Source organism: Cryptomeria japonica, chromosome 1 (assembly GCF_030272615.1).
Source record: "Cryptomeria japonica chromosome 1, Sugi_1.0, whole genome shotgun sequence".
Lineage (NCBI taxonomy): Eukaryota > Viridiplantae > Streptophyta > Pinopsida > Cupressales > Cupressaceae > Cryptomeria > Cryptomeria japonica.
This window is the reverse complement of record NC_081405.1, coordinates 658013593-658085681: the sequence shown is the minus strand read 5'-3', so window position 1 is coordinate 658085681 and position 72089 is coordinate 658013593. Positions and strand designations below refer to the sequence as shown.

The window sequence follows — 72089 nt, the reverse complement described above, 5'->3', positions numbered from 1 at the left end:
AATTGATCAAGAAAGAATTAAAAATTTGAGAAAAGAAATCAATTGGAGATAATCTTTAAAAAAAAAAATTAAAAATTGATCAATAATCTCAAAGAAAGCAATTAAAATAATTAAATATTAAAATTGAATGAAATAGAGAGTAAATCAGTTTTTTCTTGATTTTATCTTAATTTTAGTTCAATTTCCTTTAAAACTGAGAAAAGCATCCAATCACATCAATTCACCTGGATTGTGCTTCCTCTTGGAAAATCTTGACCGCTCATCATCATTTGATCTCAGTCGTTGGTTTCTTTATGAATTTTCTATAAATTCAGGCCTTCATCTCTCATCAAAAATCTTGGAGAATATATTGTTATTATGTTGTTTTTGCTCTAGGTTCATTGAGAATTTGCATTGAGATATTGCATATTAGTTACTTCATATTTCTTAAATCATTTAGCTTAAATATTCATATATTGCTTAAATCATGTTAGATTAATCTTGCATATCTAGCTTAAATATTGCATCCATTTAGCTCATATTCATGCTCATATAGATTTAAAATTCCTTCGTTTAGGTGTTGTCTAGTCACTGGATAACTTAGCAATTTGAGAGCAATCTAAACTCGCATCTACTAGAAGGAAATGGGTCACTTTGTAATGGTTTTATTATTCATTGATTATTGATTTACTAACCATGCATCTAATGACTTAATTAAAGTGTTGTGTATTCCAGATACAGATACAGGTCCACTTTTCACACACACAATATGGTGTCTTAAGGGGTCATAACACACTATTTGACCCGTTAAGACATAATATGATCCCTAAAGACACCTAAGGGGTCATATGGTGTCCTATGACCCCATAGGACACCATATGACCCCTTAGGACACCATACGACCCATAATGACACCATATTGTGTCCTAAGGGGTCATAGGACACCATATGACCCATAACAACACCATATTGTGTGCTAAGGGGTCATATGGTGTCCTAAGGCTTCATAGGACACCATATGACCCCTTAGGACACCATATGACTCATAACAACAACATATTATATCCTAAGGGGTCATATGGTGTCCTAAGGGGTCATAGGACACAATATGACCCCTTAGGATACTATGACCCTTAACAACCCATAATGTGTCCTAAGGGGTCATATGGTGTCCTAAGGGGTCATAGGACACAATATGACCTCTCACGACACTATGACCCTTAAAAACCCCATATTGTGTCCTAATGGGTCATATGGTGTCCTAAGGGGTCATATGGTGTTCTAAGGGGTCATATGGTGTCCTAAGGGGTCATATGACACCAGATGACCCCTTAGGACACCATGTGACCTCTTAGAACACCATATAGTGTCGTTATGGGTCATAAGGTGTCCTAACGGGTAATATGGTGTCCTAATGGGTCATATAGTGTCCTATGACCCATTACGAAACCATATAACCCCTTACTTGTCGTTAGGGTTCACATTGTGTCCTAAGGGATCATATGGTGTCCTATGACCCCTTAGGACACTATATGACCCCTTAGGACACCATATGATGTCATTATGGGTCATATGGTGTCCTAAGCGGTCATTGGGTGTCTTATGATCCCTTAGGACACCATACGACCCATAATGACAACATAAGGTGTCCTAAGGGGTCATATTGTGTCTTAAGGGGTCATAACACACCATATGACCCGTTAAGACATAATATGATCTCTAATGACACCTAGGGGGTCATATGGTGTCCTAAGGGGTCATAGGACACCATATGACCCCTTATGACACCATACGACCCATAACAACACCATATTGTGTTATAAGGGGTCATATGGTGTCCTAAGGGGTCATAGGACATAATATGACCCCTCACGACACTATGACCCTTAACAACCCCATATTGTGTCCTAAGGGGTCATATGATGTCATAAGGGGTCATAGGACACCATATGACTGCTTAGGACACCATGTGACCCCTTAGAACCCCATATAGTGTCGTTATGGGTCATGTGGCATCTTAAGGGTTCATATGGTATCCTAACGGGTCATATAGTGTCCTATGACCCCTTAGGACACCATATAACCCCTTATGTGTCATTAGGGTGAATGTCCTAAGGGGTCATATGGTGTCCTATGACCCCTTAAGACACTATATGACCCCTTAGGACACCATATGGTGTCATTATGGGTCGTATGGTGTCCTAAGCAGTCATTAGGTGTCTTATGATCCCTTAGGACACCATATGACCCCTTAGGACACCATATGACCCATAATGACAACATAAGGTGTCCTAAAGGGTCATATTGTGTCTTAAGGGGTCATAACACACCATATGACCCATTAAGACACAATATGATTCCTAACGATACCTAAGGGGTCATATGGTATCCTAAGGGGTCATAGGACACCATATGACTCCTCAGGACACCATACGACCCATAACGACACCATATTATGTCCTAAGGGGTCATATGGTATCCTAAGGATTCATAGGACACCATATGACCCCTTAGGACACCATACGACCCATAACGACATCATATTGTGTCCTAAGGGGTCATATTGTGTCCTAAGTGGTCATAGGACACCATATGACCCCTTAGGACACCATACAACCCACAACAACACCATATGGTGTCTTAATGGGTCATAGGACACCATATGACCCCTTAGGTGTTGTTAGGGGAAATATTGTGTCCTATGACCCCTTAGGACACCATATGACCCCTTAGTACACCATATGGTGTCGGTATGGTTCATATGGTGTCTTATGACCCCTTAGGACACCATATGACCCCCTAGTACACCATATGGTGTCAGTATGGTCCTATGGTGTCCGATGATCCCTTAGGACACCATATGACCCCTTAGGACATGATATGACCCATAATGACAACATAAGGTGTCCTAAGGGGTCATATGGTGTCTTAAGGGGTCATAACACACCATATGACCCATTAAGACACAATATGATCCCTAACAACACCTAAGGGGTCATATGGCATCCTAAGGGGTCATAGGACACCATATGACCCCTTAGGACACCATACGACCCATAACGACACCATATTGTGTCCTAAGGGGTCACATGGTGTCCTAAGGGGTCATAGGACACAATATGACCCCTTAGGACACTATGTGACCCCTTAGAACACCATATAGTGTCGTTATGGGTCATATGGTGTCCTAAGGGGTCATATGGTGTCCTAACGAGTCATATAGTGTCATATGACCCCTTAGGACACCATATAACCCCTTACGTGTTGTTAGGGTTCACATTGTGTCCTAAGGGGTCACATGGTGTCTTATGACCCCTTAGGACACTATATAACCCCTCAGGACACCATATGGTGTCATTATGGGTCGTATGGTGTCCTAAGTGGTCATTAGGTGTCTTATGATCCCTTAGGACATCATATTGCTCACACGGGGTCATATGGTGTTCTAAGGGGTCATATGACACCATATGACTCCTTAGGACACCATATGACCCATAATGACACCATATTGTGTCCTAAGGGGTCATATGGTGTCCTAAGTGGTCATAGGACACCATATGACCCCTTAGGACACCATACAACCCATAACGACACCATATGGTGTCTTAATGGGTCATAGGAAACCATATGTCCTCTTATGTGTCATTAGGGGTCATATTGTGTCTTAAGGGGTCATATGGTGTCCTATGACCCCTTAGGATAGCATATGACCCTTTAGTACACCATATGGTGTCAGCATGGTTTGTATGGTGTCCTAATAGGTCATATAGTGGCCTATGAGCCCTTAGGACACCATATTCCCCCCCTCCCTCCATATCTCACCCTCCATCCTTACCTCATATGGTTTAGCATATCGAGTTATAGGGTCTATGGTTATTGTATAGGGTCAAGGATTTAGCATATTGGGTCATACGATCTAGGGTATTTGTTATAGGTTTTAAATGGTTTAATTTTTATGGTTGTGGCTATCAAACTATAGGGTATAGAGTATAGATTATAGGGTATAGAGTAGAAATCTATCAAAGGTTAAAAAATTTCAATGGAAGTCATTTGGCTAGCACCATATTTGGTGCCAACCAAATGAGCTGCACTAAAAAAAAGGTTATATGGGACCCTTGATTCATGATCCAAGCCCACATTCTCTCATTTTGTATCTTTCTGTGCATGATCAGACAAAAAAAATGCTTTTTGCATGGTGTTGACATTTTATGCAAGTTTATTTTATACATTCCATCAGCTCTCCACCACCTTTTTTTCATTTGGCAACGTCGAAGAGGAAGAACATAGTTTTTTTATCAAATTTGAATAATTGAGGTAATATTTTCTTGTTTTTAGAATTCAAATACTTATTAAGTGTTATTTTGTTTAAATGTTAGAATAAAAGTCTTTTGTCAAAATTGATTATAATCCTATTAGATTTACATTAGATTTAACAATGCATTTGAAGGAAGTTGCATACGAAAATTATTTGTTTAGTAGTTTAAAACAAAATTTGCAATTTCATACATCCTTTTTAAGATCTTATGAAATAATTTAAAAAAGGAATACATGAAATAATTTCAATTTCATATATCCATTTTAACATATGCATAATTAGGACAATCATAGATGCATTAGAATTGTCCTAACATAATTAGGATAGTCATAGATGCATTAGGACTGCCCCTTAAGCCTCTTGAAATCTCTTTATGAATTAACTTTATTCTATTTTATGTGCATGTACATGTAGAAATCATCATCATGCCGAGGAAACAACCAAAAAATGTAACACCGAAAGAGCGTGAAGCTAAGAATGCAAAAAAAAGAGAAGGCATGAGGCAACTTCGTGAAGAAACGAAATTGAATACCATAGAAGAAGAGGTGCCAATTGAAGAGGAACATGAAATATCCATCCAATCTAAGAGAGAGACAAAATTGGCCACACAAAGGCAACGGATGCAAAACCTTCATGCAATGAGACAATTGAATCCCGAGGTTGAGAGCATGTCTACCACAATTCAAGTTGAAGGCACACCATCTCTTACATCTCAAGTTGAAGGCACACCATCTCTTATTGGCACACCGTTGGCATCTACAACATCTCATATTGAATGCACTCCCTCTATGGCATTTGACATTGCAAGTACTTCACGATTGACATCAAGTATTGGAGCTACACCATCTTGTACACCTCAATTTTAAGGTATGTCATCATTTTCATCTCCGGTTGAAGGTATGCCACCTATCCCTAATGTTGTTGACATTCCTAATCTTGAGGTAACTCAAAGTTTGAGAACACCTCCTAGAGTTTTGCATAGAAACCCTAAGTATTTGATTGATATTGATGCTAATGTTTTGAAACCAATGGTTGACAAGATTCCGAAGCATACTTGTCAAAGACATGCTAACCGAATATGAAAAATATTTTTTGGGCCTTTAAATGAGACGGGAAGATGTCAACTATTTGTTGAAATGATGAGAAATCTGAAATTTAGGTCCATAATGAAGATTCTTGGGCTAAGAACATCGATTGAATCAAGTGACAAATCTATTGTGAAGAATTTGATGAATGCATATGATACTGTTGGTTCTAACTCACACACAAAAGATAGTAATGCCACACGACATGTCATTAAATCAACAATTGTAAACGCTCAAACTAAGAAAGCTTGCCTCATCAGAAAGACAAGTAAACAATTGAAGACAAGTAGACAAACTCTAATGAGAGCTATGGGAAGGCGACAAAGAGCGGAGGATCCATATAACAATGAGTTATGGGCATTTTCTGGTAGATTGCCACGGAAATATAAAGTAGTTGTTGAAGCCTTGAGATCCCTAATTGAAGATTTTTGGAAGAATAACACAAGGGTCTCTCCAAATCAAAGAGATGTTGTAAGAAGGAGGATTGGTAGTAAAATCCGTGATCCACATCTGAAATATTTATTGGATATGACTCAAACACAATTTTTTGCCAAGTTTCAACGTATGTATCCTTAACTTAAAATTAGTCAAATATTCTTTGAAATGGTAAAGCCTTTTTATGTCAAAATAAATCACACACACACAACTTCTTGTTGTAGAGTACATATCAAATTTTCTAACCATTATGATGTTTATCAACACATATGTACAGATTTGCATGCTAACAATGTTTTGCAGGAATGCAACATAAATGGTCCACTGACATCTTCAAGGGAATTCATATCTAGCATCTTATGTGAAAGAGTAGATGGTCATGTATATTACAATAAGTGTTGCTTGGATGGCACGTGTTCATTGTGGTGGATTACAACATTTACAAATTTGTCAACATATGGATATTGGACAAGAAATTGGTAATGAATTAGTGGAATTTGGAAAATATAAGACAATGGCCTACATGCTAAAAGATGGAAAAGAAGCAAAAAGGTGGAAAATGTTTTGCAGGAATGCAACATAAATGGTCCACTGACATCTTCAAGGGAATTCATATCTAGCATCTTATGTGAAAGAGTAGATGGTCATGTATATTACAATAAGTGTTGCTTGGATGGCACGTGTTCATTGTGGTGGATTACAACATTTACAAATTTGTCAACATATGGATATTGGACAAGAAATTGGTAATGAATTAGTGGAATTTGGAAAATATAAGACAATGGCCTACATGCTAAAAGATGGAAAAGAAGCAAAAAGGTGTGAATTGGTTAGTGAGAAGATTCCAGTGTATAAGTTCATGGGCATCTTTCATGAGAATATAGTGTATGAGTATGCAAGGCATAACCATCGAGCTCGTTGGTTGGACTCACAATTTAAGTTATGCAAGGACACATTTCCACTTCTTACAATCGTTTCAATTGTTGACTTTGTAGATAACTACACACTACAACCACAAAATGAGGTGCAATCGCAATATTACAACTCCACACAAGTTGCTATATTTATGCATATAGCATTCATTCATGCACATGATAGTATGGAAGAGGATATGAAGATATTGAGGGAGTATCATTTTTGCATCAGTGATGATCGCTCACACTCTACAGAGTTTGTGCAAGGTTGTTTTCAGATATTCTACGATGATTTGGCTAGCCGAGGCATATCATTCCGTCAAAATATCATATGGTCAGATAATTGTGCATCACAATTTAGAGTAGGATGCATAAGTTGACTGCTATTCAACATATGTGGAATTTCTCTGAGGCTGGGCATGGAAAAGGGGAGCATGATGGTGCAGGAGCATGTATTAAAAGAGCTTTAGCACGAGAAGAGTTAAAGTACAAAGGGAATGCACACTTGAAAGATGCAAAATCAATTGTTCAGTGGTGCAATGGTACAATTGGTCCAGGTAATCAAGGTAAGTCTTCAGTTCGCAGATTTTTTTGGTTGGTAGATGATACTAACATTGCAAAATTCGAAGATTGTTGTACATTGACAGGATCGAGTGAGCTACACTCTTTCAAAATCTCTAATGTAGGTTCATGGAGTATCCATACACGACAGATGGCATTTTATTGCTCTTCATGTAGAGATGGTTCCTATAATGAGTGTGAGTCAAAGGAGTGGGTGGACGAATGGTGTATGAGGCCTCTAATCCCACTTGAGACATATTAACCTCTGAGTGCACTCCAACTAACACATATGGAAGAATTAGTTGACTTTGACCATGTGTTAGATTTGGTCCAACTAGGTAAATTATCCACATGCAAATTTTTGTACTCTAATATTTTACCTTAGTTGTTTGCTAAATTCTTCTCACTTTATCATTGCAGGGCATGTTTATGCAGTTATTGCAGCTGAAGACAATGAAGAAGGAACACATTATTACCTATGTCATTGTGTGGATGCAAAAAGAAATTGGATGGACCTGTGGTAGATGGAGAAAATATTGAGTACCCCATAGGATCAATAGTTGTTATTGGTACATGGCTTAAAAGTTACCCAGTGAAGAAGTCTAACTTGTGGTTGTTCGAGGACTTTGAGACACATAGGAAGATTCTTCATTATTCTAACCTTGTTGTAGCTTCAAATGTTCATTTGATCAGATATGGGGGTAGAGCACTAAACAAGGATCTATGGAATGTTCGTGAGTCTAACCATGAGACCATACTGGACATGATAAAGAGTAGAGCAGATCCAGATGGCTCATTGGATTAAATGTAAATGTAAAAAATTGTAATATCAATCATATTTGGATATATGTACATGACTTGTATTTTCGACTACTCGAGGCATTGTAATAAAAAAAATTGTGTTTTTGTCTTGTTTTGTGCGATTTTATGTAAATAATGTCATTTTGGACCATTAGAGATCACATGGGATCATTTCGTGAAGTTTTAGGTTAATATGGTAAAAGATGTAAAAATTGCTCATTTGTTGTCAATCACTCGAAGTGTGAAAAATTGTCAAAATTTGGCATCATTTTTCTCGATGTTAGTGACATGTAAGAATGATCCGTTTGATCCTATGGGGTCATGTTATGACACTCTAAAAAATCCTCTCTCGGTTTAGGTAGACTTGGATCCAATTTCTCGTGGCGACACTTTCTCGGTTGTGACAAAAAGCATCAGATGAGTTCAATGAAAAGTTGCACAATGCCCCATCTTTCAATCAGCTCATCGCGACACCAAACCATCAACTCGTACGCATTCGAGTGGCTGAGTTTATGCTAGTAATGCCTTCATTCCTCTATCGAACTCACCCGATCGATGCGGGCCACACCCTAGCAATGAAATCGCTTAAGTTCTCAAGTTGCTCAAAGTTGTCAATATTCAACATCGCATTTCTCAATGCCGGTTAATAATAAGAACAAGTCGTCTGATCGCACGGGGTTGTGTTATGGCACTCTAAACAAGCCTCTCTTGGTTTAGGTAGGCTCAAATCCAATTGTTCATGGCAACACTTTGTCGGTTGCGACAAAAAGCGTCAGATGAGTTCAATGAAAAGTTGCACAATGCCCCATCTTTCAATCCGCTCGTTGCGGCACCGAACCATCAGATCGTATTCATTGGGGTGGCTGGGTTTATGCTAGGAATACCTTCATTTTGCTCTCCAACTCGTCCGATCATTGCGGGCCACACCCTAGCAACGAAATCACTTAAGTGCTCAAGTTGCTCAAAGTTGTCAATATTCGACATCGCATTTCTCGGTGCTCATTAATCATAAGAGCGAGTCATCTAATCCTACAGGGTCATGTTATGGCACTCTAAAAAGGACTCTCTTGATTTAGGTAGACTCGGATCTAATTGCTCTTGGCGACACTTTCTTGGTCGCGACAAAAAGCGTTACATTAGTTCAATGAAAAGTTGCACAATGCCCCATCTTTTAATCCGATTGTCACGACACTGAACCGTCAGCTCATATGTGTCTGGGTGGCTGAGTTTACACTAAGAATGCCTTCATTCCTCTATCGAACTCAATGGATCGATGCAGGCCACACCCTAGCGACGAAATCGCTTAAGTGCTCAAGTTGCTCAAAGTTGTCAATATTTGGCATCGCGTTTCTCGGCGCCCGTTAAGCATAAGAACAAGTCATCTGATCATACGGGGTCATGTTATGGCACTATAAACAAGCCTCTCTCAGTTTAGGTAGACTCAGATCCAATTGCTCGTGGTGACACTTTCTCGGTTGTGACAAAAAGCGTTAGATGAGTTCAATGAAAAGTTGCACAATGCCCCATCTTTCAATCCTCTAGTTGCGACACCGAACCGTCAGCTCGTACGCATCAGGGTGGCTGGGTTTACACTAGGAATGCCTTCACTTTTCTCTCCAACTCGTCTGATCGTTGCGGGCCACACCCTAGCAGTAAAATCGCTTAAGTGCTCAAGTTGCTCAAAGTTGTTAATAATCGGCATCGCGTTTCTCAGTGCCCATTAATCATAAGAATGAACCGTCTGATCCTACAGGGTCGTGTTATGGCATTCTAAAAAAGCCTCTCTCGGTTTAGGTAGACTCGGATCCAATTGCTCGTGGCAACACTTTCTTGGTTCTGACAAAAAGCGTTAGATGAGTTCAATGAAAAGTTGCACAATGCCCCATCTTTCAATCTGCTCGTCGCGACACTGAACTGTCAGCTTGTACACATCAAGGTGGTTGGGTTTATGCTAGGAATGCCTTCTTTTTTCTCTCCAACTCGCCTGATCATTGCGGGCCACACCCTAGCAGTGAAATCGTTTAAGTGCTCAAGTTGCTCAAAGTTATCAATATTCGGTATCGCGTTTCTCGATGCCCATTAATCATAAGAACAAGCCCTCTAATCCTACGGGGTTGTGTTATGGCACTCTAAAAAATCCTCTCTCGATTTGGGTAGACTCGGATTTAACTGCTCGTGGCAACACTTTCTCGGTTGTGACAAAAAGCGTCCGATGAGTTCAATGAAAAGTTGCACAATGCCCCATATTTCAATCCGCTCGTTGTGACACTGAACCGTCAACTTGTACGCATTGGGGTGGTTGGGTTTATGCTAGGAATGCCTTTGTTTTTCTCTCCAACTCGCTCGATCGTTGCGGGCCACACCCTAGCTGCAAAATTGCTTAAGTGCTCAAGTTGCTCAAAGTTGTCAATATTCAGCATCGTGTTTCTCAACGCCTGTTAATCATAAGAATGAGTCGTCTGATCCTATGGGGTTGTGTTATGGCACTCTAAAAAAGCCTCTCTCAGTTTAGCTAGACTCAGATCTAATTGCTCGTGGCGACACTTTCTCAGTTTTGACAAAAAGCCTCAGATGAGTTCAATGAAAAGTTGCACAATGCCCCATCTTTCAATCCGCTAGGTGCGGCACCGAATCGTCAGCTCATACGCATCGGGGTGGACGGGTTTACGCTAGGAATGCCTTCTTTTTGCTCTCCAACTTGTTTGATCGTTGTGGGCCACACCCTAGCAACAAAATCGCTTAAGTGCTCAAGTTGCTCAAAGTTGTCAATATTTGGCATCGCGTTTCTTGGTGCCCGTTAATCATAAGAATGAGTCATCTGATCCTATGTGGTTGTGTTATGGCACTCTAAAAAATCCTCTCTCAGTTTAGGTAGACTCGGATCTAATTGCTCGTGGCGACACTTTCTCGGTTGCGACAAAAAGCGTTAGATGAGTTCAATGAAAAGTTGCACAATGCCCCATCTTTCAATCCTCTCATCGCGGCACCGAACCGTCATCTCGTACACGTCGGGGTGGCTGGGTATACGCTAGGAATGCCTCCATTTTCTCTCCAACTCGTTGGATCGTTGCGGGCCACATCTTAGCAGCGAAATCGCTTTAGTGCTCAAGTTGCTCAAAGTTGTCAATATTCAGCATCGCATTTCTCGGCACCCGTTTGTCATAAGAACAAGTCGTTTGATCCTACAGGGTTGTGTTATGGCACTCTCAAAAATCCTCTCTCGGTTTAGGTAGACTTAGATCCAATTGCTCGTGGTGACACTTTCTCGGTTGCGATAAAAAGCGTTAGATGAGTTCAATGAAAAGTTGCACAATGCCCCATCTTTCAATCCGCTTGTCGCAGCACCAAACCGTCAGCTCGTACGCATTGGGGTGGCCGGGTTTATGCTAGGAATGCCTTCGTTTTTCTCTCCAACTCATCCGATCGTTGCGGGCCACGTGCCCTAGCAATGAAATCACTTAAGTACTACATGCATTAGATGAATAGAAGTGTATGGGCTATGCAATTTTTTTAGAATGGGTATTGGTACAATGGTGTCTTACATTATCTAATTTTGGTTCTTTCCATGTTTCCTTTATATAGTCTTATTTCAACTATAACTATTGAATTTGTGTTGATCTCCATAAGCTTGTGTCTTGGATTACAAACACATATTTAGGTTCAAAGCTTAAGTAACAATAAACTTTGTGTAGTTATTCATTTAATCATCTGTACTGCAATTATGGATAACCATGATAAATGATTTGCATTAACCGAAAAGCTACAAATCCATACAACATTGTATACCATTAAAACTATCAAATATATCCAATACAGACAAATAGGTTTGCCAAAAGCCATATGGACATAGGATGTCACGTATTCATAAAACAAAACACAAAATTGCTATAAAGGCATACAACATGATATCCAATAAAGCCAAATAGGAACTTGCCAAAAGCCATATGGACATAGAATGTCACATATTCATAATACAAAACATATGTTCAAAATTGTCATATAGGCATACAACATGGTATCCAATAAAGTCAAATAGGAGCTTGCTAAAAGCCATATGGACATAGAATGTCACATATTCGTAATACAAAACATATGTTCAAAATTGCCATATAGGCATACAACATAGGACCCTATTCTATTCATTTCCCTCTACGGGAAGGAAATAGATCACGAGATATCTTTATCTGTCGAGGGGATGGAGATGTATATGATGCAGGTGTCTTTCGAGTACGCCCACTCGACCTCCTCTCCAGAATTTTTTGTAACTCCACCTGATACAATGAAAAGAATGATGTTGGCATATACAAAAATTGAATTTTAGAATGACATATAATAGAATAGTCACTTACTGCATACAAATAATCATGATGTTCATCCACAACAGGTGCACGTTCATGATCTGGAGTGACAAGCCCCTCCTATAAGCATCACAATATAAATTAAACTAAATACAAGTGTCGTTAAAATTTTCAGTAACATATTATTAAGATAACAAATGTAATGCTAAATTTACTAAATTTACAAATATGTCTCATACTTCTATCAAAGCAATTGAACTTGCTACTGTTGTAGCAACACTGCGCTCCATTGATGTGTGGACAATAGGAGGAGTCTCTGATGTCAACATCTGAAAATTAAACAAAGTATATTGATTAATCACCAAAACTATCTATATTATTTAATAACAACATTAAAGATAAATGGCTTACTTGGGTGAAAGATTGTCGATGAAATGCACTGTGAGTTGTTGATGTTGAAGCTCTAGCATCAAACTATTTGACATCCAAAATGAGTAATTAGAAAATCATTCACATAAGGTTCAACTATCTACATATAATAATTATATTTCTTCACTCGTTGTATACCTGTGGAGTCAATGAAGTCATGAAAAAGGGTGCCGCAGGAATGTTGCTAGTATTGTGAACACTTTGACCCTGATTTTTTATCATAATATTTTACTAATTTAGATATATTCTCAAATTCCTATATAAGATTTAATAAAAAGAATGAAATGAACTTGTAATGAAATTCACTTGGGTATCAATGCCAAATGTTTCATTCAGCAACGATTCTATCATGACAGTGCTCTCTGTAGCAAACTTCGCTCATGCACATGCATTCTCAAAACTATTAGGATCATAAATGCAAAGAGGACCACGAGATCGACAAAAATGAGCTAGAACTTGATGCCTAGAAGAATCACCATCATCACTCGCATCACCCTCTACTAGAGGCCTAGCATACAGTATAAGGGTCCGAGTGAGTGAGCTAATGGAGTCTAGAGTTTCGACCTCAATACTCTCCTTCACAATGGAAGGAATAACAACATGTTCCACCATAGGAATGGCCAAGGGTCTTGGTGGGAGATTTGGGTCACGTTGTGCACCCTCTCTATCATGTGAGGAACCCCCACCTCTACCTTGGAAATGTAGAAAATTAAAATAGTTTGGGATCTCATTAAGGACAAACTCACAATACAATTTTCTCAAAAAGTATTGGGGTACCTCATGATTATTGCATGGGGGCTGATCAAATACCATCCACCACCTATCCCAAAAATTGTTCTTAAACCCATCATGATGACACCAATGAATAGGGAATTTCCTACATCCACGGTGTAAAGGTTGATTCGTTTGGGGGTCCGTAAAAAGAGCACACAAGTCAAATTTATTAATTTTCTTTTTCTTCACTGTTGCATATGATAATTTGTTAGCATAAAATTGTTTTTGTTCTTCCTTCTTACTGGACCAAAAATTTATTCGCCCAGTCATAGATTGTATGTGAGATACAATAGATTGCAAAGAATTGGCAAGGTTTGTCCTATGGGAGTTTGTTCCAGTGGGATCTTTTAGCCTTGTGATTAAACCTTCAAGCTCTTTTTGGCTATTTTAAATTTGACCTAATAGGTTTTCTTGTGTACCTATGGGATGTCTAGGGATTGTAGGAGGTTCTTGATGTGCTTCTTCTTCAATATGGTCTTCATGAGGATGTGATTGAGTGTTTTCAACATTTTCTCGTCTAATCTCATTTCCTAATAATGAAAATAAATTTAAATCAATAAGCCTAGTTTAATCTTCAAATTAATAAAAAAATAAAAATAAGAAAACAAAAATACATACCTCTTCGAGCTCTTCAAGCTCTTCGATGGTGTGGCGACATTTTGATGAGAGATGGACAACTTAGTGCCCAATATCAAGCTTCTACAAAGGGCGAGTGCAAGAAAATGGCACCCCAAATTGCCAAAATGCGGGTTTGGGAATGCAGAATGCATCGGCTTGGCACGCGCCTTATAAGGCACGTGCCTTATGACCATTTTTTAAATTTTTTTTAAAGTGTGGCACCTTTTTGGTACCACAACTTTGTGCATATACCCTGGTGAAGAAACATGTCATGAATGATGAAAACGATGAAGAGGTATTCACCTAAGAAGGGGAGAACAAAACATAAATCATATCCTCTTCACCTAACACCTCCTACAATGCTAATTTCTCTTTCTCATTTTGTTTCTTCTTCTTTTCCTTTGACCAATCTTTACATGCTCTATTAGGATTCCTCCTTCCTTCGGGATCTTCATCATCACCTCCTTCGTCTCCTCCTACAAATTTAAAACTAGTGGATACATTGATGGTGGGAAGAACAATTTGCTTAATTTCCTTCCCTTTCTTTTGTAATTTTTGTTTGTTTCAATTTTTTTTTTATCTAACTTATTAACAAACTTTCTAAATATCCACTCTTGTATCCTTCTTAATACAATTGCTATTCTTTCATTTATCATTCTCACTTCATCATCCTAAATAGTGGGAAATATCATCTTTGTCTCAACATGAACAAAATACATGGGATCAACTAGATAAAAATCCCCATGATTAATATTTTCAATATTATAATTTAATTGTCAAGTTTTGATTTTTTGTAATGATAGTCTCATCCAGACCCCTTTTTTGACCTCAAATTCATGATAACAATCGACCCAATAATCATCCAATTCCAGAAGGTGATAGAAATAAGATCCCAATTGTAGATTGTTTCTAATATAATTTTTTCTATCAAATGAAAATCTCCTCTCAAAGAATTGCATGGTATATTTCACTATCCTTTTCAATGTTTAGTGTATTAGACAAAGAATAATGAGCTGGACTTATAGGAAAAGGAACTCTTGCCTTCTTCCTTTCTCTACACCTTTTACACAACTCACCTATCTAGTTGCAAAATCTCTACCAAAATGAATATTTCACTTACATACCTAGGCAATTTTGTGTAGGAATCCATAAAAACCTTCAATTATAATATTTAGGTGTATCTTTGCAGTTGAATATTAAAATATCTCTTGTTTGTAATGATTAATTTGGTAGCTTTTGCAAATATTCTTATGCTCATATCATCTTGTAGTTTGTGAACCATATGCATTATGGATGCATCATTCACCCTCTTGAAATTTCTCTAGTTATTTTTCAATTGAAGCTATGGATAATAATTATATATTTGTGTCATATTATCAAAATTACCAATAATAACTAACCTCAACCACACTCTCATACCAACAATAAGATATGCAATAAATAAGATGACATGTAAAAAGATATATGTAGCTGAAATTGGGTCATTTTCCAGTGAATCTTATTGTTGATTATGGTTCCCCAATCTATGAATAGCTCTCCATGAGTGAAGACCATAATGAACAAATAAATCCATTCCTCAAAATGATGAGCATCTTCATTTCCAACCAATTTGTGGAGGAGGACAATATCTAAATCCCCTTTTGTGAATATTTTTCGATAATTGTGGTTTCTCTTTTAGGGACTTCTAGCCACTACCTTTCAATTGTATTGCAACAAATACCTTCTTAGAAAAAATTTGATAAGAAATTGTAGTTTTAGTTTTTCTTTATATTGGGTAGCATTCAATATTCTTGAACTTTACAAGTACTTTAATGCTATCTTAAACTTTGAATATCTTTGACAACCACAATAGACACCCAAACCCAAGGAGGAGAGGCCATATAATCTTGCTTAAATATCATGAAATACATATGCGACTTCAATGTGCTGGTACATTTTTAAAAAGAAAACAATTTGGCAAAGTTGTAATATGAAGGAATGGTGCATCATAAAGAGATGATGGCAATTGTTAAACAATTATTCACTTTCCTTTGATCAATCATATGTCCAATAAAGACTGAAAATAACCTAGACACGACTTTCGTAGATGAGGAAAATATGTGTATTACTAGTTTTCTAATTAATAGAATCCTAATGCACTTGTTCACCCAAAAAAAAAGAAAGAAAAAGAAAACGATTTCTATTAATATTGCTATTAATATTGGTGAGCACTCTTTGGTATTGAGATTTAAGCGGAGGCACCCATCTTTTGATTCGATTCTCGAATGGACCAAATCGAATTGAAGAAATCTATCTACTCCAATGATTGAATCATTGGATTTTGGATTTTTTCTATTAACATTCAACTCAGTTGTTGATTGTATTTTTTGTGGTTCAGAATGGTCCTTTGGTTTTTTGGCCAATCATACTTCTTTATCACTCCTTGGACCCCTTTCGTTGACCCAACCACAACCAAGATTTTGAATGTTCCTATCTCGATCAAGATCTACAATTTTCTCTTGGTTATGAGGAATGTTGATCTCATCAGTTTTATGGTCAATCAAGTGGTCTCCTTTGTTAAGCTAGACATGGAAGAGTTGGTTCCTAGACACAAGTACATTAGGGCTTGTGTTATGGTAGACATATCTAAACCTTTTGTTTTTTGGTTCTCAGACTTAGTTTTAAAATTATGAAGGGATTCCTTTTAGATGTTTCCATTTAATAATTTGGGTGAGAAAATTGAGGCTTGTGTTCTTCAGTGTTCACTTGGTTCTAGGTTTGCCAACCTTAAAAAGTCTGTTAAGAAGTATGGAACTTTGGATGTTGATTTCATTTGGAGAAATCATGGTAAGTTTATGGAGCCCTATTTTGATCTAGGGCCTAATCCAATGCACCCTTTAGAGTCTTTAGTTTCTATGCAATCTTCGAAGGGTTTACTTCCAATGCAACTTACAATGTCTTCACCTCTTCATGTTCTTTCTATTCATGATAATACAACAGATTTAAGGAGGAGGAGGATGGTTTTGAATCAGAAAGCACCTTTCCTTTTATGGAGGGTTGGATGATTTGAATCTTGATTATTTTGATCATGACATTGTGTTGGCTCCTTGAAGGAAGTGTGACTAGTGTCCTCTTCATTCCTTTTAGTTCTTTCTAGGCTTCTTCCCCTTCTTTTTTTGTTTCTCCTCTCTCTTCTACTTCCTTGCTTCCTATGTAATTGCCATCGATGTTATCTATATCTATTTATGTTTTAATAAAGGGTGTGGGCCCTCTTCCCCATCTTATGGATCAAAAAATAAAATAAAAAATTCATGGATAAGACTTGTTATAAGAGCGCATTAGTGTGACAATGGTTAAGGGCAATATTTTAGATACTATGTTGTGAAGACCTAGCACACTGTACAATAGAGAGTTGCCACTTATTTCCATAGTGTGTGGACATAAAGTCAAGTCCTAGCACTCAATAAGAAACTATGTTGCAAAGAGAGAGCGTGATGCAATAGTTGTCACCATTTTAGACAAGGTAAAATTATAGATGACACAAATCAAATTTCTCATCAAATAACTTAACAAATCTAGATGAATTTTATTTCCTAGCAAATCATTTTGTAGTTGAAATTTTTTGATGAAATTAGTCTAAAATATTTAAATTGAAACCTTGCCAACCTTTGTTAATGGTTTTGAGACCACTCGCTAGAGCCAAAGTAGATGGTTTTGAACATTGATTTGGGCTTCGACATGATTCTAGAAACCTTGTTAGGGATTGATGAGGTTATTATGACCTTGTCAAGCTCATATGTGGTGGTGAAAACATTGTCACACACTTTGAGAAAAGTTTTGAAACCATGCGAAATCATCGCCACTTTGAATATCTCTAGCTAAGTTACAATAGACACCTACACCCAATGAGGAGAGGGTACATTATCTTGCTTGAATTTTGTGAAATACACGTGTCACCTCAACGCGTCAATGTAGCTTGAAAAAGGAAACACTTTGGTTAAGTTTCATTATAGAGGAATAGTGTGCCACAATAAGAGGATGGCAACTATCAAATAATTATTATCTTTTTATTGATTATATGCTCAATAAAGACTCAAAATCAATTGGGCTCTCTTGTAGTGGATAACACATGTCATTAGAGCATATCAACATGAGTATGGTCAAGCAAGACATTTTAAAAACTGTTTTGTGAAGACCTAGTGTGCTACAATAAAGAGATGTCACTTGTCACCATGGCGTGTTAGTGCAAATTCAAACCTTGATGCTCAACAAAAAACTATGAGGCACGTGATGCAATCAACAATCAACACATAGATATAGGTGGGGAACACCAATGTGGTGCACACTTGTAAGTCGACAACCACACACTTTATTCATTTGAAGAAAAATGCTTGAATGATAACATAAAACAAGGAGCCACTAAAATAATGATGTCGAGACACGAACACGATAATTAATAAATATTCAAATATTAATATGTATTGATTTTTTATATATAAAAGAATAAAAGCAAATAATAGATTCAAAGTAACAAATTTATTTTAATATCTAAATATTAATATGTATCAATTTTAGATATATTTTTATTAATATTAATAATTAATATATATTAAATATAATATCATGAAATATTAATCAATATGAATATCAAATAACCACAACACATATACTATACATTAATTACATAATTTTATTTATTTTATTAATTATAAATACATAAATATTAATACAATTAATCAATATTATCAGGATATAAATAAAATTAATATTGATATATTTATTTAATTTTAATTACATATATATTCTAAATATTAATAAAAAATAATTTCTATTTACTTTAAATTTAAACATTATTACAATGCATATACCATTAATACGAAACTAGAGATTTTCACTACTTGGCCTTTTTATTAACACCCATTAATCATCTCACGTTAGCTTAATAGAGTGGAACGTTAAAATTTTTTTTTGAAATTTGTTCTTAAATTGTTGAAAATTTTGACTAATTAAAATCATTCCCCGACTTCAAGAAATATCTTCGGTAAAATCGATGAACAATTTTGCTCGCCAAGAAAAAAAATAACGCAGCAAAATGTCGTTTCATTCTATCGTTTTCCAAATCCTTCCGTTCATGGAATTTTCACAGAGTTGGTATCATTTCGCTAATCATTTTGCTATAAACAACTATCATTTTGGAAGACATGTAAATGGATCCAAACCTCTCTCGATCAACATCGCAATCAGCCTAAAAGTTTTGTCATTATTTTGTATTTTCGAGGTCTTTCAATTCAATTCATCTGGTGAGTATATTTTATTTTTTTGCTTTAATTTGGAAAAATTTAGCGCGAATCTTAGCTTTACAGATCGTTTGACTGGTTTTTAGCTTCAATTCGACTGTCTAGATTTGGTCTTTGCTAGGTCTTTTTCACGCTTTGCAGATTCAGTTTCGATAAATTTAGAGCACATTTTGGCTTTACTAATCATTTTCAGCTTCAATTTCTGCATTCTTAATGATTTCGGACGCCGAAAGCTGTATAATTTAAATCGCTTAGGAATTTATAATATCATATAAAACTTTGACAAATTTGGAGCATATTTTAATTTTAGTTGTTTTTATATTAAATTTGTATAATTAAATCATTTCGGAGTCTGGGTGCTATTTACCATAAATCGGTTGGTAACTTACATCTTTTTCTTCAATGACGACAAATTTAGAGAGATTTTAGCTGTCCTCGTCTTTTGGCTTTGCGTTTTCATGGATCGGATTTGAACTCTTCTGATTTTTTCAGCATTGCTTTTTCAACGATGGCAGTAACTGTGCAATTTACATCGCCTAGTAATTTGCATTATTATCTTCAGTTTTGGCAAAGTTAGAGTAGATTTTGGCTTCTTTTTAATCCCTAGGAAATTTTTTGAACATATCTTTAGGTAATTAGGATTTCATCTTCATATTTGACAAAAAATCAGCTGATTTTTTTGGCGTGTCGTCGTCATCATAGAATTCAAGCTTGTTAGATGCTAATTACCTTTGTTTCGTTGGGTAGGGACAGATTAGGTGTTGTCTACACTATCTTATACCAAATTACACTTTATACGTCAAATTATTCTTCTTCACAAGTTTTTTATGATATTTACGATGCCATGATTTGCATACAAGCATTTGTTTTGTATTTCCGGAAGGCACTTTCTCAACTTTGAAAACGACAGTTCTAGGAAGGCTTTAGCATACGGAAACGAGAAAAGTAAAGCATTCATGTGCGCTTGAAACTGGCGGGCCTCTTTGAGGCGAAGAGTTTTGACAATCTTGACTAAACCGTTTCATTGCACCTATAGTGTGAAATTTAGGCGTCTTTCTCAGGTACTGTGACTTTCGTTCAAGTAAAGAAATGTGGAGTGTACTTGCGTGTTGAGTCTTTGAGACACGATTAAATTGGATTTTTCAAACGACGGAAGTTCTTAGGCACTATATTTTATTGTATATATTAATTGCACTCAGATGAGCTGAAATTCTCAACCATCTGCAATATTAATTTAAAGAAAATTTTTGCAATATGGAAGCTTCTGATGTAGAGAAACTTACATGATATAGGTTTCAGGATCTCAATTTACAGGTAAATCTTTGCTACTTCAAAGCTCGGTTTAAGAAGTTGGTAAATATATAATATTTCCGCGACTTGTAGGCAAATGCTGCTCAAGATTTCGTAACTTGAGGTTTTAGTAGCTGCTCTGATCTTGGCATATGTAGGTAAGTATAGCAACTAAAAAGCTTGGTGATTAAGAGGTGGCGACCCTGTTACTATACCTGTACCCACATCTCCTTGCAATTGTGTTTAGATTTAATATAACCATATTCTTATCCATAAACTCCATCATCATGTATAAAAAAAGGTGTCCTGTCTGATCACTCTTATCCCACGGTTTCTGAAATAAAGTATATACGGTAAAGTCATACAATATGTAGGCATCTGCTTCTTAAGTTTTGGTAGATTGAAATTTTTATGAATAAGATTTTAGATTTTTGTAGAGCTTGGTTTTATAAGAAACTTTCTGTATTAAATCGTGTAATTGTTTCTAATTAGTATTTTAGATTTTTAGCAGTTTCTTTATCCCTGCATATAGAGATAAAGTCTATTGTTAAAGGATATACCATGTTTGGCAACAAGACTGGTCCGGTTTTATTTATTTTAGTCATTAATTTAACTTCTTTTTTTTCAGTGGAAGGAGATTAATTCTAGTAAATCCAGTCAAGCATGAAGGAAATTCAGTTATACTTGGTCGATTGAAGAAGCTTAAGCGATGGTCCTATCGAGTCATGCTATAATAATTTTCTCAGCAGTTTTTTTTTGGATAGAGGAATTGAGGGAGTATATTGGGGCCTTCGCTGATAACAAAAATAAGGAGGAAAAATTCTTTGATACAAGTTTGACTGCCTTGCTCGAAAGCCCAGGCAAAAGGAAGAACAAATGGAATTCTTTTGAGAAAAAACATACTAGAACCAACAATGTCTCTCCTACTCAAGAGCGGCTTCAAGCTATCTGAAAACTCCTAGTAAGAGAGGTAAGCAGCTGTAAGCTTAGAGCCAGAACTATGAAAACCCAAATCCATAACTTGATCTGAAACTAAAGCCCATGGGCTCAAGACGAGGGCTGCCTCTTTTCCCTTCTGGAAAGAAGAGCTTCCATGGTCCATTGAGGGCTCAGTCCAATAGATTCTTTGGCATCTAAATACATGCCCTCTGCTTTCAGGTTGAGGCTGAGGGAGTCTTTAGAGATAGGAGGGGGAATCCTAAACCTTTCATGGCCTTTGAAGAATCCCTTCTCACAGAGAAATCTAGTGCAATCACCGCGTCCTCCAAACCATCTTCCAAAACTAAAATATTGATGACATTATCTTGAATAATCTATCCATAGTTGCTTGATTTCCACGATCAATCTCTTCTCTGGCTTTTTAAGATTTAGACTTGCAGCCACACTTTCTTGTCATACCACAATTAACTTTTGTTTTCCTACACTTAGTTTTGGAGACGATGAGTATTTCTTTAGGCATGTAATCGTCTTCAAATTCATTGAAGTCCAAGAAATTTGCATTTTCACCTTCTAATTCTCCCTCCCTAGAGAAACCATTGACATCCTTGATAATCTGAGAAGCCACTGTTGTGCTCAAATCATAAGTAACCAGCTGAGAAGGGGGTTGGATGTCCATATTGTGATTCACCATATATTAGCCATGGTTTCTCCAGATAAATTCAAGGTCTGTCTTTCTTAGCATAGGAGTTCACTTTTGGAGTTGAACCTTCTCTGGGGAGAAAGACTTGGGAGAGCGGCAATCTTTCCTCAAGTGACCCATTTGGTTGCATCAGAAGCAACGAAATGGAAGCCCGTCATGTTTATGATTTGTATCCAAGAGGCATGAGAAGAGTGAACCAGAATGGAGTGTAGGAGTAGAATGGAGTGTAGGAGACTCCATTGGTGCCTTTTTCCTCTTTCAAAGCTTTCATGGGGCCTCTGGCACATCATAAATAGGAGCAGTAATGGATTGCTTCCTTGTAGGGGTTAAGCCAATGGTCCCATGGAGGGTAGCTCCTGTAATTTTTCAGCAGATGTTGCTGATAAATTCTGGGAGCAGTTTGCAGGTAGCCAGATGTTATTTAAGATTTGTAGCTCTCGTATTCAGTTTATCTTAATTTGGTATCCATAACTACCACTTTGAATTTTTTCCCAAAATCACTACTCAGAAACTGCAAGGTGCAAACCTGCTTCCTAAATTTGCTAAGCGGGTACTGCAAACACCCAGACCCTTCTTCCAGATGCTGCTCAATGTCTCCTACTAAAATCCCAGCCTGCAATTTTGAAGGGCAAGATTGCCTATTTTAAAGTTTCACAGAACAATCTGCCCCAGCAGGATTAGTAGTTTTAGCCCTGTCCATGGGATCATGTTGTAAGCTTATGAAATCATAGAACAAACAATTTAGAATTGCTTTCTCAAGAGAAAAAGCAGAACCTTTGGGGATCTTCAGTATAGTGCCTAAGAGGAAAAGCCCAAGGGACAAGGAGGGTCTACTTACTATTCTGACTGCTAAACAAGTAGGATTACATAATCCCTTTGAAGACCAGTAAGATCTATGGACCTGAATAAACTACAGTAAACTTAATGAAAATCCTTGCCTTTTATGCCATTAAGCTGCCCTTTAGGATAAAACTGATAACTTAATCTCTGTTTCCTAGGTTGTTGCAGACTCTTTCTCATCCTCACAAGCAGTAGCCTATGTCCTCTCAAAACTGATAACAAAATTACATTGCCTGCTATACTCTGCAAAATTTTGAACTGCAAAAGCCGAGAAAATTTAGAAGAAACATGTCCATGAACCTCGCCATAGTGTGTGCTGAAAGTATCAAGTTTAAGTATTCTAGGGATAAATTGTAACTATTTGTAGGGAAAGTTTGACTGGGTGTTAAACTGAGAACATCAATCTTTGAAGTCAAGACTTAGCAATCTATTGGATTCAAAAGAATTTATATAAACAAAATATGAATTATTATTTCTTTAGAGAATGGATCCCCGAAATTGTTTTCACTTAGACCTACAAATCTCTCACGTTCTTCAAAATGTGTGTTCAAGTTTTAGCAGGCAAACAGCTAAGGATAAAAATAATTAATTTTAGATTGCTTTACCAAAATGGGTCTTAATGTTCATGAAAATATTCCAATTAGTGTTTAGCATTTAAAGCTAATGCTGCAGCATATCATGCAAATATTTTACACGAGCTACTATCTTTTGCAAAAAGCTTTAGGCCCTGTGAGGTTAAGGTAAAAAATATGATTTGAAGTAAAGATTTTACTATTCGGTTTATTTTTGAGTAATTTATGTTAACATATTTGTTGTTGCAGCCAAATTCCCATATTTAGGGCACTCCTTGAAGGCAATTTAGCAATGACTTCTGGCAAGGTTGTCTTAACATGGTACTTCCTTGCATTGGTGGGTTTTCAATATTATGCACTTGCAGCACCACAAAATGCACAGATCACATCTGTGCCTGGCTATGACGGCAGTTTTCCCTCAAAACACTATGGAGGGTAGGGATGATTTGTTAAAATGTTCCTCATTGTCAGACAGGACTGAAATCATAAGCTACTCATTTGCCTGAATTTGAGAACTGTATGATTGAGACAATATTTCTGACACTTATTCATTGTTATGGTTTTCAATACTGTTGCTAATAGAACTTCTATTGTGCATGTTTTTGATTTGTAGATACATAACATTAGACGAGGCTCATGGGAAGTATCTGTACTATTATTTTGTTACATCACAAGGAAATCCAGCCAAAGATCCTGTTGTCTTGTGGTTGAATGGTGGTCCAGGTTGCTCAAGCTTTGATGGTTATGTTTATGAGCACGGTTAGGATCCTTGATACATTCATTATTATAATATTATTATTTATATAGTATTCCCTCAATAGATTTTTTGTTTGTTTCTAATGACTGCACTGATAAATTTACTTCCTTTGGCTTAGATTCAGAGGTCTCAAAGGCAACCCTTCTGTGAGAATCTGCACAGTATTTAAACCTGGTCTCATATCTTAACATGTCTAGACCTAGCATTCCTCAAGCTTGGAACCCTAGCGGGTTATCTACCAGCCAAGTGAACTTCACCAGTGTAACATGGCCCAACTGACTTAAATTAGATATCTTATACATGTCACTAGCAAATTTTCTAAATGAAAAATAGTTTTTGACTTTTAGAACTTGAGGTATATCATTTGTCTTAAACTGTTCAGATTGTCTGCTCGAGTTATGTTCTTATTCCTTCAATCTAGATGTCAAAGTTTTGACATTGATATTAAGTTTTTCTAAAGATTCTGTGGTATGTAATACTACTCATATAAAAACCTACTAATTCAGAGATTTTGTTGCTCTTGAGTACAAGAAATTGATAATATTCAATCTAAAGTGTTGCAGTTATAACTGTAAGATCTTGCATTTGCAGGTCCTTTTAACTTTGAAGCTGTAAATGGTTCTGGAAGTTTGCCCAAGCTACACCTTAACCCATACTCCTGGTCAAAGGTCTAGTGTCTGTTTGAATTGCATATATGTGTTGCTTGTAGATATTCTAAATAATGGCAGTTTTTAAGGTAGAATCAGAAGCCACTTGACGTTAGAATTAAATTGTAGGACATGAAATGTCTGCATGTTGGATCTTCAAGTTGAGAACTTTTTACCATTTATGTCATTATTTTCTTATACAGGTCTCAAGTGTCATCTATTTGGATTCACCATCTGGTGTTGGCTTTTCATACTCTACGACAGTCAATGACTATAATACTGGAGACTTTCAGACAGCTAGAGATACGCATGCTTTCCTTTTAAAGGTCCTAAGCTGTTCTTTGTAAACTAATGCTATGATTTACCAGTAATTATAGATACTGAAAGGAAGGTAGCTGGTTAGTGTGGACCAGCGATAAGGCAAGAGGGGACAAGTTGGAAAAATTATTTTTAAATTATAATTGTAGTATAGAGATATTTGACATGAGTTATAGAAAAGAAGAACAATGTGTTACACAGGCAAATAGTTTACATATCATGGATTCTGGCTTTGAGAGAAAGCTCATTTAATTTGTGTAATCAGTGGTTCGAGGAATATCCAGAGTTCCTTTCAAATCCATTGTTTATTGCCGGAGAATCATTTGCTGGAATCTATGTTCCAACTCTGGCATCAGAAGTATCTAAGGGTATGCTAATTGGGTGGTTCATTTTAATACATGCTTTACTTTTTTTGGTCTTTTGTATAGAGTAAATTAAACCTATATCTCATACCGTTATACAATTTGTGAATCTCTTGTGATTGTGTTATGTTACAGGAATTACAGCTGGTGTGAAACCTATTCTAAATTTTCAGGTCAGAACCCTTCAAGGATCTTACCATTTTTTTTTCTATTGTAGAGAAAATATTGGATCTTACATATCATGCACCATACAACAATTATGATGGCATTTTATTTTAAAATGATTTGCAGGGCTATATGGTAGGAAATGGGGTCACAGACCCTACATTTGATGGCAATGCACTTGTGCCATTTGTTCATGGAATGGGTCTTATACCAAACTCTCTATTTGAGGTACTTTCTTCTCTTTCATTTATAACATATTTCCATGAACACATGAGCATATTCATAAGAACTGTCTGATCTATCTACAAATGGCAGTTTATACTTGTATGACTAGGAAATTCAAACATTGTGATTCAATAATAAGCCTAACCACAAAAAGCCTTAAAAACACAATGAATTCCAATCATAACAATGGAGAAACGAAATGAAAGCAAACTAAATCATAATGCAAATATTACCTTATGCAAACAATTCTTTGGCCTCCATTGCTCTTCTCACTTTCTATGCTTGGTTGTATTGTTTTGCTCTCAAAATTTGTAACACTAGTATTGCATTGTGGGTGCAAGAAAGCTCAAAGACTGTGGTTGTTGATAAGATTGCTAACCTGATAATGATTGATTTCCTGATATCAATCAATGATTGTGATCTAAGGAGAAGGTTTGATGATTAATGGTTGAGATTCGTTGAGAGGAATTGATAGAGAGTTAACTGATTGTGTAATGGAGATTGATTGATAGTTAAGTGACTTGATTGGTCTATTAAGTGAAATGATGAATCTATTAAGTGGATTGATTGATCAGTTGAACTTGAAGCGAGTGTTAGTTGAGAGGTGGAAGTGAACACTTAATTAGCATTAAATAAATAAAAATTATTATGTGAGAGATAAATAAATAAATAAAATAAAGATTTTATTTATTTTAGATGAATATAATTTTGAAAAGTGAGTAATTAAATAAATTAAAGAATTTATTAAACTATAGGAGACTAGAGGAAAAAGAATTAATTAAATAATTAAAAATTATCTAATTAATGTGCATGATAGAAAGAATTAGAAAAAGAATTAAATGAATAAATTATTTAATTCATGTGCTTGAGAGAAATAAATAAAACAATAATTTTATTTATTATTTGAAGAAATTTATTTAGAAAATGAATAATGAAATAAATTGAAATAATTTATTTAATTATATAAGAGAATGTTAGCTAATTAAATAATTAAAATTATTTAATTAATACGCAAGGTGTAAAGTAAATAAAATAATTAAATAATAGAGATTATTTAATCATCATAATTAAATAATAATAAAGAACGAAATTTGAAATTTGAATTGGATTTAGAAGAATAGTGTCAGCTTAATTAAATAATAAAATTATTTAATTAATTTAGAGGAATAGCGATGGACAATTTTTAGTGTGTACAATACTCATCAAAAACTTTGAAAAGAAACTAGAAAATATATCCAAGAAGTCATCATAGTATTGTTTTACATTTGTATGTAATATATATTTCAGTCGTGAGTTATCAGTGATCATATGCATTGTTGAAGAGTCCCTAACCAAAACTAGCTAATGTTTTGTGAAATTGATCAGTGATCTTACCCGTTTTTGGAGTGGTCCTGTATTCTATTTAGCTGATTTCTTTGCCATTATAAACACTCTACTTTGTGTTGCATTCGTTTGAGAAGGAAAACATGTGGATTTAACCCTCTTCACATGCTCACTCTCTTTGTTGGGCATGTATGGGGGAAAAATGACAAGTTCACAGGCTTAAAAGAAAAGCATTTGTATTCTATATCATCATAGAATATACATTAATGCTGTTATATTATGAGACAAAGAAGCACCTCCCATAGAGTTTTCTTCAATAACCCACACTTTCATGGGCCCTCTTTTAAACAAAATATCTTAGAACTTGATCCAAGTCAAATGTGAAGACTAACTATTAAATAGCAATAAAAAACCAATTTCATAAACTCCTCTCAATGTGATGTTCAGTGAATGAATTTATGTATATACGATACACAGGTCCATGTATAGTATACCTTTATTGCTTATGCAATAAATGAGGAATTGAGATATAAGAATCATTAACAATTAGTTTCACAACATTAGGTTTTGACCCCTTTATATGTTATACCTCAATATGCTTGGTGTGGGAATTTGACACATGATTCTTTGAAATTTTTAAAATATTTTTACTGGAGCAAGTCTTAACCAGATAGCCTAATGTGCTCAACTTTGTACTCTGTGCTAGTCAATGAAAAAGCGACTTTAGGTTTTTCTTGGTACTGTACCAAGACACAATTGCTGAATCAAGACTGAAGCGATTTCTTGAAGATGGCCTTCTGCAATCTCTGTAACCTGCTAATTCTCAGTTTGAGAACTCCCCAAGTCTAATGTTTTCTTTTCGGCCATACTACATAAGTGACTTGCAACTATCTGAACACTTGCTTGATGGCTTTATCAGGACTTTATCTGGGATTTGTCCAAACTCCAAGCAACATGCCAGCTGGATACAAGAAATTATGTCAATGACAGTTATATAAATAAAAAGTGGTAGCTAGTTGTCTACAAAGCCATCATTGGTTTCCCTAACTATATATTTCCATTTGTGTAAGTGTTGGTTTGCATCAATCCATTGTGAAACTTTTGATGATTTTGCATCTTTACACGTCCTTAGAACTGAAGAGTTAGCTAAGATTCAATCAAACCTTTACTTCTAAGTTGCCGTTGCCAAATCAAAATCAGAATTGGAATTGGGTATGTGGGTACAGTATGCTGGTCTGAATTCTTCTAATTATTGGTTCACAGAAGAAAATCCCCCATAGAGCTGAGAAGAACCCTAACCAATTCCTATTCCCTATCCTGGGAGGGTCTTTGAAGGTAATTTGGAGCTGGGTGCTCTCCTTGGTGCCAACGCCATAAACAACTCCTCGATTTCAGATGTAGATAGGGATATTCAATGAGATTTCCTTCCAATCTTTATTGGCACATGCTTTTGGAGCTTTTGTATAACCTTCGTTACTGTTTGTTAGTGGCACAATGCTTTATTTTGTCTTAAATACTTTTATTGTTTTTGTTTTAAGGTTCTCTTTTCCGAGAATTTCTATTGTTAACTTCTGTAACCTCTAGTCTCATTGACCTTCATTTGGTCATCCATGGATATTAATATAATTTCTTTCTTTCTCAACACCTCCAACGTTTACCTCCTCTTTGAACTCCTTGGATTCCTCAAATATTTATGGCATGTTCTTAAAAATGTATGATTCAAACTCTCTTGTAAAAGTCATATATGAAACTAATGAAGTATTGTGTGAATTTAGGGAGTTCTACAGGACACGTATTGATAACGAATACTTACTAGTAAGATTTATTACAATCACACAGCACCAAGATTAAAAGTAGGCAAAAAGCAAAACATCTAAAATGTAAGATGGAAACTTTATAATGTATACATCAAAAAAATTATCCTGTAAGAATATCCCTATCACACGCTTTTTATTATAGAAATATGACATAACAGACAAATAGAGAATACATCATTAATTTCACTTGATGATGTGCAATCCTCTTTTCAATAAAAACTCCTTGAAATCTATAGAAGTCTCCCAATATCAATGTTGTTTATTGTATACAATCCAACAATAGAAAACATGGGAGTATGTGAGAGATTACAACAATTGAGAAGCAACAAACCCTGTTAGACAACCCATCATAATAAAATATTAAGAGCAATCTTGCTACCCGATAATTCTCATACATTTGATTATAAAATATATTGTTAAATTCATACTTAGATTAGCATCAATACAAAAACATAACTTATAACTTGAAAGTGTAAAGTTATTGATTAGGGAGGAGGGATAGCACTAGCAAAATGGGAGGGGGCAACACCTTTTCAAGCAGCCACCTTCACATTGGTCTTCACTGTTCACAACTGGATCAATTGCTTGTAAATGTAAATTCACACTGGAACATCAAACCAGGGAGCAAATGGTTCTTCCATTTTTGTTAGACTATCATTATGAGAAGGGTACAGTTTGTTTGGGTGTGTATTCTTGCAACTTAGATCATAATTTTAAGATGGTAACATCATCTAAAATGAGATTTTCAACTTTATGCATCCATCCACAAATTTGTAGCACAGAACACAATTTCCTCAATCAAAATTGATTATAATTATGCATTTCAGATGAAAATTGCTACCTTTCCTTTGCACAAGCTGTCATCATGATATTTTCCATGTCCTTATTTTTTCCAACCCAATTCAAGTTTATGTTGGGATTGTGGAATTATGTTACACTGATTTAACTTGTAGGACATTAGATTATTTATTGCTGAGTTACAATCTATTGACATATAAGTAGAATCCAAACCTAATAAACTAGAAATTTAGACTACCTTTAAACTTAGCAACACTGCTTGCATGCATCAAGAATCAAGCACTTATAATAGTTTTTATAATATTCATATTGTGTCAGTCTCTTGCCTTTGGTAAATTGTATTTGTTATTGCAGGAAACACAGGATGCTTGCAAGGGAAATTACCGGTATTCTACAAGTGCAAGTTGTTCTACGAAATTAAATGAGATTGATGAGGTCACAACTCTTTCTGGACTTATTTTTCCTTTGGCATGGCATTCTATTTTATTCATCAGCAAGTATTTGACTATAACTCTGTTGTCTTAAAAAGTGCAGCTTGTTTATAGGCTTAATGAATATGACATTCTTGAGCCATGCTACCATGAGACAGAAGTACAAGACATTGTCGTTAGCCAACACAACTTGCCTGAAAGCTACAAGCAATTGGGTGAGACTAAAAAGCCTCATCCAGTAAGGAGGAGGATCTTTGGTCGTGCTTGGCCTCTCAAAGCACCAGTTGCAGATGGAATTGTTCCAACATGGCCACAGCTCTCTGAAAGTGTCCCTTGCATTGTAAATATTTTTTTCTATATTCTTAATTTACTTCCAAGGACGTATATTCCTCTACAGCTGTTGAATTTATAGAAATTGAATCACTTACAGCTTTATAAAAACAGAAAACTGTTTCTTTTGAAACTAAAACATAATTCTATGACATGCATACATGCCTCTATTAGATAGCATGATCATTAAAGAACTCATTGTCTCGTGATGCACACAGAACTTCACCTGAAGAAGATTCATTCCTGGTTATGTTGTGTGCATTATCATAACTCTTGTGAAAGCTGTCCAACATCCAGAAGACTTGTTCTCTATTCTAGGTTCATTGGGCTGTGTAAAAAAATACTATTTGAATTTGCATAAAATTGTGTTCTCAAGTTATGAGATTTTTCAGCAGGTTCCTTGACTGTTATAACTTACAGCCCAAATTAAAAGTATACCAAATTACTAATTGCAGAACCTAAGAAATTGAATATTTAACTATTTCATACATTAAATAAAATCTGTTTAACTCAAATTAGAATATATACAGAAATGACTATGGCAATCCTCTAATTTTGATCAAATTAGTATTAAGGCATTTCAGTACATTGATGCTGGGTGTTATGTTTCTAACAATTTTGCCATTTAATAATCATAGATTTCTGCAGATGCGTAATTTTTTAATATCTAAGTATGTGTAATTCTGTCTTGCAAAACCAGGATGATCGGGTTGCGAAAGTTTGGTTAAATGATGAATCTGTGAGGAATGCCATACATGCTGGGACGGTACGCTTTCTTTAATTCCAAATGGTTAATAATTATTTTGAGACAATTTCTTATTAGAGTCCCACTAGGCATTAACATGTAGGTATTTTGAGGCCAGATATTTTAATCTATGGCCATATCTATTGATCATCTACCCACTAGCAGTTACTATTTACATACCCTCCTCGCATGCCCTCAGAGGAGATCCTCAACAGGACTATCAGGGAGGATATATACCTACAAAACATTATTGTCATTTGGACATCTCATCTGCAATTTCTTAGCATCAAGTTGAGTTTTTTGCTACACATTTCTTATAGATTGTAAATGGAATTATCATTCAACCTAACTATTTCCAAGATTATTGGTTACATGAACTTGAGTATTCCCCCTAGCCAGCTGATGATAAGGTTTTACCTATTACAAATTTGAGGCTAGATCTCATATGCTGTGGGGACATAGGATCTATCGTCTTGCTAGCAAGTAAATTAGTTGCTGTGATATTTCTCACATACCCAATGGGAAGCAATGGGAACTTGCAACAGCGGGAGAAATCACTGTGAGATTGGTGATTTTCCATTATGTTTGAGGGGGGAAGCTCCATTATAAGATTGAGGATTTTTTGGTTTTTGGTACTTTGAACTGGAAAGTATGGAAAGGAAACAAAAAAAGGAAAGAACAGGAAAGAAACAAAGAGTACATGCAAAATATAAATACGAGATCAGAGTTCAATCCTACATACACCATGAACAAGATGAAAACTAACTATTCTCAGAAAAATACAAGGAAAGAATGAAGAAAGGCTTCTATATTAAACATAAGAATAACATCAGAAATCACACAGAGAAAATAAGGTAAAAAGTCCATCTTATTCTGAAAGATCCCTAAATAGGTCTTTTGATGCCCTGTTTTAATTTTAATTTAATAAACTATATTTGGGGCCTTTTTGGTGTTCTTAGAGACTAAACAGAAGATGCAAAAGAGTTTGTTTCTTTTGTGTTGTTTTTTTGGTGATGGGGTTTGCAACACATGACAAGAAACAACATAAAAATGAACTGTAATCAAGAGATCAGCTTCTGATTTTTATATGACAATAGATTACAATCATCTAGAAGTGAAATAACATTCACATGTACAAGAAGAAAACATACCAAAGATCCAGTGCTAGGGTTTGAGGCTGGTTTGCTATCCAGAAAATGGATACAAGCTGAGAAGGATGGTGTAGGAGCAGATTAGTGGATCCAATTTGCTTATTCTGCCATAAGATGAATTGCCAATAACAAATTGGGCAAGAACCCAATTACCAGCTGGAAATCCAACCTTTGCCAGGCAAAATTATACAATTTTGACCTTTTCCCACTGTTTTGCTCACCCTGATCACAAATCTAGTCAGTTGACTGTGATTTCTTCCACACTCCCCTTTCTAATCCCAACAATGAGATCAAGCACAAGAAATGGAGTTAGAACCCTCCATTTAATTTTAAATTGATGCACAACCTTCTAGAATGGTACGACCCTGCCTGGAATGGTACGGCTGCAATTATGAAACCCACACTTGCTGCAATTTCAAGACAAACTGCTCAAAACTGATGTATTGTACCTAATGGTGATTGCTGGGCTGGTTTTGTTGCTAAATTGACCCCCAATGGGTCTAGACAAGGCACATCCTTGTCCACATGGGCAAATTAGTGGGTACACCTCCACTACCAATGCAGATCTGAGGGTTTACGTCCTCCAAACACCCTGCAATTTATGCTGCTAATGCAGAGCAGAGAAAAATCAGAAATAAAATAATAACATAATCCCAATTCTCTCCTCCAAAATGTCTAATAACCTTTTCCAAAGAGTGGCGTATCCCTAAATGGAATATCCCATTGGAATCCAACTCAAAAGGCATCTTCCTTGGCATCTTTTGGGTCCACGCAGCTTAAAGGCTTAAAGGCTTTTAAAGAATGACATGGCAAGGGTCCCACCATGCCATGTCATTTAAGTGATTTGAGCAAAGGGGGTGTTGACATTAAAGGGGCCACTTTATTAAAAGGTACGCATAGCACTTTATTCAAACATAAGCCTTCATTAAAAAAAGAAACTTAGGCTTATAAAGTAACTTTATAAAAGTTACATTTCCTTATTAACTTTTGACACTTAGAAATTTTTAAGTGTCTTTATTCATCAAATGCAATGTGGGAATTGCATCAAAAAGATGGGGACATGACAGTCTCCCCTTCCCGGATTTGCTTGCCCACAAGCAAAGATAGGGCTGGATGCTTAAGAATCTCTTCTCCTTCCCAAGTAGCATCCTCAATGGGTAAATCTTTCCAACTAACCAAATATTCCTTGATCACCCTGTTCCTCAAATGCCTCTCTCACTGTTCCAAAATCTCAACAGGAATCATAACCAGTTTGCCTTCATCATCCAACGGTGGCAGTATTGGAGATGCTACAATACCTTGACCAATTGCCTTTTTGAGGCATGATACATGAAAGACATTGTGAATCTTACTCTCAGGAGGAAGCTCTATCTCATATGCTACGTCACCCATTCTCCTCAGCACTCTATAAGGCCCATAAAACTTGGGCTTCAACTTCTCAGCTCCCTTAACCTTAACCGAGCTTTGCCTATAAGGTTGAAGACGTAAAAAGACCATATCCCCAATCTCAAAATCCCCAATCTCAAAAGATCTCTCAACTCGATGCCTATCAGCATACATCTTCTGCTGATTCTGAGCTTGCTGAATATTGTTCTTGAGAGATTTTAATATATCTTGATTCTCCTGTAACCAATCCCGAGCCAAAGGCACTCTATTATCAGCCAAAGCTAAGTCAGCGAACGTCATGGCATCATAACCATACAGTGCATGAAATGGGGTCATCTCAATGGACATGTGGTATGTAGTATTATAGCAGAACTCCCCCAAATACAAACAACGAACCCATGCACGCTGCTGTCCGGAAACATAGTTACGTAGATACCCCTCTATCCATTTGTTGACAATCTCTGTCTGGCCATCCGTCTGAGGGTGGTAACTAGTATTGGGAGTCAATTCCGTACCAACGAGTTTGAACAACTCTTGCCAAAAGGCACTCATGAACCTACTGTCACGGTCACTCACAATGGTCTTTGGAAGACCATGTAATCGGAAGATCTCTCTGAAAAACAAATCAGCAACCTGTGATGCTGTGTAATTTGATGCTATGGGAAAGAAATGGGCATATTTAGTCAATCTGTCCACCACAACATAAATGCAATCTTTCCCTTGGACCTTAGGAAGTCCAGTGATGAAATCCATAGATATTCCAATCCACTTTTGATCCGGGATGGGAAGTGGTTGCAGCAGACTAGTAGGGTGTGTGTTTTCAATTTTATTTTGTTGGTAAGTAAGACACTCACGCACATGCTATAGAATATCACTCTTAAGACCCTTCCATGAGAATCTCTCCCTGATTTGTCTGTAAGTTTTTCCATATCCCTGATGTCCTGCTGTTGGAGAATCATGAAATGCATGCATAATCTGATTTTTAAGTGTGGATTCAGGTACTAAATAAATCCTTCCTTTATAGTAAATGATATCATCAACAACCGAATAACTCTCATCCTGAATAATCCCATCCGTGACCTCACATGCAAACTGATTCTTTGAATACTCTACCAACAGCTGAGATTTCCAATCAGCTGAGACTTCACATAAGGAACATAGGACAGCAGATGAAGGTCTCCTAGATAATGCATCAACAACAACATTATTCTTCCCTTTGACATATTCTATGTCAAAATCATATGCTTGGACCTTAGAAACCCATTTTTGCTGCCTTTCACTGAGATCCTTTTGCTCCAAGAAATATTTTAGACTATCATGATCAGTTCTCACCACAAATTTGCAGCCAACTAGATATTGTCTGAATTTAGTCAATGCATGCATAATTGCAAGCATTTCCTTGTCATAAGTAGAATAAAGTTTCTCATTGAGTTTCAATTTCCTACTCCCATAAACAATGGGGTGATGATTCTGCATCAATATAGCTCCCACACCTTCACCCGAAGCATCACATTCCACTACAAAGGGCTAAGTGAAATCAGGTAATGCTAAAATGGGACAAGAGCTCATCACCTCCTTAAGCCTGTCAAATACCACTTGTGCTTCCGGAGACCAACCAAAAGCCCCTTTCCTTGTAAGATCTGTCAATGGTGTTGCAAGCTGTGAATAACCTTTGACAAATCTCCTGTAGTATGCACACAGACCAAGGAAACGACGTAACTCAGATATGTTCTTGGGTGGTGGCCAATCAACAATGGCCTGTATCTTCTCTTGATGCACCTTAACCCCATCTACACCAATCACATGACCCAGATATAAGATTTCAGGTAACCCAAAATCACACTTTGACAATTTGGCATACAGTGACTGTGATTCCATGATACTCAAGACCTCCTCAAGATGTAACAAGTGTTCTTCCCAAGATCTGCTGTAAATCAAGATGTCATCAAAGAACACCAAAACAAACTTACCTAGCTGCCTGTTGAACAGATGGTTCATACAAGACTGAAAAGTGGTAGGAGCATTAGTGAGGCCGAATGGCATCGCCAAGAACTCGTAATGACCATAGTGGCATCCGAAAGCAGTCTTCTGAATGTCTGACTCTCTCACCTTAATTTGATGGTACCCTGAACGAAGATCTATCTTTGAGAAGTACACTGCCCCATGTAACTCATCTAACAACTCTGTAATACGAGGAATGGGGTATTTGTTTTTAATGGTCTTCTTGTTCAATGCACGGTAGTCAATGCACATTCTCAGAGTGCCATCTTTCTTCTTCACAAGAATGACTGAAGAAGTAAATGGACTAGAACTGGGTCTAATAAACCCCATATCCAGAAGTTCCCTGATGGTCTTCTCAATCTCATCCTTATAAGCCTTGGGATGTCTATAAGGTGTGGTCAAAACTGGCTTAGCATCCTCAAGCTCGATGACATGCTCAAAACCTCTATCAGGGGGTACACCAGATGGAATGTCTCCAAACACCACTCCATGCTCATCTAAGATAGTCTGAATATCAATGTGAAAAGTCCTCTCATCCTTCACTGGTGACTTCCTAGATGATACAAAGCATTGAGTAGCCCAAATAATATCCTGGTGTCTGAAAATAGTTTCCATTCTGTGAGAAGAAACCACCTTAGGACCTCCATCCGAACATGCCCTCAGAATGGTCTTCTTACCACCCTTCATGAACTCAAGTTGCATCTTACAATGATCAATAATGTACCTGCCAATACCCTGTAGCCACTGTGTACCCAGAACTACATCATAGTCCTCCAACCGTAGGACATGGAAGTCATCAATCAGGGTGTAGTCCTTCATCTGTATCCGCAACTGTGGCACTCTCTTAGTGCAACCTAAGATAGCTCCATCCGCTACCTTCACTCCAAAACCAGAAAACTCCTCTGGGGTAATACCATACCTGTCAATCAACTCCTCACTGATGAAGTTGTGTGTAGCACCAGTATCAACTAGACACACAACACGCTGCCCCTGAATAGTACCCTTAAGTCTGAAAGCATCAAACTTAGGGTATCCTGAAAGTGTAGCCACGACAATATCAGCCATATCAGTACCCTCATGAACATCTAACTCAATCTGAGGTGTCTTTTGATCATCATACTCATCATCTGGATCTGAATCAGCAACATGGTCCTCATCACCATCTGAATGGACCTCAATAAGATGGACCTTTCCCTTTCCACTGCATCGGTGACCAGGTTCCCAAGGCTCCTTGCAAGTAAAATATAGTTTCTTCCTTCTTAACTCATTCCTAAACTCCGGATCAAATTTTGGGGTTTATGAAACTGAGAAGTCTTTTGGAAAGGTTTAGAGTTCCTAGTGAAGTTTTTGTTTTGCTGGAAAGTGGATGGGGGAGGAGTAGTGTCAAGGTCTAAGGTAAGCTGAATGGCCTCCTATAGTGTCCCAGGCCTTAAAGCCTTAACCAATCCCCTGAGTCTCTCATGTAGACCCTCAATAAACAACATAACCACTCTCCTATCAGGCATCTCAGGAACCATCACTACTATCCGCTGAAACTCATTAATATAAGTTTCCACATGTCTTGACTGCCTAAGTAGAGCTAAGTCCCTATAATACAGCTCTATATCCTTCCTGTCAAACCTAGCAATCAATCTCTCGGTGAACTCAGTATAAGAGTGAATAAGAGTATGGTTTTGCGTAACCAAACCATGGTGCCACCAATCATACGCAACTCCATCCAGGTGTAAAACAACAAACTGTATAGCCTCATCTTCAGTCATGGGTTTCAGGGATAAATAGATGTCCAATTTGTGGACCCAAGCTCGTGCACTGGTAGAACCAACACCATCAAATGTGGACATAGAGAGCTTACCAGTAGCTCTCCTTAGATCATTATTCCACTGTTGTCTGGGCCACTTGTCATTCGGAACTCGGTTAGCATCCCTACGCTGCATACAGTACTGATGTAAGGGAAAGGCATCCCTAACATGCTGTGGTAAAAGTGCCCACTCATCACTGGCTGCCATGACAGTGTCCTGGAAGGTGATTCCATTATGAGGCTCAACCAACGGTGGTACATCTCTAGGAGTGAACCATGGGAGCATAGGCCTATCCACTGTCCTAGTATGGGTCCTGTCCCTCTGTGGTGAGATGGATGCATTACTCAGGGAAGATGGAATTCTACTGCTGCCCCTACTGCCTGCAGCTGATACTGTCCTGCTATGGCTCCTATGCCTTCTCCTATTATTTCCCAAATCCATTCTGTCAAGTGTGTCCTGTAACCTGTTGATTGCTTCAACAATTCTTGGCTGTGCTTCAGCCAAGCTCCTCATAATCTCATCAGGATTGAGTGGAATTTGTCTCTCCTGTCTGGTTGGGCTCCTCTGTCCTTCAGGTACATCACCCATATTAGTCTCAAAGGGTGGTTCTGTGACAAAATTTAAATCCACTCTAGGTCTCCTGCGTGTGTAATATCTATAGGTACCAAATCTGCCCCGCTGCGTAGAATTACTCTGATGATCCCCAGGCTGGCAGGATCATGGCTGTGATACCACTGAAAGATCCCTAAATAGGTCTTTTGATGCCCTGTTTTAATTTTAATTTAATAAACTATATTTGGGGCCTTTTTGGTGTTCTTAGAGACTAAACAGAAGATGCAAAAGAGTTTGTTTCTTTTGTGTTGTTTTTTTGGTGATGGGGTTTACAACACATGACAAGAAACAACATAAAAATGAACTGTAATCAAGAGATCAGCTTCTGATTTTTATATGACAGCAGATTACAATCATCTAGAAGTGAAATAACATTCACATGTACAAGCAAAAAAAAAAACCAAAGATCCAGTGCTAGGGTTTGAGGCTGGTTTGCTATCCAGAAAATGGATACAAGCTGAGAAGGATGGTGTAGGAGCAAATCAGTGGATCCAATCTGCTTATTCTGCCATAAGATGAATTGCCAATAACAAATTGGGCAAGAACCCAATTACCAGCTGGAAATCCAACCTTTGCCAGGCAAAATTATACAATTTTGACCTTCTTTTCCCACTGTTTTGCTCACCCTGATCACAAATCTAGTCAGTTGACTGTGATTTCTACCACACTCCCCTTTCTAATCCCAACAATGAGATCAAGCACAAGAAATGGAGTTAGAACCCTCCATTTAATTTTAAATTGATGCACAGCCTTCTAGAATGGTACGACCCTGACTGGAATGGTACGACTGCAATTATGAAACCCGCACTTGTTGCAATTTCAAGACAAACTGCTCAGAACTGATGTATCGTACCTAATGGTGATTGCTGGGTTGGTTTTGTTGCTAAATTGACCCCCAATGGGTCTAGACAAGGCACATCCTTGTCCCACGTGGGCAAATTAGTGGGTACACCTCCACTACCAATGCAGATCTGAGGGTTTACGTCCTCCAAACACCTGCAATTTCTTCTGCTAATGCAGAGCAGAGAAACATCAGAAATAAAATAATAACATAATCCCAATTCTCTCCTCCAAAATGTCTAATAACCTTTTCCAAAGAGTGGCGTAGCCTTAAATGGAATATCCCATTGGAATCCAACTCAAAAGGCATCTTCCTTGGCATCTTTTGGGTCCACGCAGCTTAAAGGCTTAAAGGCTTTTAAAGAATGACATGGCAAGGGTCCCACCATGCCATGTCATTTAAGTGATTTGAGCAAAGGGGACGTTGACATTAAAGGGGCCACTTTATTAAAAGGTACGCATAGCGCTTTATTCAAACATAAGCCTTTATTAAAAAAAAGAAACTTAGGCTTATAAAGTAACTTTATAAAAGTTACATTTCCTTATTAACTTTTGACACTTAGAAATTTTTAAGTGTCTTTATTCATCAAATGCAATGTGGGAATTGCATCAAAAAGATGGGGACATGACATATTCTCCAAAAATCAAACATGAAGTCTCAATCCTCTTTCCTATACATACTATGCAAAAACATTAAAAAAAGGAAGACCTCTTCCTAGGCAGATTTTTACAATATGTAGGCATAAAAACCTTTCATTTTCCCTCTATAATTGTTCACCTTTGTATTTAAACTTTTTACATTCCTACCCTCAGATTTACAAATGTTTAAAAGAAATAAATAAAAACCCTAATTGAACAGTCAACTCCCTTTTGAGACTTTTCCTCTTTTTGATAGTTGGCAATCTTTAGTTCTTGTAGAATTTACAAAAGGTGAATCCTTGTGCTGGCCAGGTAGAGCAGACTTGGCACTTGCCAAAAAATTTCTCTAGCAAGTAACTCGGCAAAAAATTCTTAAGGACTTTTGCCGAGATTTTGGTGTGTTTTTTCAAAAAACGCGGCACGTCTTAGGCATTAACTTGGTGAGTCTTTACCCAATCAAAGAAAATCATTCTTTTTGAAACATTTTATAAACAAAAAATTATGTCAAATACCTAATTTCTCCCTTAAGTGATAAAATTCTGAAAATGGTGTGCAACATTATAAAATACCATCATGGGTTGGGAGCCTTTTCTTGATGGCCAAGACCTTGCAAATGGCTAGGCAAGACCCCCCCCCCCAACCATGCCCCTACTCTTGTTGGAATTGCTTAAGTTGAGTAGTTGTACTTCTGACTACTCTTTTGTTTGTGGACTCTTGCATTGAGTTTTGGGATTATTATTCCATTCCATTTTATGTGATCTATTATTTTTAAATAATTTAATATAGAAACTGCACTATTCATCATAAGATATGCTTTACAATGCTGTTAATTTGATAAGATTATTACACCTTTTAATTTCCTTCAAGATTGTCAATTTCCCTTTCAATCCTTGGACTCATGAATGGTAAAGAGAGCATTCATTTGCTGTTGGTACCATACACTTCAATGTTAGTTCCTTGTGAGCATAGTTTTTTTTTTGTCGATAATAAGAGTTATTTTTATTGCTTGTAAAGAGAAAAGAATTAAACCATAGATTCATCCAACAAACCACCCAGCTTTCAAAAACCATCCATTCCCTGCCTAAACCACCCAAGGAAAAAATCCCCCTACAAACCGCTTAAAACGACATCATGAGCTCAAAAAACCACTCAAAGATACAAAATTACAAAGTATTTAACAAAACCCCATAATCCTGCCCTGGTTTAAACCAATTTCAACCTAACCAATTACAGGGCTACAACCACCAAAATACAATTCGCAGCAGAATTTTTTTTTAAACAAAACCATCTACCCGGGACTAGTCTCAGGCTTTCAAATCCGCCACCTTCCTCTTGTGCGACCGAGAAGCCCTGCATTGCACGAGTCCCGCCTCCAACTGTTCTTGGTTCAGCTCCAGCTCCACCTCCATCAATTGCACGAACACATTCAAAGCCTCCCATCCCTGTCAAGCTTCCTCTTTGCAACGAGCTTTGTACCTCCCTTTCGGCCACCATACAAAGGCAATACACTTCTCGAAAACTTCATGGTTTGTATTTTCAATGCCTTCCCACACATTGTTGGTTCCCAAATCAACAGATTCCTAGTCCTAAAGGAAAAGCCTCTAACTCATCAACAAACTCGGAATAGGATTTGGCCAACGAACGAGACTTAGTCACAATACTGAGATCTCCTGCACTTTTGGCTCTGCGAGATCAAGGCGGGTGAACTTATGTAATGTCTAAACAACTTTCATCTTCAAATACTCATGACATTACAAAATACAGTAGATCATCCCAATGAAAAGATACTAAGGAAGATGGATAAACTCCTGATTTTGGCTATAACCTTAGTCTATAAGCATCTAAGAACTCATTGAGGTTGGGTTCCTACACTACTCCTACTCCTAATGCAGAAAATAATTTAAGAGATTTTGAGATAAAACTGATTCTGAAAACTGAAAACAATAACCATGATTAGTGCCTTATCAGGGCAGCAAAGTCAACTTACAACAAAAAGACATCACAATCTAATAGTAACATATAACTAGTCATTGTTGAGAACTAATGCATTGCATAATCACCATCTGTTGTAACTTTATTGCAGCCATACTTGAAGATCCTGCATGCACATGACATTATTTCTCATCTTATCAAAGCATTTTAATCTCTTCCTTGAAGAGAAGCAGAAAACAGATGAACATCAAGCTTGTTGGGACAAAATAAAATGATCCTTGATCATATATTTCATGAAATACTGTTGTTACATGCTGGAGAAAACCACAAAAAGGTAAATTTATACATTGCTTACATCTGGTTACATACTATTCAAGCATAGAACATCTATATGCTGGAAATAAAACTCTAACTAGCATTATAACTTTGCACTATATCTGGAAGCCCTGCTTCTAGAATGTTTTTTCTTTTAAACTACATTCAAAATCCTAATAACTGAGAAGAAGAGAAAACTAAATACAATAAAGAAGAAACCCTAAAAGAATCTCCAAAGGATGACACATCTTTTTCATTGAAATCTTCCATTCATCTCTTTGCCCATTGACCAAGAGGTCCCAACACACATCAAACCCAACTCTAGGAACTGCCCATTCAAGAATTGATTCCATCCCTTCCAAGTAATCCTAAGGCACAATTGCAACCATTACATCCTTCACAATTGCCACCGAATTTTCCAAATCCAGACCCCACGCCATTATAAGGGAATACACATCCATATTTGTTTAATATCTGTGTCTTAGATCACCAAAGCCCTCACCTGAAATCAGTTTAACACATTTCACCAATCTATCATCCTTATACAGAAACATTCCTTTAAGCCTTCTTTATGACACAGGGCCGAGAAACGGGCATAATTGCTTCCTTGTCTTCAACGTGAAATTTGCTTCCATTTCCCTTATTCTGCAAGAAACTACCTTCCACTTCGTTGTTTCACATCTATTTCTCCACAAAACACTCAACCAAAGCATCAAGAATGAAGAGAGAAATGAATTCGCATTAAAACAACCACTACGAACACCTAAAATTGCCATTAATGCCAAGTACGAAAACAATGCCGCCACCTTTCCAAAAAGCTGCATTAACATCAGTTATGATTTTGCAATCTCATTAATGTTGCGTACCTACAAACATTCCTTTAAACATTACCTTCTAAAATTACATTCCTAAAGTCTTCAAACTGCAGTTCACCATCCCTATCAAAGGTTAAAGCCCATTTTGAGAGCTTATCCGCTTCCACATTTCCAGAACGTCTTACATGACTTATTCGAAAGTCTTCAAAAGCTGTCAACTCCTCCACAATATTCGCAATGGTATTCTGAAGGTACCAGGCATCAATTATCCCCTTCATAATTGCTTGAACAATGATAAGAGAGTCCCCTTCTAAATGAATTCTCGGGAAACCCTTCCTCTTACCAAATTTGATAGCTGCCAAAGCTGCTAATGCTTCAGCCACATTATTCGTCTCCTTGTGAGTATAGTTGCTGCTTAGAGCATTGTATAAATTAACTGGATCCCACCGGGTGTAAAGTATTGTGTATAGGGGAAACTGATTGGTTGAAAGCCCCTTTAGCTTTATACAAGCGGTCATTAACACCTGCATGTTAAAATCCTATTGCTATTTCACTCATTTAAAGGACTCATTCGTAGAAACAAAGAATGAGCTCTGATACCATGTAGGACCAAAGATTGAGCTCTGATACCATGTAGAAGTTGATGATACAATCACAGGAGCCAAAGAATCATCTGCAAGTAAAACACCTGTCACACAAAAGTGATCAAGCAAAGATAATATGCTCCATAACAACCTGAGAATTCTATATTAGCACACAAGAATATTAGAGGTGAATGAAGGCTTTCTTTATAAAAAGCAAGAGATGTCCTAATACTAAAATTAGGAGAACTAAAGAAAAGCAAAAATGAGCTAAATAAAGCTCAACTATAGCTAAACTAAAGTACCACTAAGAGAACTTAAGCTAGAAAAGCATAACTCTAGATTAAAAAACACCTAAGTTTAGCTTAAGTGAAAAAGTAATTAAAGGACCCAATTAATTAAATAATTACATAATTGTCCTAATTACTCCAACATCCCCTATTAAGATTAACTTAGGGATAAGCTAAAGAGCTAAAAGATGAATGTAAAATGCATGCATGAATGAGTCTCAACAACAAAGGCTTGATTAGGTATTCATGTACAAACCAATGCAAAGCAATGCAACTCTCACAAATGGATGGAAGGAGAAAAACCTAGTGGGAGAAAACTCCTCTCCAAAAGAGAGAGAATACAATAATTGTGCTAGAGAAAGAAGGATAGAAGGAAAGATGGAATCAATGTGAGCTTCCAAGGACTGCTTCTATCACAAAAGTACAATGAATATCCCCCCCATAGGAGAGAGAAAATGAGGATATGAATCCCCCTAATGAAGTTGTAGTTCCTGTGACAATGATGAACGATTGAAGACAAAACGCGACCCACTACTTGCAAACAACATTTCTCCCCTTAGGTAGAAACAAATCCACTAGAGATATGAGAAGCAACTCCCATAAACAAGATGTAGGAATCCAAATCCAAATTGCGTGTGCCTTTGGAAACTGCTCATATGTCACTATGTCCATGATAGATGATGATGTCACAAACCAATCAGGTATATGCCCAATCAATGTAGGAGGTGACAAATCAAGACTGCAAAAAATGATGAAGAACAAGCTCCATGGGTGATGAAGATGGGTTGACAACACTGATGAAACTGTCAACAAAGAGGAGATGAATGTCCTCAAAATAATCCTCCAATTATGCAATATGAGACTCCACAAACAATGGTGATATGTCAGTAAGATACGAATCCCAAGTAGTTGTGTCTAGAAGAAAAATTTCCTACTACACCGAATCAACGGGGACTATGCATTAGCCAATGCCAATATGATCAGGAAAAATAGAAGATGTAAATGATTGAGATGGGATCTCAATGTGAGGAGTAGGAACATGAAGATAGGCCTCTGATCTATTGGAACATGCAAGACCTATGATATACTCAAGATCCGCTAAAGTATCATTATCAAAGGGTATGAAATCTGCATGTGCAAGGGGAAGAAGACAATCTGCTGCAAGATCCTCTAGGAATGGAGAGATATGAGGGTCTCCATGCGTCTCCCTAAGTCTAGTCCAAAGTGCACGGGGACACTCAAGGTTCGATATAGCACACATAGTGTCATGATCAACACTAGACAAAATCAATCCTACAACATGGTCTGTGATATTAACCCAAGTTGATCTACCTCTTGATGTGGCTAGTTCAAGTATGAGTCCATACAAATAAGGCAAAAGATCTATACATCTGAGATGTGTCAGGATGCAATTTTGCCAAGACTCATAATTGCACTTTGCTAGGCTGATAACATAAGAATGAATAGAAAAACCCATGATGAAAGATCCCTGATGGATCCCCTTGTTGATCTGCTGTAGTTTTTAAATTAATAAACTATATCTTCTTGTGATTCCTTTGATTTGTTTTAGAGAATAGACAGAAGTTGCAGAAGGTTTGTTTCTTTTTGTGTTTTTTGATAGTTTTCAAACAAGTAATGAATAATGAACAGTAAACATGAAAGGAGACTGAAAATAAATAAGAACATACAGCCAAATTCAGAATTGCTACAAGCTGTACCAGACAGATTTCTGATTTGTAAAACCAAATAATAATTCCAATGCAGATCCAAGGAACTTACATCCAACAATGATGCCAAACTGAAAGGTGAATAGTGATCATGAATCAAGAATACCTCTAAGGCTGAATACATGCATTCCTTACATTCCATGTGGGATGTACCTGCTGCAAATGGCGGCCCTAAGGCTGCAAGGATCACGCCCAAGCTGAAGAATTAATCTGCCATGCTAAAACCCTTACTCTGCAACCTGAATCCACAATGAAGAATGGCGTACTCAATCTCTGCCAACAATGCATTCTGCTTGAAGAATCCAATGCCAATACTGCTGAGGGCTACATCCCAGCCAGTCCAGATCTTGAGGTTTGCGTCCCAGATGAAGAATCGCCCACTCAGAACTAATTCGCAAAATAAGTTTGATTGTGTAAAAAGATAATGAACAATTTTGTCTTCATCTCCTTATATCTCCTTTCCTTTCCAAGCCAAACCCTAAAAGGGAGTAAAGTTGGCGCATTATGAAAAGAGTGTTATTTTCTAATTATGGCGTCAACTATAGGAAAATAACACTAAATTGCAAATAAATAGCTTCAGGCATCCAAAAAGACTCCGGAAGGTGAGAATCATGTAGCAAAGTTCAAGACCTTTCCAACGAGGTATAACACATAGGCATATCAACCCAGATGAAGCCAAAAACCCCTTATTACTCCGAAATGACTAAATACATAGCCTTATTTTAATTTATTTAAACGCTAACTTAGGAAATATTTAAATATATTAAAATATCTCCAGATATCCAATAATAGCCCAAAATGACCAAACAATCATGAATATAACTTTGTCACCTATCTATGACCGATGCCGGAAAAGTTGAGCTAACTGGCAGTCCCATCCCTAAAATCTAGGGATGCTCCTAGAAACTAGGAAACACACCCAAACTCCCTGAAACTGAAACCATGACATGGTCCCGTGGAACCTCCAATATGGGAACTGCCACAACCTCCTAAAAAATAGGGAATCTCCCTAAATCAAGAAACTGCTCCCAATGGCCCTCAAACTATCTTAAATGCCAACTCTGGATACTGAATACCCTGCATGAGTCTCTATCCACCACTGCCAGCCTACGAGACCCCATAATAGGCTAACTCACATGTCTCTACTAGACAAACTAAAGAGGGGACATGACACATGATACCTCTTCAAATGAAATAATCAAACCCCAAACACCTCAAGACATGTAAGGAAGATCAAATACAACTCTCTCCAAGAAAGAGATCCAAGTAATTGACTAAATGGTAAAAACAAAAAAATATGAATAAAATGTACTTTGAAAATTTTTGGAAAAATTGAATCTAAGATCTAGATAGAGCAATGAACCACCTTTCCAATAATATCATGTTTTTGACAAACAAAATCCAAATGTGCAAGATATGGCCTTGAAAGCACGAAACTGAACTTCTGACTATGCAGACCTGGTACGGAAAACTGGTGTAGAATTTGACAAAATTACTAGCACCACTAGATTCGCCCTAAAGCCAGGTTTCTAATGACTTCTCGTTTGCACAATTTTGACTCTATATGACTAAGTTATGGCCAAAAATCAACTGCATCTTAATTAGGGCTTGGAAGACATGAAGGGTTTACAAAGAGGAAAATTTTCAAAAATAGAGACTTTCCAAAAATAAAAACTTTTTGAAAATAGAAAAATCACTCAAGGTTGGATCCCTCAAGAATATGGACAAGAACTTAACAAATGTGAAGCTCTAATACCATGTAGAATCAAAGATTGAGCTTTGATACCATGTAGAAGCAAAAATTGAACTCTAATACCATGTAGGAGCAAAGATTAAGCTCTGATACCTTGTATGAGCAAAGATTGAGCTCTGATACCATGTAGAAATTGATGATACTATCATAGAAGCCAACAATCATCTGCAAGAAAAACACCTATCACACAAAAAAGATCAAGCTAAAATAATATGCTCCATAGCAACCTGAGAATTCTGTATTATTGCACACAAGAATATTAGAGATGAATGAAAGCTTGCTTTATGGAAAGCAAGAGATGCCCTAATCCTAAAATTAGGAGAACTAAAGAAAAACAAAGAGGAGCTAAATAAAGCTCAACTACAGCTAAACTAAAGTACCACTTAGAGAATTTAAGCTAGAAAAGCATAACTCTAGATAAGAAAGCACCTAAGTGTAGCTTAAGTGAAAAAGTAATTAAAAGACCTAATTAATTAAATAATTAGATAATTGTCTTAATTAACCCAACATCTTTAAGTGTTTATCTTGAATGCAAGCTTACTCATTTAGTGGCATGCGATGTTTAATCTTTGCTTATATGTTCCATTGAATGCCATTACAATTTTTCTATTAGAAGCCCAACTCTCATGGTCCTATCATCTTGTCTACTAATGATCGTGACTATTATCATTCTGATGGCACATCAAGTGACTTCACTGCCATGTCTTGAAACTTGTGGTATATAATGAAGTTTAGTGCCCTTAAGCATTTTAACAGGATACCTTATACAATTTTGGCAGCGAGGTCTAAAAGCTGGAGCTCCTTCCATGACCATAGTATGCACCAACTACTGTATAGTAGGTAAAATGATAATATGGATGTGCGTAGACCCCACTATTATGGTGCTATCATCTTGGTTATTAATTTTCATGATTATGTATCATCCAGTAGTATGTGAGGTGGCTTCATTGACATGTCTTGAGACACGTGCCAAAGTTTAGTGTAGAGCCTTTTAACAGAAGGATATTAGTATGTAATTATGGTAGTATACTCCAAAACGTAGAGCTCCTTCCATAACCATAGTATGTAGTATGTACCAACCACTGTATATCAGGTAATAATGCAAGTGTGCAATTAAGCAAGCACAGATGAACTTGTCAGTGACCAAAATTTATTGACAATTTGTTATTATTAACTCTCAAATAATACCCAAGAGTCCATAATATTCCACTTTCTTGTGCTTCTTTGTATCATACGTCACTGTTCACTTTCTCATATGCACATGAGAACACTCATAATACAAAATAATCTCACATCTATTGCAGCATCCAATATATTTCTTGATTCATTTACTTAGTTTTCTAGCCAGTGTATTATGATAAAGAATGATCCTAGAAGGTTGCAAGAATCTTTCCTGACACAAAAGAAGCAATTTTATGTTTTCACAAATTGGAAAAAAAAAAAAATCTGGTTTCTTTTAATTGGACTATGATTTGATTGAATGTTCTAGGAGGTAGCTTTTGGTAAGTTACACTTCCTCTTTTCAGTCTATTCCCAGTGTTCTTCGATGTATTGCAAGGCATGTAGAAGCTCACAAGTGCCTATTTATAATAACTTTAAGGAACTATAGTTTGTAAGTCATTAAAATGGGCTTCAATTACATTGCACTTTTACAAATATTTCAGGCTAGGCATCTTCAAAAACAGTTTTTATATGGTAAAATGCCTAAGCTTCTTGTGATTTAAAGTCCATGTGCCTACAACAAGAATGTTAAAAAGGTTTGCTCATTCATAGCCTTACAAGAAAAATGCAAAGAAGGTTTGATCCATGTGATCTAAGCATCTTTATTATATTATATTTTACTATGATCATCTTCTAGGGTCATGCTCGGAGCCACTCAAAAAATTGTTTTTGCATCTAACATATGGACATTCCCTTTACAGAAGGCTACTTGTGGAGAATGGGATCTGTGCACAGGTCGCATTAACTACAACCATGATGCTGGAAGTATGATCAGCTACCATGCAAATCTTACAAGCAAAGGATACCGTGCATTGATTTACAGGTTGATTGTTACCCAGCCTTCAATTTACCATTGTTCATTGTTCAGTTGTTGATTAACTTTTGACATTGTTCATAGTTTGTTTATTCCTTAGCTGTCATATAGCTCAATTTTTCTGTCAAGGATCTCAAATATTTTGGATTTACTTGTAGTTGTCTGTTCTAAATTTCTAAACTATATTGTAACTTAAACTTGTTTACAAGCATATGATGTATTTCAGGCTGTCTCTTGTTCATATGTCCTGTTCTTAACTGTATCTCAACCTCTATTTTCTTATCAGCAAGCTTATATTTTGGAATATTCTGTAAATATATTGTTTTCAGATTTGCTTGACCTGGTCATTAAATTAATCACCATCCTTGTTCTGTATGACTGGATCTTATATTCTTGAAATCAATAAATCCTAGATAAAATTGGAGAAATGTAGGAGTTATCCTCCTAAGTTTACTGATTAGTCTTATTTTGCAAACTTTCAGAAGTTGCAAGCTGTGTAGCATGGCTATCCATTCTGTCGGTTGTATTGTAATGATAGTTTCAACTTTCTCTGATTGCAATGACTTATGCTTGATTGTGCTTTTTGTCAAATAAAGTTTTATTAATCTGCAGTTTGTCTGCAATTTTGTGTTTCATGATGAATGCAAAAAGTTGTCACTTTTATTCTGATTACCTCGAAATAAACTAAATAAACTTCTATGTAGAAGGAAGAAAATGATCTCATAATAACTTCTTTTAATATGTTTATTAGTCTTCATTACTAAAATTTCCATGCAATTGCAATATTTGCAATTAATTGTGATTATGGTAATATCTGAATTGTTTTCTAATTTAATCATAAGCTGCTATAATTGCCAAAACTTTCCCCAATTTTGCTGCTGCATAATATTTTTTCCTTGCCAATCTTTTTGGGTTACTTGCCTATTAATTGCCTTGGCAATTTTCCCAACATAGGGTCCACTTTTTGTAAAAACTCCAAAACTAAATTTCTGAAGGGCTAGTCAAACATGTAGGGTTTTACTAATGTAGTTTTTTATGTACAAATAATGGCAGTGGTGATCATGATATGTGTGTGCCTTTCACTGGATCTGAGGCTTGGACAAGGTCCTTGGGGTATGCAATAACGGATAAATGGCACCCCTGGTTTGTGAATGGACAAGTTGCTGGGTATGTAACATTGCTCTGCTTCCTTTCTGCCTGAAATTATATTAAATTTAAATCTTATTGACTGACAATGTACTTTTTGCAATTGTTGAAATGTGCACAGCTATACTCAAGGATACGCCAATAACTTGACCTTTGCAACCATAAAGGTGGGTTATCTGTGTTTTATTTTTTGGTAGACAGACTAATTTTTTCATATGGTGTTAGATGAAGAAGCAAAATGTGACAATTCTTTGAAGAGAGCTGATGTCGAATATGATGCGAAGTTTTAGTTTCCTTTGATCATTAGTTTCATTACAATTTTTTCCTTTTCAGGGATCTGGACACACAGTTCCAGAATACAAGCCTGCAGAAGCATTGGCATTCTATACACGGTGGCTGGCTGGAGAACCTTTGTAAAGCACCATTAATTTCGAAGATTCACTAACTAACATTATTGCTTCATTTATGTGTGCATCCTACCTACAAGTCATTCTTGTGTTGTATTTGTAGTGTCCTATTCTGCTAATTATTTGAATGCAAATAGCACGTTTCTGTATTGCTATTTCTGGCAGATTGTTTGCTTAATCCTAATAAAATAAATTTATTACAGAAGTTGTGCCATGGTAAACATTTGGCGCACTGTGGAATCTGGCCAAGAATCACTATTTGATTTTCTCTCAACACAGTGGGAAATGCTTGTTCAATTTGAAAAAGAAAATCACAAAAATTGACAATTTGGTAGCAATGTGCAAGAAGATTAAATTGGAAGATAACAGGAATTGATAAATCATCACTTCTCAAGGCAGTCTAGAATTTCCGTGATTTTTACCATTCATTGTTGTGATGTGTATATTGGCAGGGGTTTCTTAAGAATATCATGTAGTAGTTAAGTCGAGTTAGCTAAGCCACTATTCTATTTATTATGCATCTAAATTTATATTAATATAGAATATTCTTAAAATATAGTTTTTAAAAAAACATTTATACTAGATTATAAAAATAGAACATATTTAAAGCATTTTTATTCTTCTCTAAATTAAAAACTGATGAATTAAATGATTAATGTGACTAATATCAGTTAGCTAAGCCATATTCTTATACAATAAGTTAACTTGAAACATTCTCCAACGCTCTTAAAACAATGAATCTCGATCAATAATAATTGGGTTTTCTGAGGTTGCGTATGGTTCTAAGATGATCAAGACAGTTTGGGATCTAGCACAACAAAAGCTGGTTCCCGAGAAAACAGAAAAACTGCGTACACTTTTGGCAGTGGCAAAATTGCAAATTCCAAGAAGGGGACGATTGCAAAACATCAAATCTTAGCAGCGTGGATTGCAGAACTACCAGTTATAGTAAAGTTGTGATTGGGAGCTTCCAGACTTCCAGTTGAAGTAAGGTAGCAATTGCAGAACTGCCAATTGAAACAAACTTGTGACATGATCATGGCGGTCGTGCATCCACCAGAGTGATTTTTCCTATGGGTGATGGTTTTGGGACGCGTCTATTCTGGCTCCAAAAGTGACCTGTCGTACCAACGACATGCATCGACATACATGTTCGAGACATGCATACCATGCCAATTTGGCGCAGCCGCCGGGCCCAGAGAAAATGACGTGGACTTGTATTGGACTTGCCGGTTTCAAACGTCAGGGCCCACGCGAAACTACGTGGACATGTCGGAGGATGGTGGATCCTCGGCCGCGGCTCGCAGCGGTGTGTTGTGCATAACACGCACATTAAAAGCCATGAAAAACAAACAACCGGTGGCAACTGTAGATGACTGCGTTCGGACGACAAAACTGCGAGAAAAAGAGGGCATAGGCTTCCAAAACGCGCTAGCTCCCTCCAAAACCTCTCGTACGTGTTAGTGACAGGGGGCTTAGTTCTTAGCCAATCACAACCGTTCATTGAAAAATCGACGATGTACAACACGTCACTAACACGCGTGTTAGTCAAACCGTACTACGTGTCCCTATACCTCCGTTTCAGAATACCTCATGCCATTTTCTGCCTCATGTGGAAAAAAGGAGGACTAATGGGACTAATGCGCGATTAAAGCAAGTGTCCTCATTGTTGGGCGTCCTCATTGTTGAAGTCTTCTGCTATTGTTGAAGGGAAAGAAGGGCTTGAAGAAGGAGGTTGCGAGTTATTGTTGAAGGACAGGCTGTGTTGTTGAAGGAGGCTTCATTTTTTAAGGTTGTCAAGTATGTGGACAAGTTTTTTTTTTTTTTTCTGTTTGTATATTCTGGTTTTCAATTCTTTGTTTTCGTTTCTTATTTTGCTTTATATGCAGTGGAGAATTTTTTTTGTTTTGCTTTATATGTAGTGGGAAATTTTTTTTGTTTTGCTTTATATGTAGTGGGAAATTATTCTTGTTTTGGAGGGAGAATCGTCCAAAAATTTACTTGTCTAATCGTCGTGTTAGGGTTAAATATCGCGTGGGACGCGTGTTTGCTGGCTCCAAAAAGCCATGGTAAAATGCGCGACTAACACGCGTGTTAGTCTCACCGTACTGCCGTTTTGGAGCCAGAATAGACACGTCCGCCGCATTAGGGTTAGAATTGGTGTTAGGTTTTTGCTCGGTGGCCCGTGTCTATTTGGTCGGTCACGTCTGGGCGAAGCTATTCGAACTTTCTTTTCGCTACAACCTTCACCGATGGACATTTCCACTATTGCGCTTTTGGGTATGTCTTACTAATAGCCTCATCGGTTATCGGCAAGACAATTTTATGCTTTTGCCACTTATGTTCACTATACCGATGAGCCTTATCTGTATATGCTTCTCCGATATAACCGCCGTTGACTTCATAATATAATCGGTGAAAGTGATGCCGATAGGTCCGACCTTGGATTTCCATGCATTGTTATCGGTATATGATACGCCAATCAACAGCTAGTATTTGTTGCATGTTTTTATCGAGGTGATTTATCCCGATAGTGTAACTTTCCATTATTTGTAATTTTTACTTCCATAATCAAGCAGGAACTTCTTCCATCCATAAGGGGGCGCCTTTTCTCATTATGCTTCCTGAGATGCGCACTCGTATATTCTGGCTCCAAAACCATAGTAAGGATTTACTAGAATAGCCGCACGCATGTTAGTCGCGCAATAGCCGCGGCCATGCAGATTCCGCCGTACAGATTGCCTAACACACGTGTTAGTCGCACGTTTAACACCGTCGATTTTGCAATTAACGGCTACGATTGACTAACCTGTCACTAACACATTGTGCGAAAGGTCTGTTTTGGAGCTGCGGCCGAATGCATCTATTCTGGCTCCAAAAAGAGAGTACGGATTGACTAACACGCGTGTTAGTCGCACGTGCGTGTATTCTGGTTCAAAAACGATAGTACAGATTTACTAACACGCGAGTTAGTAGAGCGTTTTACACCGTCAATTTTGCAATTAACGGCTGCGATTGACTAACCTGTCGCTAACACGTTGTACAAAAGGTCTACTTTGGAGCGGGAGCACCTATTGTACAGCGTGTTAGCGTTGTGTTAGTCAATCGCTGCTCGTTGATTGCAAAATCGATGATGTAAAACGTGCGACTAACAGGCGTGTTAGTCATTGCGTACTACTGTTTTGGAGCGGTCATGCGCAAAAGCACATAACGTGCCTTGTTAGTCGAAGAAACTTTTTATTAGCTGTGTGCATCATATGAATCCAACGTTTTCGTAGGATAGCATGATATGGATATGTGTAAGTGTACAAAAACATCCACAGACTATGGTGCAGAAACTTAGATTCTATAATAACATGGAACATGTGGTAGATGAACTTAGTTATTAGAAAGCACTAAAAAATTAAGGCATAGGTTGACAAATTCAAATAATTTATAGACGTCGCTGTTAGTCTGACAAATTTGCATGTCCATTTTGGAATCACAAGTATCTCGATTTCAAATATGGAGGCCAACTTTTCTTTAGAAACAAGCAAAACATAGGTCGCATTTTGGGGACGAATAAGAGATGATAGATTGATGAACCTGTTTATCTATGAAGACACCGCATTCCTTTCTGCGGTGAAGTTGATCCTTGGACCTTAGTACGTAGACGTTGGATGGAAGTACAGAACGAATGTAGACATAGTGTCTATGTTTATGGCATGGTGTTTGGAGCTCCGACCTGTTCTGAAAGTCAGAGAAATCATGAACAGGTGTGTCAAGAAGGAATGGCTAGGCGGAATGGAAGCTTTATTAGGTTTGGCAGAGACATGGACGACTTTGAAAGTGTGGACGGAGCGTGGATTCACGTGAGTGAATTTACTCCTCCCTTGCGATCGTTCTTTCTCTGGAGCGCCACATTCGATAAAGAGGCCAAAAGAAGTGTAGAACAGGCTCGAATGTATGGTATTGTGCAATACCTTGAGATTGTCGATGTCTGGCAAGCACGTGTGGAGATGGCAAAATGGGGACCTTGGTCGGAATATAGAGCACTTGTGCAACGAACAGTTCCTGCACACACAAAACGACGGGGTCGACCTTGTGGAAGAGGAACAACTAAGAAGGGTCGTGTGCTGCAGTTCGGTGAAGGCTCCAACAGGGAGACATAAATGAACCAAGTTAGGAACATGGAAGTGTTGGATGTGGAAGAGGGCACAGTCACTGTTCACCTGGAGTAGCGAGATGGTGCATACAGTCTTTTTTGAAGTAAGGACTGTGTTTGTTTTTTTAAATATTTTTGAATGTGTTACGTATGGACCGTTATTTATACCGGCTTCGATGGTCTAGTCGGCTAGTCGTGGAGGTTTATCTTTTAGAATGTAAACATTTTCAGAATTAATATAAATATAGCTTTACCGGACAAAAATAAAAATTGTTGACACCAACTGATAATCTTATCTTCCCTATTTTGAAATTGTTGTTAACATTTCATTATATATGGTGAAAAAACAAATGTTTTTGATTGTATGTGGATGAAATTGTTCTATAACATCAAACTCAAGCATTTCAATATATATGACTACAAATAAAATTAAATTCTTGTAGCACAATTGAGTTTCTATTCTGGCTCGGTAAGAAATTGGAGGATTTCAATATATATGATGGAAAAAAACCGATAACCTTATCTTCCTCTTCTGTGCTCGGCTTTGTCTCCCTCATCGGGTATCAACGTAACCCAAAACTCCTCTCACCGATGATTTGAGTTATCTCGATGACTTAGTATTTCTACCTTTCGGTATTGCCTCATCGGAGTAAGTTATGCCAATGATACCACCTTTGTCGTCTAGTCCATCAGGTATCGGAGTAGCGTGGGATGACATTCTCCGATGACCATGTTGGTCGTTGAGTCACGATGGGTAAAAGGACTTGCATCTTCCCATCACGGTCTCACGACCACCATTGATTTTCTTTGGACCTGACCACAGTTTAAAGCGCTTTTTCCTCTTCACACTTTCCGGGCCCACCATTCAGTCGCTAATTCGCGAAGAGTAAAAGGACTTGCAACTCTTCATCGCGGTCTAGCAACAACTGTCAGATCAAATCCTTACCGCTTGAACTTTAAGATCCCTTTATCACTTAACCGCTAGCGCTTAACTGCCAGCGCTGGATCTCTGACCGGCCTCGCCACTAGCGGCTTGTTGTTGAATCGCGATGGGTATTAAACGTGCAACTTCCCATTGCGGTATCACGACCGTCGTGGGATCAAAACAGACCTGCCCGACTTTTAAGAACCTGATGCATACATTAGAAAACCATACTTAGACTTAGGAAAATTAAAGCGATCCAACTTAAAAGACGAAACCCGCCTAGACTTAAAACTCAAGTGGCCCCTTTTCAATGACATAAAGACCCTTCCAGTTAAGTGGAGAAAAAGGTAACGAACAAACAAATTTTCTTTAGAGACAATAAGACATGAAGACTTTTTATCAAATGTTCTCGAAATTATTAAACCCAAAATTCATAATTCATGGACAGATTGTTGCGGCAGTACGAATTGACTAACACGTGTGTTAGTTGCGCGTTTTACACCGTCGATTTTGCAATAAACAGCTGCGATTGACTAACCTGTCGCTAACATGCTGTACAAAAGGTCCATTTTGGAGCTAGAATAGACGCAACCCGGCTATTCTGGCTCCAAAACAAACCTTTCGTACAACATGACAGCGACGTGTTAGTCAATCCTAGCCGTTTATCACAAAATCGACGGTTTAAAATGCGCGACTAACACACGTGTTAGTCAAACTGCTCGTGAACCCTTGCTCAGGCGAAGAGCAATACAAATTTGTAAACACACCTCAAACCTGCACCAAAAGAAATTACAAACACCTCCTGAGCAATAAAATAACATACACTAAACCACTATGAAAGAACAGTAGCAAGGTCAATCCATTTGGTATAGACTGCTACTACAAAAATGACATAATTACAAGGTAAAATCTGGAAATTGTCTTCAAAATCTATTCAAACTTGCTCACAAATATTCCAACTCGTGTAGAATAATTCTTAGAGCATTTTTTATACCATTTTGGTCATAATCAACTCTTCATCGATTGCCTAACCACCGATTTGCTAAAAAATTGCAAAGTTTCTTAAAAAGTTGCAAAAAGTTGTCAAACAACAATGACAACTTTTGCTCAAATGTGCATTTTTACTTATACTGAACCTCCTAGCATGACTTCCTAACAGTAAACTGGCATGCCTAAATGCCTAATCAGCCTTTACAAGTCATTTTAGATCATAATGCAAATTTATGCCATTTTAGGCTTACAAGGGCTCATAGGCCAGATTTGAGAAAAGTAACAACCTAGGTGACAATCATCCTTCAAATGACTATCAAACACACATGTGGAGCTTTGAGTATTCCATTATTCAAACACTTAATCCAAAATATGGATCATCACCTCAAAATGTGGAAAATGCATACAAAATGGTTAAAAACTAGGTGTTCCTGCACCAGTGGGTGTCCAACTTACCTATTTCAAGAACTTTGGAGATTCAACATTATACATTACGATTGTAATTAAATGTTAGACTATGTAAACAAAAATTTAGAGATAGACTCATTTAAAAATATTTGGAAACCTTGGTAAATAGTTTCCTAACACCTCACTTGGTATGATGAATCTCCTTAGCATGGTCTTAATTTCCCTATCTCTTCCATTTGGTGGAACAAGCTATTTTAGTATAAGGAATGCCCTTTATGTCGGTGAATGTGGATCGAGCATGGGAGCTTCATTTTAGCTAGAGGTAGGCCATACCTTAGTGGAAGGAAAAACCAGAGACCTCTGTTTTTTCATGCGCTTTGGCAAATTGGTATCAGACCGGTTAGATAAAGTGCGTACGAGCAGGGACTTGACAAGTTCTCATAATAGTAAAGATATATTGTTCGGATGAACCTTGATTGGAATTCAGGCCTATTCTGGTCTCTAGACTTCTCTAGAAAGTTTGAAACTTTATATAAGGAATGGTTCAGATTGCAGTCTTAAGCCTAGAAGTATCGATCTGAACCGATGGTGCATCATTTTGGTCTCAGTTGCCTGTGTAGAGAGGAATCGATCTAGGCCCATGTAGCCGGCTATTTCAAGCAAACCATGTGCTCTGGAATGTTGTATGGCAAGTGGCTAATGGTATATTGGGTGCTAATTGACACTAGTGTGATGGGTTTGTTTATGAGGCTATCATTTGCCCTATGGTTGACATATTCGATTCAAAGGAAGCAACCATACAAAGGATCGACGGCTTTGTCTGCCCGTCTGATGGACAAGCCCTAGCAAATGCCATTCTAGAGTTGGATTCTGATTGTTGGGTAAGCACCCTGGACATCTATTTTAACCACACCAACTACATCTCCTCTGAATAGGAGGAGTCAAACAGTGAAGACGAGGAAATTGCCCCAAAAAGGGCAACATGGGAGAGGAGGAAAAACTTCATCCAGGAGGTGTGGGAGGTGTTTAGGGTAGGGGTGAGGAACGAGAATCTGGATCCCTTCCACAGACTACTCAGCTCCGATGATAACTAGCTCTCGGCACCAACCACTATCAAAGTAATGGAGATTGGAGAGAACATGGATGTCATACTCCAATACATTGGGAATTAGTTTTGATGTTTATCTACAATTTCCTGTTTTGCATATGTCACTTGAAACTACACTTCTATGACCCTATTGCAGACAATAGGAATAATTTTGTAAAATTAGTAGTAGCACTATTTTAGGTACTTACCCACTATGTTAGAAAACATCTTGTTATGGTAAATAGGAAAAAGTGTCAGCTGACACTATGTTAGAAATGGCTCACCATTGTAGGTGCATGGAGTGCCTTTGATGGTCATTTTGTAGCCAATATTTTGATGTTTAAAGATGTCATTTTCATCTACATGTACTGATGACGAATGGTGGATATTACAATTTGTAAAGAACCAATGCTTCTTACACTTCATGCTGCCAATTTTTTACCATAATGTTTGTTAAGTATTGATGTAGTCAAATATACATTTTCTGTCACATGAAGTATTGATCTCTAGTTGTATATTGCTTCAATCTCTTTGTTAGCTTCAAACTATTATGCAAAATCATTGTACCGACTCATCATATATGGATTTGACGGATTAGAAGCATTTACTCAACTGAAATCCTCCTATGATTTGCCTCGTATGAACACCATTCTACTCGTTCTCTGCATTTAATAATGACGGGTTTAGGGTTTTGCAATCAGATTTCGCAACGGCTAATCGGCATAACTTTTCCGATAATTCAATTATTTGGCGCCACCTGTCCTTCAGTCGGCATAGGTCTTACCGATCACTTCGCCTCTTGGCTAGGTTCTACTTTCACCTTTATATCACATCGACATAGGTCCAACCGATACACCCTCCTTTTATTCCTTCGTGGTGTTATCAGTGTTTTGGATGTTGTTGGAAGTTTTTCTTGGTATCCTTAATTTTCCAAATTTTGGATTTGATCCCTTTGAAAATCTTAAAAAAAAAAAACCTTTTTGTCGCATTATTTCCAAATCACTTCTATTTGCCCACTGCTTTTTTCACTTAAGTGGAAGGGTCACTGTGTCATCGAAAGGGGCCATTTTGAGTTCTAGGTTTGGACGGGTTTTAATTTGAAATGTTTCATAGTTTCCTAAAGTCCTAAGTATTTTCCTTTATGTATGCGTTGGGTTCTTAAAGGCCGGATAAGTTTCTTTTGATCTAATGGTTGTCATGACACCACAATGGAAAGTTGCATGTTGAATATTCATCGCAACCTAGCGACAAGCCACTAGCGGCGGGGCCAGTCAAATAGTTAATCCATACAGTTAATGGAGACAACTAGCGGTGACGGTTTAGTAGTGATGGCTAAGTAACGAAGGACCTTAAGGATCGAACGGTTGTCGCTAGACCGCTATGAAGAGATGCTCCTCCTTTACTCTTCGCAGACTACCGACTGAATGGTGGGCCCGACCAATGTGACAAAGTCTAGAGGAAATCAACGGTTGTCACTAGATTGCAAAGGGAAGATGCTTGACCTTTACCCATCGCGGATCAGCGGCAAAGAGCTGGCGAGTGACGAAATGATGGGCCCACTTTGAAGGCTAAAGTGATTAAAGGGAGTGTTGAATCTGCATGATCTAATGGTTCTCGGTAGACCGCGATAGGAATATGCTCGACCTTTACTCATTGCGGATGAGCGACTGAAGGGAAAAATACTCAGAAGAAGCCCTTTTGGTCCGTTGGAGCTGAAATTTGAAATTTAAAAGAATTAATTGTAGACATGCGTGGCCCTATTGATGATAATTAATGCTCAGTTGTCGCCAAGGTGCCTCCATAAGACATTGTTTTGAAATTCAAATTGCAAAAAGTTGTCAAGAGGATTAGCAGAGACTAGGTGTGTGGTTTTTGTGATTTCTCAAGCGACAAGTAAGTTTTTCTGCGACTGTGCTTTGCAATACCTATTTGTGTGACATTGTTTGGTGCTGGAAATTTAGAAGGGGTTATTTGATTAACAATTGAAGTGATGATAGCTTTAGATTGATAAGATGACACCGCGAAGAGAATTTAAGGGAAAGATAGATTACCAAGAGAGGGCTATTTGCGATGACTTTCTCGAACAATTGGTTCAATCCACAAATAGTGCAACCAAGATAAAGGAACTTGTGCCCAAATCTCCCCGCCTACAGATTGGTGACGGTTTATATGACAAGGGATGTTGGTTGAGAGATTCTCAGATAGGCATGATAGGTTTAGGTTTGTTTAGGGTAGGGTTTAGCCAACGGAATACACCTGGTCCTATAAATAATATATGGGAATTAGATGTTGGGAAACTGGCGGTCCTTGGAGTTTTCATGGACATTCATTTGTTGACCCAAATTGCAAAAAGTTACGACCCTATCACTAGGACTGTGAGGAATGTAAATGGGCCCCCCCTAATTGAAATTATTGATGATGAACTCAGAAGGGTATTCCGACTGAATGAAGCCTCAAGTTATTTAGAACCCATTGATTTTGAAATGCTCAAGAAGGTCTATGATGCCCAGAAGGATCATCTTAGGAATGGGCCATTGAAGGAATTTTTTGCAAAGATAGGATGGTTAACATTGGCAGGCTCTAGCACAATGGAGCCTTTCCCTATGAATTTCTTCACTTTAAGGGCTAAGGGTGTATATTGGTCTCTATGTCAAATTTTCGAAGAAGATGCAAAGAATGCCATGCCAATTCATTATATGCTTATGATGGCACAAATTTTGAACCCGTCCTTAGCAGTAGCATATGATTTTGCACCTTATCTTGCAAATGTCATTCATGAGGGTTTAATTGGGATAAATAATGCTTAAGTGGATAGACCTTTTGGCTGGTATTCCATGTTGATGCATATGTTCTTGTTTAAAGGCGTGGAATATATTGGAAAAGATATGGACCTACTAAGAGAAAGGGATGGTGAAGACATGCCAGTTCAGTTATGGAGTGCAGATCTATCTTGGGATAGAGAAGATGATAGCTATCTGAAATTTGATAGATGCTTTGCATCTAAGCTTAGAATTCTTTTGTGTCAAGAGAACCCTAGGATCCCAAAGGTTCTCCTTGAATTCATCAGACCTAAGGAGTTTGCAAAGAGCATCAAGATTGTGCACAATTGGGGTGACATAATATTATATCCCGTTTCCACCGTTTTCAGAGTATATGGTTTCAGTGGAACCCCATATTTGCTCCCCTATCAGGTCCCTTTGAAGATTGGTATTGCTGAGATTATGAGGCAAATTGGAGGTCTACAAGAAGCAGAGCTGACGAATAAAGGAAGAGGGACAATCTTCCCAACAGTCAGCATGGCACATCAATTTATAGTCACCAAAGGTGGTTGGCTACATTTTGAGAAGTTCCTTCAGCCATACAGATTGTCAATGGCAGTGGCTAGGTTTGCTAATCCTGAAGACTTATTCAATGGTATGTTTAGGAATAAAGCCAGGTGCAGTCGTAGAATTCATCGATTTCACTTCCCTAAAGATCTGATAAGAAATGAATTTAATTTGGATGAGTAGGAAGTAAAAAAGGAAAAATGGTTGGCATACAAGAAGACCCTTGATTTTGTCCAATTTTTTGACAAGAATTATGATCCTTTGAAAAGCTTTGACCCATTTGAGGAGAGGATCAATTATTTGGTAGGATACTTTGAAGATGCAATGTAGACTCTGAATGAGAAGAAGGATGTTGTAATGAAGGCAAACCCTGAGAAAGCCAAGCTTGTCTTGACTAAGCCCGTTTTGGCCAAAGTCATTCCCCCTGGAGAGTATGTAATGTATAAGAAATCGGGATATAATGTGGTAATGCCTAGGAGGGATGAACCTTCTATGTCAAAGGGAAAGAGGCCAATGGAGGATGCCCTTCACTCACAAGCTTCCCCAAAAAGGCAGAGGTTGGAAAAAGAGGCACAATCAAGTCAATCCCTATATTCTCCTTCTCAATCCCCATTATTTATAGGTGATGAGCAGGCAGTTGCTGAGCAATTATTGCAACTAGGAAGCTTAGGGGAGATTGCATGTACATATGGAGAATTGCAAGAAGGGATGCTAGAAGAGCCAGTAGGTGCCAAAATGGACTTGACTGTTGAAGAATTTGCAGGTAGAGAACTGGATACTATCATTAAGAAGGCCAGTGATGAATTTTTGGCTGATAACAGTTTTGTAAAGACATGAGCCTTTCTGCAATTTGTTTGGCGAAGGCATATAGGGCAGTTTAAAGAAAGGTGTGAAAAGGGGAAACTTGAACAACCCCATAAGGATACATCTGTTGTTGAAGCATAAATAAAGCAGGAAATGGTGAAAGAGTTTGAAGCAATTACCCCTGAGGAAGGGAGAATATTGATTGCAGATGCTGGAGTGCGAATTCTCCTAGAATGGGACATAGTCGATGCAATAGTTATTGATGCAGTAAGGAAGGAGACCAAGCCTTTAGATGGAATGAATTACAATAATGACCATGCAACCCTTGTAATGTGGTCACTTAAAAGAGAGTAAAATAAAATGAGAGATTTCTCAGAATCTCATTACTTAGGGGGCATGATTGTGAAAAGAGTCAGAGACACAGGGGTAGTAGAAGTTGCTAGCACGACCTTAGAGTCTGCTAAATTCAGCATGGCAGTGGTTGAAAAGGAGGCCAAGGAGAAAGTTGATCTCTAGGTGAAATTAGATGTAGTCCTAAAGGCTTATAATCAAGCAAAGCTTGAGCTAGCTTCTAAAGATGGCACTATTGCAGGGCTGAAGAGTAAATTGGAAGGACAACATCAAAGGGGTGAGTCTTCCCAACTGATGATTGCTTCTTCTCCTATTAAGCCCCCTCATTCCAGCCCAATTATTGAATTCCCTCCTTCTCCCACTACTCCTGGTTTCCAATCAGCTGAGAACATTCAGGATGAGATTGAGAGATTGAGGCAAGCTCAAACAATTTTTCCAAATAAGTATGAGGAAAAGATTAGGGGTATTGTTTTGAATTTTGCTGATAGTATTGGGTCACCAATTGTGCATATACATATGAAAAGGGTAATGAGTCTTTTAGATTCTTTGAAAGAAGAAAAGGCTACTTTGGAGCCAATTTTGGATAAATGGACTGCCAAAGAGGTGGATTTGAAGACTATATATTCTTTGTCCCAGTGAGAAGAAGGTGTTGATGTCATAATCAGACCTACTTGTGAATTAGAAAATGAGTTGTCCAGGTTTGCGGCAGAAGGAGTTAACATCGAAAGGAGGGCAAACTTGTACCGAAAGAAGTATACAACTGAAAAAATTGAATTGTTTCCTGGAGGTTTTTTGAGCGTCAACAAGATAAAAGATAAAGAAGTATGGATTGAGGAGCTAGGTCATAAATTATGTTAGAGAATTAATAACATTATAAACATGGATGATACTTCTTTATTTATTCAGATTATTGAGGAAATTGAGAAAATAAAATCACATTTCGACTTTTTGGAGAAGGAAGTTAAACAGTTGACAAAATCATGGAAGAGTTGGAACAAACTGAAGAAAAAAATCATTAAATTCTCGTGGCCTGATGATGATACATTCAAAATATGGGAAACCAATATATTTTGAAAGAAACAGAAGCAGAGGAAGGTCCCACCAACGCCCCGACATGTGGCAGTTCACAGGCAACCTGATCTGCAGAGGAATACTTTTCAGAATCAGTTGTGCTCCTACTGCTACAATATTTTGTAATTGATATAACTTTTGGGGGGGAATTATGGTTAGGATAGGAATATTTTCTAGGGAATTCTGAAGCTTGTCGCATCCTATTTTCTATAAGTGGATACCAGGACTACCTAGAGGGGGATTGCAAGAATTTTGTATGAAAGCTCTGGCAAAATATATACAGGCTTTTGTTTTGGAATTTTGGAGGATCATTTTGTGTCTATGTAAAACGTTGATGAGAGAATATTAATATACAATCAAAACATTTATGAGCCCAGATCTATGTTGTCTTTGTGTCTGTATGCTTGTTATCATTTTGATTAAATGATCTAGGATTGTTTAGTTAAACGATTTGCAAGGCAAATTATGAGAATGTCTTAGGTTTTTTCCTCAAGGAGGAAAATTAAGTATACTTAATTCCTTTTCATTGATAATTAGTAAATTTGCATGAATTTGATGATTGGGTCTAGCATAGGTTGAGAGTTTATATATGTCAGGCATATATAGATTCAGTAAATCAAGGTGATGATATGTATGTGAATTTCTATTGTCAAATTTTCATTCCATTCTTAATGACTCAAGAGACAATTATAAGATCATCACTGTCAAGGTTTCATTATGTGTTTATGAATAATATAAACCCAACTTTACATTCAATACCACATCATGTGATGGCACATCACAACAAATCAAAAAGATTTATCAAGAGGACATATGGTTTCATCAAACATGAAATTACAAACAACGATCTGAAGATAAAGACATGAATCTTGTATATTTAACTTCTCCAATAAGAATGTATACAAAAACTACACTTACAAAATATTCCAATACATTCAGTTTGCACAGACTAAACTTCTCATTCCTACTAGGCTTTTCTAAAACATAATACTTGCAGCCCACCTAGTGGCCGAAAATGTCTATCTATCTATCTATCTCCCTTTTTGATACAAAAATGACTTATTACATATACACGAGTCAATTTTGGTCGTCCAATAATGTGTTACATTTTTTAATATGCTCCAAATACTTGTCCTTATGAGTGCTAGTGTTGAACACGGTATCTCTGACAACAATCTCCATGGTAACCATCTTCTCCATCTGATCACCTGTTTCCTTCATGTCCAAAATATCTGCCCGGGCAACATCAAGGGATGCACTGAGTACATTGTGGCATTATGTAATCCAAATCCCTCTTTCTTTTAACTGCTTTGCATCATCCATAATATCTGGTATACCATACCTAACAATATCCTTGTAGTCAGTAAATTCTTGGTCAATATCTATGCCAAATGCCTTGTGTTTGTTCAACCTTCTCTGGATCTTCTCAACTATTTTCTCATCGGCATTCTTATCCTTAAATAGTGTCTTCAGCCCCGTCAAGATCCTTTTATGAGAAACCATATTGTCCAGGGTCTTCTGATAGTTCGCCTAGAATTCTTTGAGGATTTCCAATAAATGCTCAAACCTATTAGTCAACAAAACACAAGCAGCATCTACCCTAGTAGTTCGGATTTGCCTCCTTAACTTGATGTTCTCTTTCATCTGCTCCTCATACTTCTTCTTCCACTAAGCACCGATATCTACTATCTATGGCACTTCATGTCCAGGACCTCTCAACAAGTCTTCATATAAACTTTTATATTTTTGACACTCTTTCACTACCCACTGCATTTGGGCCTTATTCAATTTTGCAATGTCAATCCCCAAATCTGCGGTGACAATTGGATTAACCTCTCCCACTTTTAGCTTCATCATATGCCCAAATGCCTTATCCACATCTATAATTTTGGGTCTGTTATTTGGAGGGTACAGGGCCCAGAGCAACATTTCCTCTTCATTTGGATCATACCTTGATCCAATAAAAATATCATTTACACCCTGTATATCTAACTTTACATCATTTCTATCAGAATGCAACAAGCTATCAAAAATGAAAGAGGCACTTAAGTCCCAACTTGGGAACAAGATGACACCTACCTCAGTAAGAAGTTGTCTCCCTCTCTATGGTGTCATTATGGCCACCTCTGCATCAATGTCTTCTTTCAATTTCTTAAGCATCTCTGCTTCATTCTATGGGGTAACATTTGGGATGCTCTCCCTCAATTTTTTCCCTCTGTAGTGATACAAAAATGATTTGAACTCTTTATAGTGTACAAAAACTTCATCTGCAACAAAGGCAACCTGCTCTTCCATTCTTACATCTGCATTTGCATTCATTCTCACCATGGCTTACTCATGGCTCTCTGTCACTTCTTCTAACTTAGGTCCTTAGAGGGTTCATACAACTATATTCTCATAAGACCCGCTCTCAGAATCTCCTTCCTCTCTTAGTTCCTAAAGCCTTTGCTTCCATTCTTCCAATCTTTGGTTCAATTCCTCCAAAACCACAACACCCTCATTCCATTCCTTATTTTTGAATAGATCTTCAGCCTCCAAGGGGATATGCAAATACTCTCCCAGATTTTGGCTCTTCCTACAATGGTGGATGTATCCCTTTGGATCATAATTCTTCTGAGCCTGGTGTCCATACAGATTGTACTCCTCTACCAGCTTCTTTTCTATCATTTCATAAGCCTTAGTAGAGACAATGGTGAAATCTCTGAAATATAAAGTGCCAGGCATAAACACCTTCTTGTGTGCACCAGCTAAATGCTTGGCATTTGACATGCTAATCTACCTAACAATTTCTAATTAGGCAATCCTATTAGGAACTAATGTGGGCAACATATATGGAACACCCTCAAAACCATAAACCCTGAAAAAGGTGGAATTCTGGCATACAAACTAGTCACCCCAATTGTGCTTGACTCTGGTGTCTCCAAAAGCATGGGGTCTCAAGAATCTCTTAATCTCCGGTGAGATAGACCCATCACACTCCACCCCAAATAATTTGTACAAGGGCTTCACAAAGTATTCTTCAAACAACACATAGTGTGATTTGTCGAACCTTGAGTCCCACAGGAATACCCATAATTGGATTGGTTGGTCCTGTCCTTCCTTGTTCCTGGAAGTCACCTTTAATTCTTTTGGCCACAAACCCTACATCTACCCATGAAACAAAACCATATGCATTAGCAATGAGTAAAATTTGAAAGTAGGGTTAGGCTCTGTTTGCAAATTCAAGAATCCTTCATGTAGCTTCTCTGCCAAGTAAGTTGCATAATCAAATGGCCTCGGTTCATGCATCTGAATGTTTGCAGCCAACACCAATGGGCGTATCCTTGTAACATCAGGAACTTCTTCCCCGTAGACCTGGTCGCATGCCCAATATGTGTACTGCAAGTATTGTCTGAACAGAGTGATTTCAAAGGGAGGACCATCCTGCCCTGTAAGTCATCCCTTCTCCTTCTTGTGAATCGCTAACTTCCACACTGTGTGAGAAGTGTCCATTTGGGTATACTCTCCTTCTAGGTCTGTAAAGGATAGGGGCATGTAGGGCTCATAAGTCATACCAAAGACCTCCTGAATGGTCCCGACACATATCCGGATGAATGGATCCCCATTAGGCAATTGGATGCATCTGTTTTCTTTTTTGTATTTCCTGGTAAGCAATTCCAATAAACTGAGATTCAGAAAAACATTTGGGACCACCAATCTGCCCAAATTTGTCATCCAAGGGTTCGACAATGGCATATTCTTGTTCCGCCTCAAATAGTGATACAAAAACAATTCATGGCCCCTTATGGTTGTCCAGATATCTTCAACATCTTTGTACTTATCTTCCAATTGATCCTTGGGCGGTAAATAGGTTTTAGATCTCCTCGACTTAGCACCCGATGACTCCATTTGGTCAATCATGTCTTGGTTCAATTTTCGCTTCTGCACACCCTCCACAGACTTCGTCTATTTAGCTTTAGTGGACTATGTATCTAAAATCTCTATGACCTTTCTCTTCCCTTCTGAACCAGAAGCCTCCATGATTAAGTGCTTGAATTCTCAAATTACCCGCGCTTCCTGTCTGCAACTTCAATGTTGATGGCTGAAGAAACTGTGAATAATTTTGTCACGAGAACTCTTTCTTTATGTTGGATATGCAATGGCTAGAGGGAGTCTTTAACGATCAAAACTCATCAATTTTTCTTTGTGCGGATCAAATCCACCTGATCGTGAGCATTTAATAGTGGTCGTCGTATCAGATATTCCAACGGCTATTTGGCATAACCCTACCCGATAATTCAATTACTTCGCGCCACCCAAATTTTATGTTCCTTCAATTACCTTTTTGTCTCGCCTATCGGCATAGGTCATTCCGACTAGTCTTTTCGTACCTTATTCTCCTTATTGGGCTGCTTTGGTTTATCATTGTATTCTTTCCTGATGTAGTCACTTTGCTTGTGACAAGCTCATCTTCCTTATCGGGTGTTGGGATAACTCAATACGCATCTCCCCGATGATGTATGTTATCCTAATGAGTCTTCTTCCTTTCTTGACTGGAACCACTTTATCGGAGAAAGTCTTTTCGATAGTCGCCTTCTTTATTTGGTGCATTGGGTATCGGGGTAACTTATGCCAATAGTGTATGTTATCCCGATGACTCCGTCTTCTTGTCACACCATCGCCGTAACCCCCCCCCCGATGGGTTTCCACTTAGTCGCACTTTTTACGGCTGGTCATGCTTTTGAAAACAACATCGGCATGAGTTACTCCAATCAACACCATCCTCCTTGGGTGATCTCATTGAGGTAACTTATGCCGATAAGAAGAATTTTGCATATTTTTACAAAAGAAACCCTTTTCCATAGATGCTTCACCCATACCACTGACATCTCTGAACATGTTCACGACCCTGCTCTATGTTGATCCTCCAAAAGTACTTCTTCAATGAAACTAATTGTCAAGATGAGGATTGCTAGAATGCCATAGTATTCAACATTCCCTTGAATATGCCCAAGTGATGATTTTTCATGAAGATACTGCAACATATCACCTGTACATACAATCCACCAGTAAATGCTCTTATGATGAAACTAAAAGTGTCCATATATAGCACAAAACTATTTTGCAAAAATATGTGCTAACAGGATGAACCTAACAGTAATGTAGCTTTGTGAAGTCATTTGTGCCAAGCGACCAATATCATGGCAAACACATTTGACATCAACCACGATCTCAAAACACTATCACACTGAAGATATCATCATTGTGTCTGTTTACTGTTGATGATATCTCTTTCTTTGTCCGATATGTACAAGACCATAATGGGAAAACACTGAAAATGGCAGGACATTATGGTATTGGAAGTTCAAGATGCTAGTGAAGGTTTGCGTCATTTCTGTTCAAGGGATATTCAGTGGACGCCAATTTGTGTCGAAAATGATTCAACGACAAACCTGTGTGCAGCAATTCCACTGGGTAGATTGGATGCATTCATCAGAGGGGAATCATTGCGCGAAGGTGTTGAAACCCAATTCCTCCGAAAGCGGCACAATGAGCACGATAGTGTTGTGCACAACACACATACAACAAAGATGTACAGTCGGTTCGTAGACACATTCTTTCCTATTCTTTGTCTACGTTTAATGACATTACGACTGTTGTTGATGATAGGAGAGTTGTTTTTGAAGGTATTGGTGTTCATATGGACCAGAAGACAATAGGAAAAAGTTGTCGAATAAGAAGTGCGCCCGGACATATCAGAAAAAAAGAGGTAGTACATGCCACTTCATTGTTAAGGTGTTATATGGTAGGCCAGATGTGGCCATCTTGATATTGAAGCAACCATTGCATGTAGACAAGAATGGTGAAGCTTGTCATGGCGTGGATGATACCACCAATGAGTTGCGCTCTCAATTTGCACCAAACCTTTCCGATGAATGCAAAGCATATATAGAGAGGTTCTTGCTGATGGATGTGAGCATTGATGCTATTATGGACACACATCTTGATGATCCCATTTTTCATGACATGTTGAAGAAGAGAGATTCATTCGTCACACACAAGGATGTTATGAATGCGGTGACGAGGGTCTGTTCTATTCGGTCACGAAAGCATGTGCACAATGCCACTAGCATCTTAGAATGGAAAAAACAAGATGAGGCAAATTTCTTTTTTTTCCAGCAGCCACAAGGTGCCGACAAACCTTTCATTATGGGAATACAAACGACTTGGATGCTTGACATGATGGTTTTATTCTCGCATGACTCAATCATATTAATGGATTTGACATTTGCAACAAACAAATACGGGGTAAGTCTCTTCGAACTTAACCTGTTTTCATGCAACCCATTTGATTTGTGGATGGTCATGATCTTCCTATTTATTGTTTAAAACAATATCAATTGTATTCGTGTCTCATCTTCGACGAGCAGCAATCGGGGGTGCCTGTTGCATGGGCTGTGACATCAAGGATATCCAGGTGTGGTTGATGGAGTTGCAGAGACGAGGAAAGAAAAAGAGGCCTCATTGGAGGATCAATGTATTTATCATGGATGATGTGAGTGCAGAGATTCAAGCGATAGAGTAAGTGCAAGAGCGAAATGTTTGTCTACATGAAAGAAAACATTATGATATGCTGGTCTACGTTTTATTTAAAATGAGCAGGTTCCTGACTCAATTAAACGTTTTGTTCCTAACAGGAGTGTTTTTGAATGTCGTGTCATACTTTGTATTTGGCACATGCGTCGAGCATGGTTGAAGAATGTGTACAAGTATGGAATGAAGGAAAGAGAAATGGACTTTTTCACCATCTAGTGGCGATAATGATGGCAATGCATGAAAGTGAAGAGAGCACTGTGGAGGAGCTGCACACTTTCTTTGCCGAATTTAGTGATCAACCACATTTTCTAAAGTACTTCTACAACACATGGTGTCAAGGAGAAGGCCGTATCGGTGAGTTGGAAATTACATTTGACTGGTGGCTTTATGACTTTTTACCTGTTTTGGTTGTCGTTTGGTAGTTGACATCCTGCTCCTATTTTTAATTTCTTTTTTTCAATTTTTTTTTGGCTAGCTATGTGGGCGAAAAACTTCAGGAATTTCGCTCATGCTAACCAGGACACAAATAATGCCATCGAATCATACCATGGAAAATTGAAGTCACTACACCTAAGAGATGATAAAAAGACATGCTCAAGGAGGATGGACAATCTGTATTTTATACTTGTGTATAAAGTGGAACCATTCTACCAGCATAAGCAAGAATTGCAGCTTTTTGGATTTATCAAAAACTATAGGTTGACACATTTGCAAACTATTATGAGAGGGTAAAGGCAATTCTTGATGCCGATTGTGTTTCAGACGACACTACTCCTGGTTGGTACTGGGTGAAAAGTCAGTCCTCGTGCAATTGGTATGTGGTTAGGAAATTTGGGGATCACTTCTACATCTGTGAATGTTCGTGGAGTTTGCGAGGAAACATGTGCAAGCATGCGTTGAAGCTTGTTGCAATGATGAACAATTCATTCCACTATTCACGTGTTCCGGGTAAGTGGATGTTCGTGAATGTTGATCTTTGCTAACTTAAAAGATGTGTACTTCACTCTAAGATCTTGTTTCATATAGATCCTATTCCTATGTTGACTCCAACATCTGCTAATACTAATGAAAACCTGACACCTGAACCTGTCGTCGATAACATTTCTAATGCACATACAAATTTAGAGGATGTGGACATCGTAATGTGGAACAAAGTAAATAGAAAGTTAAACATATTGTCGCAAACAATGTCAGGTTCAGGCGATAAACTAATGGCATTTGTAGGCTATCTGGA

At 37.6% G+C, this 72089-nt stretch overlaps 1 protein-coding gene across 6 annotated transcripts; it reads left to right on the top strand.

The window, feature by feature from the left end:
* The first annotated feature begins 19351 nt into the window (after window positions 1-19351).
* Window positions 19352-51567, top strand: LOC131050477 (serine carboxypeptidase 1). 6 transcript variants are annotated; one of them, XM_057984668.2, is made up of 16 exons: window positions 20357-20546; window positions 20785-20799; window positions 24076-24261; window positions 24440-24585; window positions 25175-25251; window positions 25434-25556; window positions 25814-25916; window positions 26046-26083; window positions 26202-26303; window positions 30593-30673; window positions 30773-31009; window positions 31700-31765; window positions 49508-49629; window positions 50674-50787; window positions 50888-50933; window positions 51100-51567. In XM_057984668.2, exons 3-16 carry the CDS (start codon window positions 24119-24121, stop codon window positions 51181-51183), a joined length of 1482 nt encoding a protein of 493 aa, XP_057840651.2. In that variant the 5' UTR covers window positions 20357-20546; window positions 20785-20799; window positions 24076-24118; the 3' UTR covers window positions 51184-51567. The 6 variants fall into 6 exon arrangements, with proteins under 6 accessions (XP_057840652.2, XP_057840651.2, XP_057840650.2 ...); XM_057984669.2 differs by lacking the exons at window positions 20357-20546; window positions 20785-20799 and adding an exon at window positions 19352-19488; XM_057984667.2 differs by lacking the exon at window positions 20785-20799.
* Window positions 51568-72089: the final 20522 nt, after the last annotated feature.

What these genes read in the sequence shown, in the direction of transcription:
- LOC131050477 (XM_057984664.2), top strand. Translation starts at nt 23,918, where the DNA reads ATGCTGCAGCATATCATGCAAATATTTTACACGAGCTACTATCTTTTG. An exon ending in AATTAAATGAGATTGATGAG is followed by an intron (nt 30,674 to 30,772) that starts GTCACAACTCTT and finishes TAAAAAGTGCAG; the next exon opens with CTTGTTTATAGGCTTAATGA. An exon ending in ATGCCATACATGCTGGGACG is followed by an intron (nt 31,766 to 49,507) that starts GTACGCTTTCTT and finishes TTCCCTTTACAG; the next exon opens with AAGGCTACTTGTGGAGAATG.